Source organism: Lathyrus oleraceus, chromosome 6, assembly GCF_024323335.1.
Source record: "Lathyrus oleraceus cultivar Zhongwan6 chromosome 6, CAAS_Psat_ZW6_1.0, whole genome shotgun sequence".
Taxonomy (NCBI): domain Eukaryota; kingdom Viridiplantae; phylum Streptophyta; class Magnoliopsida; order Fabales; family Fabaceae; genus Lathyrus; species Lathyrus oleraceus.
In genome coordinates this window covers 384,950,769-385,022,857 of record NC_066584.1, presented here as the reverse complement: position 1 = coordinate 385,022,857, position 72,089 = coordinate 384,950,769, and the positions used below count along the sequence as shown (strand labels likewise).

General features: G+C 33.0%; 4 protein-coding genes across 7 annotated transcripts; 2 read left to right on the top strand and 2 right to left on the bottom strand.

Annotated features, from left to right (window-relative positions):
- Positions 1 to 17,406: 17,406 nt before the first annotated feature.
- On the bottom strand, positions 17,407 to 20,349 carry LOC127097394 (glucomannan 4-beta-mannosyltransferase 9). The gene is made up of 9 exons (XM_051035887.1): positions 20,009 to 20,349; positions 19,661 to 19,759; positions 19,314 to 19,566; positions 19,106 to 19,216; positions 18,873 to 19,009; positions 18,470 to 18,583; positions 18,187 to 18,386; positions 17,903 to 18,097; positions 17,407 to 17,812 (listed from the first exon to the last, which is right to left on the bottom strand). Exons 1-9 carry the CDS (start codon positions 20,315 to 20,317, stop codon positions 17,650 to 17,652), a joined length of 1,581 nt encoding a protein of 526 aa, XP_050891844.1. The 5' UTR covers positions 20,318 to 20,349; the 3' UTR covers positions 17,407 to 17,649.
- Positions 20,350 to 41,956: 21,607 nt separating this feature from the next.
- Positions 41,957 to 44,336, top strand: LOC127093264 (GABA transporter 1). Its single transcript, XM_051032175.1, has 7 exons — positions 41,957 to 42,403; positions 42,484 to 42,714; positions 42,877 to 42,974; positions 43,063 to 43,249; positions 43,347 to 43,477; positions 43,567 to 43,800; positions 43,894 to 44,336. The coding sequence occupies exons 1-7, from the start codon at positions 42,220 to 42,222 to the stop codon at positions 44,272 to 44,274; spliced, it is 1,446 nt and encodes a 481-aa protein (XP_050888132.1). The 5' UTR covers positions 41,957 to 42,219; the 3' UTR covers positions 44,275 to 44,336.
- Positions 44,337 to 49,027: 4,691 nt separating this feature from the next.
- LOC127097994 (uncharacterized) lies at positions 49,028 to 50,683 on the top strand. The gene is made up of 2 exons (XM_051036494.1): positions 49,028 to 49,566; positions 50,324 to 50,683. The coding sequence occupies exons 1-2, from the start codon at positions 49,243 to 49,245 to the stop codon at positions 50,447 to 50,449; spliced, it is 450 nt and encodes a 149-aa protein (XP_050892451.1). The 5' UTR covers positions 49,028 to 49,242; the 3' UTR covers positions 50,450 to 50,683.
- Positions 50,684 to 53,899: 3,216 nt separating this feature from the next.
- LOC127097993 (phosphatidylinositol-3-phosphatase myotubularin-1) lies at positions 53,900 to 69,557 on the bottom strand. Of its 4 annotated transcripts, none has more exons than XM_051036489.1 (19): positions 69,323 to 69,555; positions 69,161 to 69,229; positions 65,450 to 65,524; positions 64,635 to 64,706; positions 63,971 to 64,040; positions 63,561 to 63,610; positions 62,692 to 62,981; positions 62,509 to 62,582; positions 62,298 to 62,361; positions 61,859 to 61,915; positions 61,126 to 61,225; positions 60,917 to 61,030; positions 60,298 to 60,467; positions 60,023 to 60,107; positions 59,644 to 59,871; positions 56,185 to 56,244; positions 56,026 to 56,090; positions 55,662 to 55,941; positions 53,900 to 54,764 (listed from the first exon to the last, which is right to left on the bottom strand). In XM_051036489.1, exons 1-19 carry the CDS (start codon positions 69,422 to 69,424, stop codon positions 54,258 to 54,260), a joined length of 2,532 nt encoding a protein of 843 aa, XP_050892446.1. In that variant the 5' UTR covers positions 69,425 to 69,555; the 3' UTR covers positions 53,900 to 54,257. The 4 variants fall into 4 exon arrangements, with proteins under 4 accessions (XP_050892446.1, XP_050892447.1, XP_050892449.1 ...); XM_051036493.1 differs by having other exon boundaries at positions 54,407 to 55,120; positions 69,323 to 69,557; XM_051036490.1 differs by lacking the exons at positions 65,450 to 65,524; positions 69,161 to 69,229; positions 69,323 to 69,555 and having other exon boundaries at positions 63,978 to 64,040.
- Between the last annotated feature and the right edge of the window lie 2,532 nt (positions 69,558 to 72,089).

The following is a 72,089-nucleotide window of genomic DNA, read 5'->3' as shown; positions in this document are numbered from 1 at the left end:
TGCATAGGGTAGTCTCTTCATCTTCTCCCCATTTCTTTAATTTCAAAATCTCTCCCTCCATTTTCAAAATCTTCTTGGTATGAGCTACTTTTGTTCTAAACTATGACCACTTTCAAAAAGATAGAAACTTTGGCCTTATACCATTGCACTTTCAAACTTGTTTTCTTAAATTAAACATGTAAATAAACTTAACTATACTTGACTTAAACTTTCAAAAAGCCAAAAAGAACTAACTCATTCAAACCATTTTAGGCCTTTGTGCCTTTCAAACTTAATTTTGTTAAAAACAATGCATCCATTTTGAAATTTATAGCACGAACTACGAGGTTTTGATCCCTCATTTATATATTGGTACGTAGGCACAAGATCGAAGGTCTTGTCAAACACAAAAATATAATTAATCAATTCTTTTCTCATCCCCCCATTCTATTTGCTTGTAAACATCACTTTGTACAAAATACATATGCACACAAAAAGGGCTCCCTAGGAGTACCTAGGACACTTTAGGCGCTAACACCTTCCCTCTGTGTAACCAATCCCCTTACCTGTGATCTCTGATTTTTATTAGTTTTTTTAGTTGAAAATTTCTTACTATTTGGGTTTTGTTCGTACTTTTCCCTTTTCCCTTGGAAAAATAAAAGCGCGGTGGCGACTCTTGTTAATTGATCTTTAGCTTGTCAATAACTTAATGATCATGAATTTCCTGCTACACCTAGCCGATCGGAATAAAGACTCACGTATGAGTATAATTGACCTTATTTTCGTATGTTTTATCATGATGTGGCCGCTTGATCTGAAAACTCATGAATGCAAGCTTTGTTGCTTGAGGACAAGCAATTGTCTAAGTTTGGGGGAGTTTGATAAGTGGTATTTGCATCGTTCTTTCTAGTAGTTTTCATGTAGCACTTTACCCCATTCCATTCGATTTCCTTTCATTTGTCATGTTTTATGCTTTGGTTTGTGTTTTATTGTGAATTTCAGGGTCTAATGAACATCCAGGCAAGAAGGGATCAAAGGCAAGAAAATGGAGCGAAAAATGCACTTTTTTGCAAATTCTCAAAGACAAAGTCAGTGGGCTGCTACGAACCGTAGCAACATGGACCCAAGAACCCTCATTTTGAGCATTTTGAAGGCAAAAAGCAGTGATCTATTATGGCCACCCGTAGCAGCTGCTACAAACCATAACAAGGAGACGAGAGAAAAGACCAAGTTTGTTATTTTGTGCATTAAATGAGAAGATTTCCTCTTAGTTGTGGCTCTTAGGCTTGATTGGATATGCATCAAATATGATCTTTTTATATTGAACAAAGGATATTTGTTATTTTTATTTTTCCATATAAAACTCATATCCTGTTTGGAGTTTAAGGCATCCAAGTTTTCTATTTTCTTTCTCCTAGTTTCTTAAGTTTTCGTTTTTATTTTCTCTTTGTAACTCAAGTCTCCAAGGGAGCAATTTGTGGAACAAGTTTATAATTCAATCCAGGTTTTCTTTTCATTCTCTATATTGTTCATTTGTTTTGTATGATTGATAAGAGCTTGATTATGAACACCTTTGTGGTTGGTTTCATCCTCGTCATCAGTGAGTAGTTATGATAATACCCTGAAAGAAAGAGGCATAATCCCAATCACTCTATTTTCATCCACGAGTTATTATGATAAGGTGTGACGAATTAGGTCAAAATTCATTAACGGAAGATGGTTATTCACACATGGAGCTCTACAACAGTGTCTAAATAATCATAAAGGATAAGGTTGATACCCAATCAATCATTTTTCTTCTATCTGAGAAACGAATTAATTCAAATGATTATGGTATTTTAATATGGAAGACGAATGTTCGAACATGGAGCTCTACAACAGTGTCCGAACATTCGAGAAAGAGGATGTTTAAAACTAACCAATCCCTTTTCTTCCATTTTTATTGTAAAAAGATTGAAAAAGGAACGATCGGACGTTGGATCAAGTGTTCAAAGTTGATTTACGAAAAGAATTTGAATGATCATAGGAAAATATCACTTGACGTTGGATCAAGCACTCGCGTTGCATTCAATTTAAATTTGATTTGGAAAAAAGACTCTACGTTGGGTTGAGCATTATTTTAGTTCTTTCTGAAAGTGGTTGATTTTAATATTTTAGTTAACTAATAACTAACACCATAAGAACAAAATAAAGGAAAGTAGTAAAATTATTACACATCACAGGAATTGGGGTACATTTGATCAAATGAGGATATAATAAAGTGGTTAAAATACATGCTCATTAAACAAATGTGAACAACAAGGAAATCGATGTAAAAATGCACAAGAGAAAGACAAGAGATTAGAAATAAATCGAAATCTAGAGTACTTAATTTAGCTCTAAGTTAAGTTAACTTAAATTGGATTCATGTAGGAATTACTATATAAGAAGGCGGACAACCTAATCTATGCATCCAAGTGATTTTCAAAATCTAAATTAAATTTAAGCTTCAAAATCACAACAAAATGAACTAAATACCAGCAATTACATAAATTATTTATATGTGTTATGATATGAACGAAGGATAGAAATCATCTCATTTAAAGGACTAAGCTAATTAAAATTGACTAAACAAATAATTAAAATAATTCACTTAGTAATTAAATAATAATTAATCAAGTAAAATTATAATCAAATAATCAATTAGAAGTCTAATCAATTAACTAAAAATTAATCAACTCAAAAAAAAATAATAATAATAAAAAGAAACAAATAAGATACATAAATAAACTTGAGAGTGTAAAAAAAAATTGAATCTAATGTCCATATCACAAATAAACGCTAATTACATAACATTCGTATTTTAAAGATTTAAAATAAATAATAATGTGATAAATTGGAAACAAAGATCAACATTTTGGAGGAATATCACTCCAATTAACAACGAATCAATATTTTTTCAAATCCTTCAACATGTCTAACCCGAAACTGACATGTGGCTGCCTAAAAATAACAATAAAAATGATAAAAGTTTTGAAAGGCATGTTGAAGCTAAAACACGTATATTTTTAATAACATCAAGCTTTCTTCTCTCTTGTTGAAGAGCGATGGAAACAGGGGGTGGCCGACCGACAACTCAAGCGGCGACGCCCCCACCTCTTTCTCACCCATATGCTCTTCTTTCCTTTCTCATGATAATCAAACATAATGTATCATCTCCCCCTCATGCTATCTATTATTCCTTTCTCAAAATATTAAATCAAACTAAACATAAACAAAAATATAAACCAAACAAAAGTCCTACCTGAACCTGACTTCACTGGAACAAAATCCTACCTAACTCTAATATACATGTATGTATGAACATGGCAACAAAATTCATAAAGCTTAAAATAGCAGAAAATATACTCAAAACTCATACTCAAAAGATTCATCTCTGAATCATAATTTCGTCAATATAAGGCCAGCATCGTAATTCTTCTCTGAATTACTCATCTCAAAATTCGTAATTCCTCTCTGAATTATTTATCTCTAAATTTCATCTCAATAATTATATCACAAATAATCACAATCGAGTAAAATTATATTATTATTCAGTAACTCAAATTATTCATCAACACATAAAATACTCAAAATACATCAACAAAGTAATAGCTATTTATATTAACTCACAACTCATCAAAAGGATAACAATCTTTGTCTTTAACTCAACAAAGTTCTCAAGGCGAACTCTAAACAACTCTATAACAATCTCTACAACTCTAAAATGACTCTAAAGTACTCCAAAATATTCTAAAGTACTCAATTGACAACTCTAGCATAATCAAAATAATTTATTTTTGCCAAACACCTAAAACTCACTGAACTTAAAATTGCTCAAAAATTCATTGCACTCAAAATTGCTAAAAACTCATCGAATTGGACATCAGACTCGAACTCGCCAAACACCGTCGACAACGGCCGACTCGCCATCGCGCGCACCTTACTTCTGGGGGCTCCGTTGCACACCGCCGTTAATTTCCGTCGCAACACTCTATTTTTCGACGGCTACAAAACTCTAGCGGCTTCGACGCCCCCTGCTGTGCGACTTCTCTGACTCTGGCGGTTCCGCCGCCCTCCGCACGACTTTCCGATTTTAAGGCCTTCGCCAATCGCCGACGTGGCCCACCGCGATGCATTGTTCCTGCCGCTGTCGATCGCCGACGTAGACCCCCCAAATCTCAACTTTTTTTTATTTTTTGTTTTGATAAAAAAATGAATTTTCGATAAAAAAAAAGTTATTTTTCGGAAATAAGTGATTTTTTTAGAAAAAAAAGAGTCATTTGAATGGTTTTATGACTTTTACAATTATCGCTCGAGAAAAACAATCTATAATCAAACCCCAAACAAGCATATGCCATGATCCAATTATGATCAAGAAATTCATCCAAAATGGCACAACACACTTATCAATCATGCAAGAGTTGTCAAAAAGTCACATATCATCGCAATAATTATACAGTTTTATATCATAAGAGTAAAAATATAGAGCAATACAACAACCGATTGACCTAAGGGTTTTTTACCAAAACTCTTTTGGCCACATACAAGAGTAACAAAACATAGAGAATAAGATGAAGAAGGTAGGAAGGTGTGGACTCCTCACTATTCGACTGCCTAAATCACACATGAGTAAAGAGTCTCCCCCTACCTCACAATTTTTGTTCGAAGGACCCTTTGGGTCTACCGCTCTTTCCTTCCTAAAATCACTCAATTTTCTGCGTCCTTGACTTATTTCTCAATTCCTCAATTTTCACAATCTGACAATTTTAATTCTCACTTTATCTATTTATTCATCCTAGTTCTCCTTAACACCCCTCCATTCTCGTAACATCCTCACTAACTCTATTTTTTTCTTCTAAAAATCTAATTATCTATTAATTAACTAAATAATAATTCCATTAAATAATAATTCTATTTTAATTCAATAATTCTCTAATTAAATTAAAATAGCACAATTATCTATTTATTCTAATAAACTTAAATCTCAAATAATTAATAATTCTAATTATTTTAATAATACTTCTAAAATAACTATGCTATTTTTAATGCAATTTGTTCTTTAATTAAATTAAACTAAATAACATAATTATATAATTATTCCAATTAAACTAAATAATTCTTTTTTTCTTCCCAACTCTAAAATACCACTAATTCTATTATTAATAAAATAACAATAATTCAAGCAAAACACATATATCACTTAATCAAATTAAATAAATTAAATTAAGACTAATCGTCAGGGTGTTACAATTGACATCAGAGTCTAACTCTTGTTTAAACACTAATCATTTCAGAAGGAAGATGACTTCCAACACCATTTTTAACAAGAGGACTTTCTTGAACACATATCCACCTTTTAATGGTGATAGGTTTGAATTGTAGAAAACTAGATTTAAAATATTAATTTAAAATTTTGCTCTTAAATTATGTGAAATAATAATTAATGGTTTGTTTATCCCTACCCACTACATTAATGGTTAACTAGTAGATAAACATGGTTTTCTTTGGACCAAAGAGGAAAAGAGAAAATTTGAAATTGACTTTATTACTTAAAAAAAATTGTTATGTCCTTGAATGAAAATTAATTTCTTTATGTTTTAAAGTGCTACTTCGCCAAGGAAATGTGGAACACTCTATAAATGATATGTGGAGTCTCTTCAAATATCAAACAAGAGGGAATGAACGCACGAGACGAAGATGACGAGTGCTTCATTCACAAATATTTTCAATCTTTATAAATTTTGGAAATAATGTTAGAACCTTCATCACTAACAAATATATAAGAATTAAGAATTGAAATCAGAAGCCTGATACAATCCTTAAATAGAGAGATGTGAATATTTATGATTTTCAAGAAAAATCCAAGAAGGAAGAAATAATCGAGAAAATGAATGAGTTGATTCAATTTCTAAAGGATTAAGGCACGAGTTCAAATCTATAAGAATCTCTCGAAACTTAATCAAAGAACTCATGTGGAAAAGAAAAAGAAAAATCAACTCTAGTATTCTCCTTCAAAAGAACCGTCTCGGTGGTTGAACGATACTCGAAAGATTCAACATACGTTTAATGGAAAAACCCCATCAAGAAAAGAATATGAAGAAGAAGAAGTTTCATTGATGAAAAAATCTCAACAAGCCATGTCCTTAGAGACTCAACATCAAGGAGAAATCTCGAAGAATCAACCTTTGGTAGAATCTTTAAAGAGTATTTTTCCAACGAATAAGATGATCAATTTTGCTTGAAAGCCTCTCACTAGGAAGATGAATGTGAGGTAACAAAGTTATTATACAAGCAATTGTTTAAATTACATGTTAAGTTAATCAAGGAACATGATAAGATCAAAAGGTGTAACGTAGATCTAAAAGACTACATTGAATTTTTTGAAAATAGTAATAAAACACTTAAGTATGAAATAGCCAATATTAAGAATCAGTTGGAATATGTGAGACTTGTATCTTGATGAAAAAGGAAGTGAAAGATTTTCATGAAACCTTGAGTAAATTTACTAAGAGGAAAGAAAACATTAATTTGATTCTATTAGGGCTTAAATCAAGTAGATCACATAGTAAAAGATTTAATAGGTAGAAATTAAATCGTCTTATTTATAAATGCTCATTTTGTGATAAGTTTGGCCATTTAGAGCCATTTTGTTTTAATAAACTAAGAAGTTTTAAAAGTAGTAGCCCTAGACCTCTCAAAACTATTAATGCATCAGGATCCAAAAAAAAGGCTACCAAAGGTGAAAACCTAATTTTCCTTGCAGGATGCATTGTAGCTTTAATGTAGCCTTAATTGTATACTCTTAAGTATACATGGTGTTTAATGATACAGAAGCTTGTGATCCAAGAATGTTTGTTGACGATGTATTTCAATGGACGAGATCAAAGTTATTTTCATTGACGATGATCGCAACACTTATGATTTGTGATGATTTATTAACCTCTTAGTAGGTTGATTAGATAAGTCCGTGATTAATTGATCTACCTCGTTGTCTTTAACCAACTCTCGTATCCAATTATTCACGGAGAAGGATTTGCAATATTATTTTGTCATTCCTTGATAGGGGAAACTTTATCAAGATTACTTGATATTTAAGGTAGTATATTTTTTAGAGGTTGAATAATCAAAAAACTATGATTAACTCTCTAAATAAGTTTTTTATTATTTCCTCATTATTTAAAAATTATTAATTCTAACAAAATGGTTGAATTTTTAGCATTTTTGGTAAAAGTAGTGCAATCTAAATCAAAAAGGGGTGCTAATATCCACAAAAGAAACAAAACTCAAATCCAGGCCCAAAAGCACCAAAGAGGTTGGAAATGCACTAACTAATCAATTAAATTCAGGATTTAATCAATTAGAAAAAAATCAAATTTCAAATATGGCGCGCCATGCCCCAAATAATCAATTAGGTGAAGGAAATAATTGATTAGGACATTGAAAAATAGTACAACGACTAGTTCCCAATGTTCAACAACTACATTCAATGATCTAATCAATTAGAAGAAAGTTCTAATTGATTAGATAGTTCTTATAAGGAACAATTTTCTCTTCTTCCTTTTCATCTCATTCTACCTCCTTTTATTTGCTTACTTAGGCATTTTTAGAGCAAATTTTATTTTTCATCTCTTCATCATCATCAATGGCACCTAAAAGTGCACACACCTCTGAAGCTTTATCCTCCCACTACTCTGAAATCTTCTCAACCCAAGAGCAAGAAACAAACTTCAACCGCTATTATGTTAAAAGATAAATCTTTGAGTCTCACTACTTAAATAAGATAATCTATAAAGATTGCAACTTTGTCAAAGTTTTCATGGTGGTCGGTTTGAAGAACTTCATCTTTGAAGTACCCCAAGAAATATTTCCCACCTTGGGATATTATTCTATACCAACCTTAATTATGTAGATAGAATTATCATCTTCGAAGTAAATAAGCATCCAATCCGGATAACCCTTAAATAATTTGCACATATTTGCAATTTTCCCTATAGAGAATTCGAGTATGATGACACATAAGAAAGTAACGACTTTAATTATGATGATTTTGTTGTTTCATTTATGACTGATCGAATCTCCATTTTCCCACTCGCTTCACGGTTGGCATAATATGCTCGAATATTCATTTTATTCACTATATGGCGAATCATGTTCTTTTCCCAAGGAAAAATAACTCTAGTCATATAAACAAATCCGACATAGCTCCGATTTAGTTTTTAGAAAATAAAGTTGAGAAAAATTGGGTTGATGTCATGATCCATCAGAAGGTGTTAAGCGAAAGGAAGAATGAGCTTATACCATATAGTGAACTAACCAAGAAAATATTAGTGCAATATGGCTACAATTTAGAGGAGGGGGAATTATAGATCACACAATAAAGAATAGGAAAAGTCACTCAAAGTCAAATGAGTTCACAATTGAAAATGGTTAACTTATTCCACTACCTCCTAAAGCACCACCAAGAGCATGACAACAAGCAGAAGACGCTTGCATCCTTTCTACTTCCTCTTCCAACACTATCCTCAACAAACTCTTCCAAAATCAACAAGAGATGACGATGATGATGCAAAGGAGGAGAAACTCAAGGATTCCCTGACTCAAAAACAAGCTCTCTGAAGTCTAAATCATATCCTAAATCATTTAGAGCAATGATGATGGGGAAGTAAATTCGTTATTTGCTTGTTTATTTCAATTGTATTCCCATTCCAAATTTTATCTACCTATTTTGAACCACATCTCTGAGAGATGGGTTTTCATCATCAAAAAATGGGGAAATATGGATCTATATGCTTACAAGTATAGAAAAGAAGTGATCAATGATGGTGAAGCTTAGATGAAATCCAACCAGTAGCTACTTAATTTTGATGACGACAACACTTAAAGTTGAACAACTGGTGAAGATAGACCAAGAGGTCAAAGATGAATAATATGGTTGATCAAGACATCCTTCCGAATCAAGAAAGACATTTGTTTAAAGTCAACTGTGTAGTCCAACAACTCTCAAGTGAAGACTTTGAATTTATGATCACTAGTGGTTCTTGTTGGTGTAAGCCCTAGAGGCCAATACTTTTGGTACTTGTATCGAATTATTTATTAATAATAAAAGGCCTTTTCTTTATTATGTTTGTTTAATAATGTCCCTAGAATAGCTAGTCCGTTTAATGCATCAAGTGTGACTTAATCATGAGATCCAATTAAACATAAGGACATTATTCTTAAAGTATCCGTAGTTGAGCTTTATTGTGAAGTGAGATAACATTAAAGCATTAAGACTATTATGTATATAGACTGATGATCACTGTTGGTGTAAGCCCTAGAGGCCAATACTTTTGGTACTTGTATCGAATTATTTAGAAGGCATTTTCTTTATTATGTTTGATTAATAAAGTCCCTGGAATAGATAGTCCGTTTAATGGATCAAGTGTGACTTGATCATGAGATCACATTAAACATAAGGACACTATTCTTAAAGTATCCGTAGTCGAGCTTTATTGTGAAGTGGGATAATATTAAAGCATTAAGACTATTATGTTTGTAGACTGATGATCACATCTCATGGATCATGGATAAAGAGTTATCAAGTCTTAAACATAGGTATGAATATTAAGAGTAATATTTATACCGGATTGACCCGCTATGAGAATACTATATAGAAAGTTATGCAAAGTGTCATAAGTTATTCTCATGGTGATAATGGTGTATACCACTCTTCGACCTGAAACCACTATGGATCCTAGATGTAGAGTCGAGTGCTTTATTGCTGATCCAACATTGTCCGTAACTGGATAACCATAAAGACAGTTGATGGGTACTCCACAAAGCATGCTGAGGGACATGAGTGTCCTAGATGGAATTTGCCCATCCTGCGTAACAGGATAAATGTCTATGGGCCCAATATTGAACTGGACAAGGATGACATGGTCTATACCTTGTGTTCAATATAGACATAAGGGCAAAGGGGTAATTATACACATAATCATTATCACAGGAGGTTTTGTCAAATCACATGACATTTTCGTGTCTTGGGTAGCAGTGATGTGTTGTTAGATACCGCTCACTGTTTATTATGTTAAATGCGTGATTTAATATAATTGCCAACGTCGCGAAAACCTACAGGGTCACACACAAAGGACAGATTGATGAGAGATAGAGTAACTAAGGAACACCGTAAGGTACGGTGCACTTAAGTGGAATACGAAATATGGTAAGGTACCAAATACTTAAGTGATTTTGGCATATTATGAGATATGGGCCAAAATACACTTAAGTGGGCTTTTTAGCTTGAAGCCCACACAAGTGGTTCTATAAATAGAACCCCTTGGGTAGAAGCATTATCACTCACTTAGAGAAACTCAAGTGAAGACTTGGAATTTCGTTTCCCTCTCTCTCTCTCACTCAAAGCCTTCATTCGTACCAGCTAGCACTGAGATTGAAGGAACCCGTTCGTGTGGACTGAGTAGAGACGTTGTCATCGTTCAACGTTCGTGATCGCTCCGTGGATTTGTATCTAAGGTTTTGATCGTTACAAGAGATCTGCACCAAAGGTTTGAATCGCCACAAGAGGTAACGATTATATCACTGATCATGCCCATTCGTAAGGATCATTAAAGGAGAAATTTTTAAATTCTGCTGCGCCTTGGATGGCAATTCTCCTTCAATCACATCTCATGGATCATGGATAAGGAGTTATCAAGTCTTAAACATATGTATGAATATTAAGAGTAATATTTATACTGGGTCGACCCGCTATGAGAATACTACATAGAATGTTATGCAAAGTGTCATAAGTTATTCTCATGGTGATAGTGGTGTATACCACCCTTCGACCTGAAACCACTATGGACCCTAGATGTAGATTCGAGTGTTTTATTGTTGATCAAACATTATCCGTAACTGGATGACCATAAAGATAGTTGATGGGTACTCCACGAAGCATGTTGAGGGACATGAGTGACCTAGATGGAGTTTGTTCATCATGCGTAACATGATAAATGTCTAAGGGCTCAATATTGAACTGGACAAGGATGACACAGTCTATGCCTTGTGTCCAATATATACATAAGGGTAAAAAGGGTCATTGTACACACAAGTATTATCACAAAAAGGGTTTTGTCAGATCACATGACATTTTCGTGTCTTAGGTAGCAGTGATGTGTTGCTAGATACCACTCACTGTTTATTATGTTAAATACGTGATTTAATATAATTGCCAATATCATGAAAACCTACAGGGTCACACACAAAAGGACGGATTGATGAGAGACAGAGTAAATAAGGAACACCGTAAAGTACGGTGCACTTAAGTGAATTGTAGAACATTATAAGGTATGATGCACTTAAGTAGAATACGAAATATGGTAAGGTACCACATGCTTAAGTGATTTTCGGTATACCATAAGATATGGGCCACATACACTTAAGTGGGATTTTTAGCTTACAATCCATATAAGTGGTTCTATAAATAGAACCCTTGTGCAGAAGCATTTCACTTGATAAAATTTCGTTTCTCTCTCTCCCTCTCTCTCTCTCTCTCACACACACACACACACACACACACATGCACACACACACACACACACACACACACACTCAAAACCTTCATTTATAGCAGCTAGCATTGAGACTAAAAGAATCCGTTTGTGTAGACTGAGTAGAGGCGTTGTCACCATTCAACGCTCATGATCACTCTTTAGATCTACATCAAAGGTTTCAATCGCCATAAGAGGTAACAATTTCTATCACTGAAGGATCACTAAAGGAAAAAATTTAATTTTCGCTGCATTTTGGATCGCAATTTTCCTCCAGTTCTAACTATTAAACTCTCAAATGGTGGTAATTAACATGGGGATATCTAAAGTCTCATCAAGAAGATTCAAGACTTTTGTTTGATTCTAAATTCAAAGGTAATTATGCCAAGACTCAGAGCTTTAGTGTATGAAAGAGAAGAAGTGTGAAAGTTCACCTAATCGTGTATGAGTGAGTGATTAGTGTATTGGAAAGACACGGGGATATTTCTGGAAGTATTATTGCTAAATAACAAACACACTAAAAATGATTTAAAGCCTTTAATTTTTTAATTAAAAATCACCAAAAATGTTTTTGGAGCCCATCCAATTGATTAGACTTTTTTGCAATTGCCTGATCACATATTTTTCCTAATCGGTTTGATGATGGATATTGGAGTCTATGGTCGATTATGACAGTCTCTTGAATATTGGCAACAACCTTATATCTAAACCTTCCATTTTGGGTAGCAACAATTGATTATTTGCACTGCCTAATCGATTAAGTCATTAATTTTCCCTATAGATGTTTCCAAATTTATACCATGACTTGAATTATAAATAAAGAACTTCTCTATCAGTTCAAATCATCCAGAAAACGTGAAAAATATCTCTTTTCATTTCTCTCTAAATCTTTCACACTTTTTTTCACACATTTTAGCCATAGTGCTTTGAGAGTGTTATTTAGTTTAGTGAGGAACATTGTTTTGGGTGAGAGCATCATTATAAATTTACCAATAGTATAATTTCCCTTGAGTAAATAATTATTCCTTAAGAAACTATCATTTTTGTTGGAAGTTAAACCATTAAAAAATCTCTTATTTGATTTTGGGGGATTAGTATTAGTCTTTGTTTGGTTCGCTAGCTTTGCCATTAAAAAACTCTATTTTGGATCGTTGAAATCAGCCTGTGGAAATCTCCATAGCGGTTCTTGAGCTCAACCTAGTTAAAAGTTCTATTGGTTCGAGATCAATCTCGTATAAAATCGCTCTTGGTTTCTGAGTTTAGCCCGGTGTAAAAATTTAGTAGCTTCGAGACCATCTCAGTATAAATCTCGGTTCAGTTTGTGGTCAATCTCTACAAAACCTCGATTCTGTTGAGGATAGCCAATTTAAAACTCCATCTTGGTACGAGATTAGCTTGTATAAAACCTCCATTTGGCATGAAGACTAATCGCTTTAACCCTTCATTTGAGACTTGACTTCTTTTGACTGATGAGGCTTGATAAAACTTCTTTCATTGATATCATTATCAAAGATTGCTTGACCAGAGATCATTAGGGACTCCACTAAATGTTTCTTGACATTAGGTATTGTCTTTATTGAATCTTGCTTGATATCTTGATCTTACAAACAAACATCTTGATCTTGATATAATGTATTTGATCATTGCTTCTTCTTCATATATGAAGACTTCACCTTTTGTGGTTTGACAATAGTGTTGTCATCATCAAAACCATCATGAACATCTGATGGTTGCAGATAAATGTACCCTTAAACACATAGATCCTTATGACCCACATCAAAGCCACAATCTTTTTTATGGAGACTTTCCCTTAAAACTTTATCTCTGAGGCACAAGATAATGACACTCATAGCCTTATCCACCATATATGTCTTCTTTACTTGTGTTAGGCATGCATGCATCAATGCATCATCCTTTAATGTTTCTACACACCTTTGTTGAGTTAAGATTATTTTCATCTTCAATTTTCATAACCCAAAATCATAGCTCTGAAATCTTCTCGACGTCTCATTTAGAACCCATGATGTCCACTTGTAAACTTAACCCCTTTGCTCCACGGTGGATGCCACTTGTTGCGAAATTGAAATTTTCAACCACGCTAACACATTTTTGATGTGTGGGATAAAGAACAATATAAATCAAGATGAATAGCCTCAAGCAAAATTAATATACACACATTAGAATATTGGCAAATCCACATGAGAAAGAAGAATAAGATAAAGGGATGGGTACAAAAAGAATTTGTTCATATAATTTAATAAAACTGATCTATTCTAGAGGAGAGAATAATTCTCTAATTCAATATACTTCAGGAGTTGTTACAAGATATTACAAAAGAGTTACAAGAAAATAACTTTCCAGGTTCCCAAGAACATCTCATATTTTTTTATCTAAATGTTTCTCAATCTCTCAAACTTCCAATATATGAATCACACAAACTTAATGTATTTAAAAATGTTTCTCCCCCTTTAATCCTTTAATCCTTATATGCCTTTAAAGTTCTTCCAATTCTTAACCTTTAATCCTAAGAATCTCCCCTTTTACCTCTCTAAGTCTCTCTTACTGGAATTGTATGTCAATGACTCTTGTATGTTATTTGTACCAAACAAAGGGGTGTAATGTGTTTTTTAAAAGTGTCAGGAAGGGCACAACATGTTTCCTTCAAATGCAGGAATGCATTGCACCCCCCATGATGCACTGCATTCTTGAGCGCATTGCATTTTTGCCAAACGTAGTGTGTTTTCGCGAACCTTTCAAGTTTGATTTTAAAGTCAAACACCACATACACATTTATTGATTTTAAACTGATTTTAAACTGGACTAAACAAATTTAAAATTAAACTAATTTTTTACTAAAGTAATTTTTAAAAACTAAATCAACCTAGAAAGACCCCTAAATTTAATAGAAATAAAGCATAATATGTTAAGAAATGTGGTTGGACCTAACTCAACCCTACAAAACCGGTTGATAGAGTGAGGGTTGTCCCCACTTATAAAGTCATGTTCAGGCCATATATTGTCCGATGTGGGACTCTTAACACACCCCCTCACGCCCAGGACTGGACATCTGGAGCGTGGAAATAAATGGTGGGTGACCCGATAGCGGAAACCATAGTAGGTGACCCACCGGATCTTAAACGAGACTCTGATACTATGTTAAGAAATGTGGTTAGGCTTAACTCAACCCTACAAAACCAATTGATAGAGTGAGGGTTGTCCCCACTTATAAAGTCATGCTCATGCCATATATTATCCGGTGTGGGACTCTTAATATAATACAATTAATTAAAATACTTTATTAACAAATTGAAATGAATTTATAGGAAAGAAATAGACTCCTACAACTTTCTTTAAAAAAAATTACTAGAGAAAATGAATGTAACAAAAATAAAATAATTTAATAATAAGTTAAAAAAATATAAAATAAAATAATTTAACAATAAGTTAAAAAAACATATAAAATATAAGTTACATATTTCAAAATATAGTCTAGATTTAAAATCTTATTTACATCAACAATAAGAACAAGGCATCGACGCCAATTATTGAAATTATTTGGTGTTTTATATTGTTGGATGTATAAATGTATTTGAGCACTTCATCTTTTTAGTTATCTTTTGGGATGAAATTCAATCGCATTTTTACATGGTATCACATTTGAGTTAAGAATTGAGAATCGAGCTCATGACTCGTGCTAAAATTGGAGGTGGATATTAAAGTTGTTTGAAGTTTTCAGATTGTTAGATGTTTAAATATACTTGAGCATCCTCATCATGTGAAGTAACTTTTGAGATCAAATTCAACCTTATTTAATAATACATTGGTTTCTTTTTACAAGACACAACTCATTTTTTAGGTTCATTGAATAATCAATGTATCTAGCCTATAAATTGATCAAATATATTGATTTTTCAATGAAACTACAAAATGAGTTGTCTCTTCTATAAAGAAACGAAGATAATATTAAATTAGAGTTGAATTAAAGATGAAAATGAAAGAATTAAATGGTATTGAAGTTGTTTGGAGTTTCCAAATTATTCGATGTATACATGTATTTGGTTAACTTCATAATTTAAGCTACCTTTTGAGATGAAATTCAAACCCATTCAATAAGATATCAAATCAAATTAACTTTTGAGATGAAATTCAAACCCATTCAATAAGATATCAAATCAGATTAAGAATTGTAATGTGAGAATTGAATTCAGACCACGGGAGGCGTGCAAGTGGATGTTAAAATTGTATTTGTGTTGTGTTTGAGTCTTACGTTGTTTAAATTCAAGGATAGTTAAATGAAGAATATATTTGAACAACTTTATTTTTTGAAAAATATGTTTGAACAATTTTATTTTTTGAAATAGCTTATGGGATGAGTTTAAAACTCATAAGTTCATGGACATTAAAATGAACAATGTGTTTCAACAACTTCATTTTTAGAAATAACTTTTTGGATGAGTTTCAAACCCATTTAACATCATACCCCCTAGTAATTCATATACTTTTTTAAGGAATGGTCTGCATGAAATATGAATATTTGAATCCTCCATCAATTCCTTATTTTTTTTTTTATTGAAATTTATTTTTCTAATTTTTTTTTAGTAGAGTAGGGAAGAGGGAAATAATAGAGTTAGAGGTAGTTTTAACTAGGGGTGTTCGCGGTGCGGTTTGAGCCGTTTTTGCGATAAAAATCACCCAAACCGCAAGAGAAAAAAGCATGCGGTTCGGTTTGGTTCGGTTGACTTTTAGAAATAAAACCAAATCAAATCAATGCGGTTTGGATTGGTTCGGTTGGTTCGGTTTTTTATAATATTTTTATTGAGCCATATATACTCTTATAAATAATGACATAACTTTGTGTTTAGTCATTCATACATTACTAAATAACATCAAAATTCATCATATTTAGACAAAAATGTTTCATTAAATATACAAAAAATCAGATTAGACAAAAGTGAAATAAAAGACAAATATAAATAGTAGCATAAAATAATATCAAAGATATTATAATAAAACATAAAAAAAAACATATGAGATGAGAGATTAGAGAAGATGAAAAAAAGAACATAAGAGATGCGAGCGAGATTGAGAAGAAAAGTGCAATAAAAACGTAATTGGAAGAGAAAATAGTAACTTAAAAGATAAAAAAGAAAGAACATAATAGAGGACTTATTAGAGTAGAATAGGCGAGACCTACATGGAAAAGAAGATGAGAAGAATGTGTGATACTATTATGAGAGATTTAAGAAGGTTGAAATTGAAACCCTAAGTGTGATTAAGAGAAAATCGTTTGTAATTGTAAGGTTAAGACATACTAGGTTTGAAGTTTGGGTTGGATATGGGATAAGTGAACTTTGGGTTGTAACATAATGCGGTTTGGTTTGGTTTAGTTCGGTTTGCAAAATACAAACCGCAAACCAAACCAAACCGTGCGGTTTTATTAAAAAATATCCAAACGAATCCGAACCAAATGCGATTTTTTGCGGTTTCGGTTTGGTTTGGTTTGGTTTGCGGTTTTCTATTGGTTTGGTTTGGTTTTGAACACCCCTAGTTTTAACTCATTCTTAAAAAATAAGTTTGTAGGGGAGAGATGGCACTATATATAAATTTTTTTAAATATATTATCTTTCTTATACACCCTTTCACATCCAATACCTTTTTTTTTATGTTTGGTGTGTGGATTTTTAAACCGTAGATAATCTAAAATTTGATCGATAGACTTTGATACCATATTAAAGTTTAATTAAAATCATTCTTACAAAGTTGATTTTGTAAGAATAAGTTACGTCAAATTATAATAAAAAACCATAAGCTATTTCATCTTGCTTCTATTCCAATTTCCCAATTTGATTAGCAATGTTTCTTTCTAAGCTATGTCAAGTAACAAACAAACAAACTACTTTTGTTTCTTTTATATTTCTTTGACAAAATATTACAAATAATTGTTGTAAAATAATTTATGATACTAAAACAATGGTAGCTGAAGAAGCAGAAGAAGCTACTACTACTATTACTACATTTTGTTCCTTTGTATACGATTCTTTTTTTATCAGTGAGAACCAAACTCAATATTTTGAAGTTTCCAACACTCACACATTGTGCACCATTCAAGGATCGAGTTCCTTTAAGAACTAGGAACATAGATGCCAACATAGCCAACCCCCACAACAAAGAAGGCAATAGATTGCATAAAAAGATATATGAAGAAGTGATTCTTCCCAAAGGCAAGATCATAGCATCCACACAAAAATAGGTAAGCTCCCACACCAAGTTCTAGGAAATGAAGTCTAGTAAAAAACACAAAATTAACTCGTAAGTATAAGGAATACTCCAACCCAGATACAAACTATTCTCGTTTTAAAAGTATAAAATTTTACCTTCCGTTGAACCTGATGTGAGGCTTTCTAGCCGCTTTACCGCCCGATTTTATTTTGAGAGCATCGCCTAATTTCTCGGTAACAACCCATTCATTTACTCTACCTGCCTCAAACAAACCTATAAGTGTTGCCTTTGTTCTATGCATTGACATAACATTTTCAAAAAGTATCCACAATATTATCAAGTGGAATGACCTATAAAAAAGAGGTACATGAAGATTATTAAGTTACATAAACAAGATTTTCTCAACGTTAGTAAAATGCTTAATTGATTAATTAATTACCTTGGTGTTCCAACAGCATTGAGAAGTGTGATGATGGAAGGTATATAGACAGCACCCCATTTGGGAACTTCTACTTCTGGAACTAAAACAGTTGCAGGCAAAATGACACAGTAGAATGTAAATGTGACTACATGAGCTATGATCTTTCTCACAAAGAAAAAACTATAGATCACATAGAATTTCTTCCACATGGTGACTTTCTGCATCAAATGGTAAAGATTGAATTAGAATAATAATAATAATGGTTTGATTAGTTAGAACATAAATAGAGAAAGTTGCATACCTTGTTTCTTATGATTTCCATTGCCATTTTTCTGAAAAGATTGGCTGGACCACATGACCATCTATGTTGCTGATAACGGTAGGCTTTGAAGGTACTTGGCAATTCACTTTTCACCTACATTTGTTCAAACAAATCTCATTCTAGGTAAATGATTAACTAGTTATAGGTTCAAGCACGGTCGTCTCAAGTTTTTGACGTCTGTGTGCAGATTAGTCGCAATTTAACTATTGACAAAACAAATAGATACCATATTTGACATATATTTTACGAGGTCCTATTTATTCCAGATTTAATGTGACAAATTTTGGACCATATGCAGTAGTCCGCCTTTCACGTCCTCAAAGACCATATGTGGTTTAAGATTATAAAGAATGTTAAAGCCATGGACTATAATGGAAGATACCTTGAGGTCACTAAGGTACACAAATTTCCATCCCTTGAGACTAGCTCTTACTGCTAAGTCCATATCTTCAACTGTAGTGCGATCCTTCCATCCACCAGCTTCGTTTAGTGCTGAAATTCTCCAAACACCAGCTGTGCCTGCATGCACAATATCATCATCATCGTCTACTAATCTTACATGAATGATTCTTCTAAATTCTAATGCAGTTTACTTGATCTTCCACGCGGTATTACCATTGAAACCAAAGAAAGCATGAGTTAAGGATCCAACTTCTTGCTCCACAAGGAAATGATAGTCCAATGACATCTCTTGCATTCTTGTCATCAAGCATTCATCAGCATTAACTGCAAACATGATTTGATTACATGCACGATTGAAAATACTTTTACACTATCAGTGCATTACAATTAATCAAATATCAGAAGCGGTCAGTCAAATTACCGAATTTCCATCGAGCTTGGACTAATCCAACTTGAGGATTTTGATCGAGGAAGGGAATGGTGCGCCAAAGAAAGTTCGACTCAGGTTGAAAATCAGCATCAAAGATGGCAACATAGTCACAAAGTTTGACATAACTATGCTTCATTCCTTCCTTGAGAGCACCGGCTTTGTAACCATTTCTATTTTCTCTTATCTCATACTTTATGTTTAACCCTTTCCTTCTCCATCTCTCACATTCCACCTCCACCATATTCTGTTGCATTTTCATAAAAACAAACAACAAAAAAGCTTAATTAATTAGTACTAACATATTCTTTTCATTATCATCATTGTAATGATTTCAAAACCTTAATGATTGGATCTGTTGAATCATCAAGAACTTGAATAATAATTCTATCAGATGGCCATGATAACCCACATGCAGCTCCAATTGATAACTGATACACCTGCAACCAATGGAACAGTAACCACAGGAAAATTTAATTATGAAGCACGACACCGATACTGATACATCGACATCAATAATAATTTGAAAAATGAGTAAATGAAATGTAATCACAAGTGCCGTGTTAGACACGCCTTTTTTCAAAGGTCTCAGACACACCTTTTTACAAAGACACATTTTTTCAAAGGTGTCGGTGTTACAGAGACCACACATAATTTTTTTTATACACTTTCGTGTGATGTATATATACCTCTTTTTCATTATACATTGGGATTTGAACCAAAACCATAGGAAAACAAGAGTTTCCAAGCTCAATATCATGATCCATAAGTGGCTCCCATTTGTAATGTTTCTCTGGTTTATGACCAAACAGCTTAAGAAAAACAATGACTATACCCATATAAACTCTCTCCACAAAAAGCATAACAGACATAGCCAAACACAAAAAGACTAAAATTTTCAGCATTGGAACAACAAGGGGTGCCCTAGTTTGTTGCCAAATGAAACTCATTTGACTCACAATACCATAATGAACACCTTCAAATGAAAGCTTATCCATCTCTGAGGAAGCTTTTTCTTGGTTAGTATTCTTTGAAAAAACTATATATATAAGAGAATGTGGTAACAGTTTGTTTGTTGTCTTTGCGAAAAGAACACGGATTGTTTTCTAGTTTTTATCCACTTTTGGTAATTCATTGAGTGTGTCTTAGGAGTTACTTCAAGGCAAGAAGGATAAAAGGTAGAGTGAGGTGGGCACATAGCACTGTGGTGAAAATGCATACACACTCGAAGTGAGAAGTTTAAGTTATGCTCCATGTGACAGATTTAGCTGCCAATTATTGTTATGCAAGATGGAGAAAACGTATATTGCAATGCTTTTCAAGAAATCTTTGTCTGGTCTTTCTTCTTCTATACTGTTTGTTCTTTAATCCAACGTGTGAAGTGTTTGGTAATAAAGTGCAAAGTTGCAAAGTTTGTATTAAGGAAAAGAAGACAGAAATATATAATCTCTATATTAAGAAATCCTACAAAAAGAGTCATTATTTGCTATGATATATGTTTGAGATTTGGTGTAATATATGAGGTGTTTTGGACCGTGAAGACAGGTCATTTTTTGGTTATTTAAAGAAAGATAAAATCAAGTTAGTCTATTAACCGACATTAAAGGTGTTTTTATGTGTAAGAATCATGAGAAATGAGTAATAATAGGTGTGCTTTGTAGAAGTGTATTTGGTTTTACTCATTTGCCGACATGTGATTGTGTGATTCTGTTAATGCAAAACTTTTAAGTATAGATCGACATTACTTAATGGTCTTATGGTTATATAGGTCAAAGATAAATATGTAGAGGTTGGATTTGTGATCATGGAGGACCGCATTACTTTTGTTTACACACCTGTGGATTATAAATGTGTATGAAGAGCTCATTTTTGGGATGAAATTCAAGTTCATTTAATTGTTGGATCACTATGAGAAATATTTATATTGGGTCGAACATTCATTTAAAAGTTTTAGATTTATCAAATTAAGTGAGAGAGACACCATATATTCATCCAAAACTTTAAGATGATAAGCCTACGAGTCATCTCACTTTATAAAGTGTTCAACCTTCACTTTTTCAAACAATGTGAGACTAACTATTTACATTTTTCTCAACAATCTCGACCTCAAATAAGAGTCTATCCATTATGGTCCCCTTCAAGCGAAATCTCTTTCATCGACATATTTGTACCGTCGTTGGCAAACACCTTTATCTCATCACAAGCTCTTCAATGGGACACACCGACTAACCACCGTATCTAGAAGTCTTTCGATACAAGGAGTCGGTCCCTTAATCGAACGAGGCTCTGATACCACTTTTAAGGAGTTCGGGAGAGTCGGAAGCACCAATGAGCGTCCGATGCTCCAGGACTACAAAAGAGTCAGACGCGACATCTCTACTAAAAACCTTAAGATATTAGATAAATGAGTTTTCTCTTATGAATCCAACATTTCATCCATAGATGATGTGAGCTTTTAATCATTCACACTTGCACCAACATTAACATGGAACCAAAGTGTTATGTTGGCACATTTTCTTCGATGCATTACTTCCATATTTATATAATGACATAAGCATTTACAACAATTGATTAACAAATTCTTTATTTGATTTTCTAATCTATTTTAGGAATGTAAAATATATCTAATTTTGTGGTCTAATTAATCCAGATTCACAGGAGATTTTAAACTTTGGCTTGTTTTTATTTTATTTTACTTTTCTATGATATCGATGAAGAACCAAGAAATATGCATCGACTAATGACAGATTATCGAATGTCAAGACACATTGTCTAATCTGCATAACTATAAACACTCAATCGATGGACTATTCCAGAAAGAAAGAATAAACCCAATATGAGGTTCATTTCAAGTAGAGAACTATACAACGAACTAAAGGTAAGTGAAGATAGCTATAAGAATGCACAAATTGACTAACTTGATAAATAACAAGAGATATGCCAGTGCGATAATTGTGTAATTTATCCATTTGCCACTATCATTTTCACACACTTACTAGCTTATTTAGACACGAAGTAATATTAAAAACCCCTTATTTATGCTTAATTAAAAATGGTCCCGATAAATACACATTGATCATGTTTATATCTTTTTTTTTATTGATTTAGGTTGAAAGATGGTAAAGCAAAGCAAAAAGGATCAACAAACGATTGGGACCAAGTATTTAACCCTAAGATATAAATGAAGGTTACGGAAATACAAGAAAGTGGGTTGTTTGAATTGAGTTTATAGAATGAAAATCTTTTGCTACCTAAAACAACAAGAAGAGAACTTAGAATAAAAATAATAAACACAAATATTTTTATCCTGGTTCGCTGTTAATGAATCTACCTCCAGTCCACTTGCCAAGGTGATTTCGCCTTATCACAAGGACTTAATCCACTATAATCAAACTTGATTACAACCACAAATACAAATTGTCACTGTCTTATTGAGAAATTTTGACTATACCCTAGTCTCTCAAGGAAATACAACTCAAAAGTTGAGAAATAAAGTGTGTTACAAAAATGCTTCTATGAAAGCAGATTACACAAATGTATTATAAAGATTTACACACAAAAATATTTTCTATGCAAGTGTATGAACAAAAGTTCCTTGCGTGTATTACAATGTTCACGTAGAAGTTGTTGTATTATTGTTCTATTCTTCAAAGACTCCTTTATATAGGCAATAGAAAGATCTGTTGAAGGGCAGAAATGGAATTTCACAAGTAATTGTATCCTTGCATAACGGTTTTTGAAAAAGGAGACAAAATAGTACAATAGTACAGTCCTTTTCCCACGAAATTAGTGTAGTAGAAAAAATATTGATCTTGTATTGTGTATTATTTTCTCACATAAAGCTTTTTGATCTTATCTTTTAATATTCAGAAGCTTCAGAAAGAGAGTTGATGATGCATGCATAGAAGACTCAAAGTCTGTATGAGAGAGAGTCTTTAGAAGCTGGTCTTCATAGTCTTAATCCAGAGTCTGGTGACACAGTTCATCAGAGTTATTGAGCGTAAGACTTCAGAGCTTGATAACGTTAGAGGCTTCTCTTATCAGAGTCATAAACCATAGCTTTCTGGATGAGAGATGTTCAGAAGCGTTGACCAGAGTAATCCAGATCTTGATTATCTTTGTAGAACGCACATTGTTTTACTTCTCAAAATCAGAGTGCATTAGTTTCAGAGTCTGATGACATCACACACCACTTTCTCAGAGTTAGAACTTGTATCTAATAGCTTCACACTTAACCAAACCATTAGGGTATAAAATTATTCTTTAAGAACCAGTGTATTATTATCATCAAAACTTAAGACCAGATGCATAACCAAATCATGTTCTTATAATCTCCCCTTTTTTGATGATGACAAAACCAGGTATTTTGATAAACAATTTTTACTTGGTTTAATCACATAAAACTTATCATAGTAAGCTAATAAGCTCCCTCTGAGTTTTATACCTTCAAAATTTTATCAGCTTATTCAGAATGAAGTTTGTATACTTCCCCTGAGTTTAAGGCTTATGAAAAAAATTAATACATCAAACATTTTAATCAACGTGAAGGTAAGAACTTCCCTGTATGAGAGTTTGACTAAAATTTCTTGATTCCTCGTATCAGAATCTGGCTTGTATCAGAGCTTGATGAAGCACAATTCCTTATATCAGAGCTTGATGAAGCACAATTCCTTGTATTAAAACCTGGCTTGTATCAGAGCTTGATGAATCACAAGATCTTGGTTCAATATTAAGAGATTTGACTTTTTGATTCTTGGTTCATAAATATCTGAAAAATTTCTAGATAGCCTAACTAGTAACATTAGTGAACTTGTTTCAAAGTTCCTTGATAATTCAAAATTTTTAGAGTAAAAAATTGTCAGAGTCGGATGTTTGGGATTAGAGAGGAAAATAAGTATATCAAAATGATATCTAGGTTTCTCCCCCTCTGTCATCGATAAAAAAAATAGAAAAGTAAGAAAAACGAAACTTCATTTGATTGAAACAGATAAAGATACATAATCACAAAAAGAAACAGAAAAACAACAAAAAAAGGTTTTAGGTAGGGGTGACAACCTCGATAGAATCACTTAAAGCAGGCCTTCAATCTTGGTGTTAGTCTGAGCTTATTCCTTTAACATTTTATCTTTCTTGTCCATACGCGACCTAACAACTTCATTTTCCTGCTTGAGTTCCTCTAGAGTCTTCAGCACAACCAGAGGCATAAAGTCAGATTCATAAGGCTTCTCAGTTCCAGAAGTAGTTCCGATCTCATATTGAGAATGGACTTGTTATTCAGAAAAAGTAACTTCTAGCCTAATCTCTTTTTTAGTATGAGCCTCTTTTTCATAAGCAACCAAAGTCAGATCAACTTTTGGTACAGTAAGAAGTTTTGGTTTGAACAACTCCAGAAGAGGTTCCATGATACCATAAATTTTTTCATGGAATTTTTTCTGAGCAGATTCAAACCAAAATTCTCTCAACTACCAGGAACAAGAATTGACTCGTCTTCTAAAGTCAGTTCAAATAACATCACTGTCAATAGAGTTGACACAATTTATGAAAGCTTGCGTAACAGAGTGTAGACGATCATTTGCTTCAGCCTCAAGTTGTAACATTAATTCATCAACACTTGATTTAGGTTCATATAGGGTGTTGAGGTTCACTTGGGTTATGAGGAAGTTTGGGCCAAGTGTAGCTTCATCCTCAGAGGCAAGTGAGACTGAAATAGTTTTATCTGAGGAATCGATAGTAAAGGGGGAATCACTTAAGATATGTTCTATTGTATTATCAATGATAGGTATATCTATGACATTCGGTTGAGTTGGTGGTGAAGGTGTTAAATATGGAAAGAAACGAATTTTAGTAATGTCAATACGAAAGGATGAATGAATAGGATGGGGAGGTTCAAAGATGGAATTATCATGTTGTGTTTATTGAAGTTGTGAAAGGAGTGTTTCATGAATTTATGGTTGTATAGTTTTAGCGAGAATGGTTTCATACGCTTATGGATTAGGTTGTTCAAGTTCATATGGTTTAGTAGCAGAATATTGTTTTTGTTGAGGGTTATAAATGGTTCCAAAAGGTTTATTAAAAGAAGGTATTTGTGGAGTAGGTTGAAGGGGGGTGAATGAAGATGAAGTGTTAACAACTTGATCAGAAGGAAAAGATTGCTCATCAATAGAAGACTTACTGGAAGGTTGATTTTGAGTAGTAGATTGTTCAACTTTCTCAGCATTCTCAGAACCTTCATCTCCAACTTCCAGTACAATTCCCATATTCCTTCTCATAGTTGTTGAAGTCTTAGCCACCTTTGCTGGAGACTTAACAGTTCAAGAAGGTCCATCACCAACCATTTTAGATGTTTTCCTTTTCTTTTTGAGAGGAAGTTCAGGAGCAACATCTAGAAGTTCATCATAAGAAAGAGCTACATGTTTAATAACTAAGGCTAAGTAGCCGACAATGTAACCTTCTATAATTTCAAGAGGATCCACTTTGGTAAAAATGGGATAGTTATCAATGGGTATCCTTCTAAAAGATATAACATCCTTATCCAGAACCTCTAAAGGATCAATAACTTCATAAATCAAAGACATGTTCTTCAAATTTATTCCATTGAAGATCTTTCCAACATCTGAGACGATATCTTTAGTCATGTTCAGCCTTTGCAGAGTTTCAACAAGTACATAAGAAACTAGTCTTCCCATGGGAACCCACCATTTATGGTCTCCTTGACTAATTCCCTCATATACTTGAAAAGGATGGAAGGCATATCCATCCTAATCCTAGAAGAGATGTAGTATAATATGTACTTTTTATTAGTGTTGATGGAGTCAGAAGAATTGATTGATGGTCTATGATGCACACATTCCATAAGAATCCTTAACCACACTCTAAGTTTATTGTGCAAATTCTTCACATTTAGACGAATTCTTACCATCTTGAAAAATTAGAGCCACAATTTCCTCTAATTGTTCCTTTTTGGAAGGCATATCAAAGCATCTCTTTCTAGTGCCATCATGATTGAGAAGCTTGGTTATAGATTTATCAATAATGCAGAATTTCTACCCCAAAACATTCAAAGAGATTTGAAGTTTTGAGTCAGTAGCATGAATCCAAAATTGCATAACCACTTTATGATAAACTGGCCCTTTTAGACGGTTGAAAAACTCTTCTCATCCCTAAGTTTTAACGTCTTTGGTGAGGTCGTAACCATTGGCTTTGAGATTATCAAAATCAACTATCATCTCACACATAACTTCCAAATATTTGACCGGAAGAGATAAAATGATCTCTTGAATACCATCTTTTTAAGATTGTTGTTCTTGTTGCTGAGAAGATTGTTGTTCTTGTTGTTGAGAAGATTGTTGTTCTTGTTGCTGAGAAGATTGAGCTTGTTCTTGAGATTTGTCAGCCATGGCGAAGAAACAGGTTTTGGATTGCAGAGAAACTTAGGTTTGAAAGAGAGGAAGTGTAGGATAAAAAGTAGCGTAGTGTGTAAATAGTGAGTGAAGTGGGTTTATAAATAGATTTTGCAATGATGACAAAATATTGAATAATTGATAAGGGCTAAATTGTGTTGACTATTCGTATAAATTAGTGGCACTTATTAACTTTTTTCATTGGATTTGCAACTCAATCCCTCAACTTTTGTGTAATCATGTAAAATTTATTAAGTTTAATCAATTTTTGAAATTTATTTTGTAGTTTTGTTACATTAGAGGAGCTCTTAAAGTTAAAAGGCCAAAGAATGACTTCATTATGCAATTTTGGATCAAATACATGTTTGTATGTGAGGCTAAGCACGGTCATAGTGCAACCCAATCTTTCTGGATAGGATCTACCGTGCTAAGCATGGTCTAGTGGCGTTAAGTGCCACTTAAGACAATTTGATACCTTTTGTTTTCTATTCGCACTATGCGCGGTTTGATGGGGCTTAATGTGGTATGCATTTTTGTGTTTGTATAAAATCCCTCTCACTTAATCTTTTTAGGGTTAGACACTAACTTTGGAAACCAAATACACCCAAAACTCATAGAAACACGAAAATCAAAGAAGTGGAGCTGGACATGCATCAATACTCGAGAAATCATTGTTGATACGCATTCATCTCTTCTCTTTTCTTGTGAATTAAGTTGCCATGATGATGTGTAGCTAAATCCTTTGTGCTCGAATTAGATGTAATTAACCATACTCGTATGTATTTCTTTTGATCCTTGTTATATGAGCTGGTTATGAATCAATATAGATGTATCTTTGTTTACATGTTTTCTTTTGGTACCACATGCATAAATTTGAGTTGTGAGTCACATTGCATACATAAAGGCTATGTGAGTTGAATTGTTGTGTTGGTGTGTAAATCGATTGTGTGTTGTTAATTGTTTGATTTAAGCTACCCTTACATTTTGTTACACCGTTAATATATCTGAGTGTATTCTCACCTTTTTGTTGTTTGTTTTATGTTGTTTTGTATTTTGTGGTACCAATACTCAGGAGGAATATATGTTGATGTGAGTTGGAAGAGGACTATGAAGCTCTCTTCGTTTGCTTTGTTGTTCTATCACCGTTTAGTTAGAATCATTGCTCTGATATGTAACATCGGGGAACGGGACATTTAAATTGTTGAGTTAAATGTTTGAATTTTGTTAATTTTATTTAATACTTCATTTGAAGAGATAATGGAAGTTTATGTTATTTATTTTGAATTCTACTGCGAGTTTTTGAAATTAAATGGAAAGTATGGATGTTATGTTTGAGTAGCATCCTAAATTGATGGTTTTGTTCTTTAATTAAGAGCCGGAGTTTTAGGGTGTTACATTCGTATCCCATAACATGTTTCCAGACTATCAGATCTCTGAATTTCATAGTGTCGACTTCCTACATGCACTGCTGATGGTCGACGCCTTCAGATCGCCCATGCGGCTCCGACGTATTTTATTGACATTCTTCTTGCTTTTCGTCTTTTTTATTTATAGCAAACTTGAAACATGTTTTCATTTTATTCACCACTCAAGGTTTTAAGACATACTACTAAAATTTTCCACCTTTACTTTAAAATATGGTGATTTCAATTTACCAATCACCCGCCTTGTTTCTCTCTTTGATTTAAATCATCATTCAACAACTTTGATCAAGTTCAAGTCACGCTTGAACTTTGGTTTTTCCACTTGCATTCACTTGCTTCAATCCCTCTTTCCTTCTTAAGTAATCTAGCAAGCCCGCAAGCACGATTCTTCAACCATATTTGACTCCACGTGTTTTTGAATGCCTCCTTGTAGGTTCTTGTTTCTGAGTTTTCCAATCCTTTAACCACATTCAAATCATAACACCCAAGGTTGGCATAATCGTACGTTTGATATGATACTATCTCCTTACTTATGTTATTATTAGTCAAATGATAATTAGAGACTTGTGTAATCGTTCACTCACTATTACTAGTATCTATAGCAGGAACCTTAATCTCAAATTGAGTCTTCTCCACCATAGTTTCTAAATCATTCATCTCCAAGTCTTTATTGTTCTTCCCCTAACGAGACTCACTAAAAGTAATACATCTGTAAATTATGAACTTTGATCCTCCATATTCCACTTCCCATAACTCATAACCCTTCACGCCTTTTGGATAATAATTGAAGATGTAATTCACAACCTTATCATCAAGCTGAATTAGCTTAATTTGCGCAATAAGAAAAGGCTTGAGGATCTTCAAAACAAAGTAGTGTGCATTTTCCCTACTCAAAATCTCCATAAGTGTTTGGAATTTTTTTCTTGTAAATGAACATTCGTCGACCAGATAAGCTACTTTGGCATCATCCTTACCCATGAAACTCAATGACAACTCAATAGTCAAATGTATTTTTATCGCTTATCTCTTTCAAAACTCCTTAAAGCGCTATAAAAAAACCTTTAGGCATCTACCATGTCTTTTCCTCAAATCCAAAAGCTTATTTTTGTCATGAAAGTCTTCACTAGATGATGATGAATGATCAACAACATTGGAACATTTTAAAATATATAAGCAACATAGTTTATACTTTTTAGTCATGATCACTTCACTATGTAAAATCTTCAACACCCCATGATAAACTTTAGTGTAATAACCTTAGACCATCAAACATGTTTGGACTAGGATAATTTATTTGGGCTGAAAAAAAGATGATCCATGATAAATAACTCACGACAGAAACAAACTAGGTGCATGAAGGCTGGGTGAGCGCTCGAAATGGACTTAGAACGCCCAAAATGGACTTAGTCATCTAAAATGGGCTAGTCGCCTGAAATGGACCTAGGGCCCTGAAATAAAGTGGTCGCCTGAAATGTAGTGTTTGAATTTGACATCTATGCTTTGTCCCAATCACCACACACACTTTTTTCTTTCTCCCGTAATTAATTCAGTGGCAATAAATTTTATCGACAAAGATTTTGAGACTGTTGTTCTTTATCATTAAGTTTTGGCTTAGTCTCTCAAACAATACTTTTTTTTAATTATTTAATGAATACTAAAATTGTGAGATTAGATAATAAGTTTGAGTCAACTCTTAGTTTTTAGAACTTTTTCTCCTCTTTTGTTACTAAAAAATTACATAATAAATGAACTACTTAGGGTCTGTTTGGATCTCTTCTCAATTTTAGTTTTTAAAATCTATTTTACAAATTTATTTTGTAAAATTGTTTTTGAGAAAATAAAATAAAAAGAATTCATTTGGTTATTCAATTTTTGAAAGCTGTTTTAAAAATTAAAAAGTGAAAAAATATGTTTGATAGTATAATTTGTAAAAACTGTTTTTTTTAAATAGGACAATATAGCTTGTTTGATAATCTATATTTTAAAAATCTATTTTATTAAATAAAAATAATTATGGTATATTTTTTGAAAATATTAAAATTCAGCTAATATATATTTAAGTTTATTAAAATATTTTTAATAATTAATGATAAAATATACAATTCACTTAATGTATAAAAATTATATTTGAGTGTTGGTTTGAATATATATACACAATTCATTTAATGTATAAAAATATACTATTCACTTAATGAGGATTAATTAGAGAGAGAATAATTGAGAGTGGGAATTTTAATTTTCATTAACAATATATGAGGATTAACAATAGATTGAGAGTGAAATATTACAATTAAAAAATATTGCAAGTAATTACTATAATCCGATTAATAAAACCGTATTTTTTTTTCAATTTACCTCAATTGAAAATTAAAAAGTAAAACTGAAAATTGAAAATCAAAATATATTTTGATAGTTTCAGTTTTTTAGATTTTAAAACACTGAATTTTAAAAATATTTTTAGAAATAGTTTTGAGTAACAAATATATCAAACAAATATTTTATTTTACAATTTTAAAAAATCATAAAACTGATTTTTAAAACCTTTTCAAACGGACCCTTATTTTGAGTTTTTGGGGAGTGACTATATTTTTATAAACTATTAATTCTAGAGGGTGAGTAGATGATATTTGAATCTTTTTACAAATGATTATTGAAAAGTTGATCCAACTCTAAGATTATTCTTAAGTGATGGAAAGTGTATAGTAATATCCTATAAATCTATCAACAATTGAGAAAAAATTTATAGTGCAAGTAAGGTATTAGGCAATTACTTTACTTGTGTAACAGTTGTTGAGAGTATCAATTTAATTTTTTTAGTTAATATTGAGGTACAAAAGGCATACGTAAAGAATTCCAAAGCATTTAGATAGTGTTTTCCCTTTTTCTGTCTTAATTAAGCCAAAGATTAAGGAAACTAATTAACTACTTTAAAACAAAGAACCCTTACAAGAAGAGAAAAAGAATTTTGAAGAGAGGCCAATCAAGTGTTGAAGCTCCCTCAGGATGTGTTTTCTCCATTCCTGAATAATTAATGGTATGTTTTCTTTATTATCATTTTCAAATACTTGTATTTGGTTTATATTATAGATCAGTTATATATATATATATATATATATATATATATACATAAATAATTCTACTTACTAGAAAAATAAAATAAAATTATAATCAAACTCAACTTAGATCCCAAAGGACCAAAATGTTAGAGTAAATAAAGGAATAAAATGTTTTTGAATGTCTCAATATACATGTTGGAATATATTCTGTGGACCCAAATGTATTTCATTACCTTTTTGAAGTTCCACTAGAATGAAGTTTCATGCTACCTGCCTAAAAAATGACAATTATTTTCGGTGCAGAAATAGTCTTCACTTTTTAAAAATGTATAAAATTGAATATAAAAGAGTGAGTCATTTTTATTATATTTAATTTCAAATATGAATACTCTGATAAATCTTATTTTTTTTTATGAAAAATAGCATTTTCGAATATAATATCGATAAAGTATTATGTTGTGTTTTTTCTTAAACTTAGTATTTATATAGGCAGATCTAGCATTCTTGTATAACAACAACTATATAAATACTAACAATGTCTATATTGAAGAAGAAAAATAGAAAATAGAAACGGATTAAAATAAAATTATAAAATCTGAAAATACAGCTTAAAAATAAAATAAAATAAAATTTAAAGTATATAAATATTTTTATTTTTCTTTTTGAAAATATGAAAATAGAAAATAAATCAAATAAAATAAAAAAACAAAGAATTTAGAATTTTTACGGTGATGTCTCATATTTAGTCTCTAAATATGTGACTTTAATCTCTGATTTTTTTTAATGAACATAATAAAATTTTGATTCAGAGTCAATTTTTTAAAAAATCGGATTTTTTAAGTTGGATCGCGTAAATGTCAAAAACGCATGAGCGGAAGGAATAAAACGCGATGATACAATTCCTATGACTCTAATATTGATTAAAATTGACAGAAAGTCTCCGACAACAGCATCAATTTCAATGAGAAACGCGTAGTAAATAGGGTCATAGGTGTTTTTAGAAATGCATATCAGAATTCACCCTAGATAATTTCTGAAATGTATCTTCAAAATATTTTTTTATAAAAACAAAATAATTGTTTATTTACGAAAGATAAGATAATTTAAGATGCATTCGAAAATAAATCTCTAAAAATTACTGAGAATAATTTCCAACTTTTAGAGATGTGAGCCATACATAAGAGTTGGAAAAGAAATTTACAAAAGAACTCTTACTACCATGTTAGAAAAATTTTATTGACCTAATGTTTTCAAAGTTTTTTTTCTCTAATTATTTAGTGGAATTACCAACCTCCACAACATATTGTAGTAAGTTTTGTTTTTCAATCATTTTACAAAGATTTTAAACTTCCACAAAATAACTCTCACTAAATAATTAATAAAATAATTACACCTCAATAGAAGCACTTTTGTTATGCTTTTATTCTCTAATATTTGCTTGCATCTTTTCAATTTCAATGACAAGAAAAATTAAGCAGCGTTTATATCAATGCACAACTTTTAGATGTTAATTACTTCTAGGCTTATTTATAAAAAATATATTAAATAACTAACGTGAAAATATATTGATTATTTCATAAATTTAATGAATAAATTTTTTAATATTATCGTATTAATAATTTTTGTTCTCCTCTATTTTTTGAGGAAGACATTTTTTTTCCTGCATAAATATCTTAGCAATTGTTCTGTTTACGTATTTTAATTACCATTATCCTATGTAAAAATCTAAATTAAATATAATTATATTTTTGGTCAAGCTAGTTATCAGACTGCATAAAAACAAGTCCAATTTTGGTGACATGGAGGATTAGTCTTGTTATTCATATTTATAAAGTCAAAGTATAATGTCTAATAAATACTGACCCAACTTTTCAAACTATTTCATTGATTTTATTTTTTTTTTCATTGGTTCATGGCAGAAAATTAGGCTTTTGCTTGCGAATGAGATTTTAGACTTATTTATTTTCAAAACCTACAAATATCATGATTGCAAATACATAGACTTCTCCTTAAAATAATATTTGGAAGAGATTAAAAGAATATTTTAAAGATGATAGATTTTATTTTCAATTTAATCAAAAGTGTTTTGTTTCACGGTTTTGAAAATAGTTACAGAAGAAGAATTTACTGAGTCGTATAAGAGTTAGTTCGGCTCAAAAATATATAAAACAGTCTAACTACCACGACCTCTCAATAATAAAAACAGTTCAGTTCAACAATGTGATAACTACTTGTACGGTAGGTAAAGATACACTCTCTAATGTCCTTAAAACCACTTGATGATAATGTTAAAGTCACTCCCAGTTTCTAGCAAAAACTAATATTTGAAGGCGTAGACGAACCACTCGAAAATAAAAAAGATTATTTTTAGAAGAAATGAATAAGGAGAGAAGCGAGAGATTTCGGAATGTGAAATCTTGTGTGAGGAACAAGTGATGGAAGTGTCGTTATTTATAGTCGAGTATTTAACCCCAAATAAAGATAATGAGGGAGGAAAATGTAGAAGAAAGTGGAATCCGTCCAATCAAGACTAGTCGTTTTTCACTTGATCAGCAAAATAACTACTTTTTTTTTCTTGATCAACAAGACACACCATGATCGTAATTTAATTAATTAATATTAATTAATTTTCACAAAATTAATTAAATTCATATTAATTACTTTTTCCGCCGCTCTTTTACAAAACTGGTACCTTTGTGGCCAAGAAATGAATCTTTAAAATTCACTTACATGCTAGCTTATTGATTCTCAATTAAATTATTCAAAAGACTACATCATCCAAGTATTTCAACAAAAAGTCTTGATTCTGAAGATATCTAAATTATTCAATAAAAAATATATTAAATGATAAAATTATAATATCATATATTTATTATTATACAAAAATACATGATATGATAAAAATATCCTAATAAAAGTCTATTGTATCTCTATTATATTTTATGTAACTTTTTCTGTATATCATGATAGTAAACAGATTCTAATTTTTTTAATTACAAACACATTCTAGAAATTAATATTTAAAAAAGAGTTGAAAATCTACAATTAGCAAACAACTAACTTTATTAACTTTAATTTAGAAAATGGGAAGGAGAGATTAGGAATGTACATCTTTTGGAGTTTAATTTAGGTAAAGTTACGCAAAGGATTCAAACATGCAGGCGACCAAAATAAGGGAAAAGCTTTAATGGGTCCGTGCAAAATTCACCAAAATAGTGCGTTACTTTTTTCTTTTTCTTTTTTTCATTTTTTTTTATAATTATTCATTTTTGATATAAGTTTCTATATTATCAACCAATTATAATTTATTTTTTTATATATTAGGGAGGATAATGAGTAGAGTTTGAGCATAATATTATACTATTCATATTCAATATTAATGTGGACATCAATATTAATTTGTAGTATTGTACTAGTATCTTATAAAAATTTAAGTATTCATTGATCAATTATAAAAATTATATTATTTTAAGTTTTTATCACCATTAAAAAAATCAGTGGTTTTATTTTTAAATTATAAAATAAACAAACACTTATATTAAAATATTTTGTATAAGTATATCCTAAAAGGTTCTATAAGGGATGAGGCGGAGATAAGGGACCTAAGTTGAGTCCATATCGCTTATCTGATAGTCCGTTTTTTAGTCCAGACATCTATTTACTAAATATGCCACCATTTTCATAAAACACGCCGCCTCCCCCTAGGAATGGCGGCGCGATATAGGAAAGTGGGGAAATGATGTGGCCTCATTCTTTTACAATAAATAAGTGGTCATTTGACCATGTTCTCGGAAATAGCGATGGATTAACCGTTAACTTTTGCATCTTCTCAGTAGCAATTGCTATTTTCAAATGACCTAGGATTCAAGCCCATGACTGCTATAAATATCTCATTGATAGAGTTGAGAAGGATAATTAATCTGACTCTCATAGAGAAAATCATATATACATAGCTTCTCACCCATTACGTGAGCTAGCTCTTAACCCCTCGGCGTACATTAAAACCTTTAATAGACTTTAATCGTTAGGGGTTGTCATGTATCATACTTTTTAGCCAATACAATTGACGCTCACTATGGTGCCCGATAAAACTGACTTGGGTCACACTTATCGTTACACACTGTAGCTTCCACCATCTTCTCATGAGGATGCTTAAGCAAAGCTCTAATATCACTGTCAACACCATCGTCAGAGGTTTGCTTGTGATGGAGAATCCAATTCCTCTCAAAGAAAATACACCTGATAGGTTTTTATAGCAAACATCGTACAAGTTGAAGCTACCTAAATCTCGGGGAAGGAATGTGAATCTGGAATCACTTTCTCGAATGAATCTCGGGGAAGACTTCTGTTTATCTTTGTTTTGTAAAAATTCCCTGTTAGGAATCTCCAAAGTCTTTGATCGGGTGAATTTCTTGTGAGAAATCTCCAGAAATGTCATATGTATTCTAAATTGTCAGGTCATATTTGAACCTGTGGATATACTTTCTTTGAATATTATGTTGTTTAGGTCATGTATGAACCTATTGTTTGACATTCCTATATATGTTTTTCAGTGTTGTCAGGTCATGTATGAACATATTGTTGAAGTTTTCTTTGGGTTTTCTAGTGTTGTCAGGTCACATATGAATATGTTGTTAAAATCTCTATGAAACCTCCAGAATTGTCAGGTCATGCATGAACCTATGGATATACTTTCTTTGAATTTCCCAGTGTCGTCAAGTCATGTATGAACCTGTTAATTAAACTCTCTTTAATTATTTCTAAGTATTGTCAAGTCATGTCTGAACCGTGGGTGAAACTTTCTTTGAATATCCCAATGTTGAGGTCGTGTATGAACCTATTGATTAAAGTTTCCTTGATTTTCTAGTATTGTTAGGTCATGTCTGAGCCTGTTGTTGAAACAATTTGAATTTTTCAATGTTGTCGGGTCATGTATGAGCCTGTTGATGGAACTTTGTTTGTATATTTTCCAGTGTTGTCAGGCCATGTTTGAACCTGTTGATAGAACCTTTTGATATCCCTTAGCATTGTCAGATCATGTTTGAACCTGTTATTGAAACTCTTTAAATATTCCAATGGTCGGGCCATGTATGAACCTATTAATGAAATTCTTTGATTTTTCTAGTGTTGTCAGGTCATGTATGAACCGGTTGACTTAACTTTCCTTGATATTCAGTCTGTCATCAGATCATGTTTGAATTTGTTGTTCAAACCTTCTTTGTATATTCCCTAATGATGTTAGGTCATGTTTGAACCTGTGAATTGAGCACTCTTTGAATAGTCAAGTGTTGTCAGATCATGTTTGAACCTGTTGTTGAATTCATGGAATATTCTGGTGTCTTTTAGGTCATGTACGAACCTGTTGTTAAAATCTCTTTGCATATTCCTCAATTACCTTTCCTTTAGCATGCTTGTTATCCCCAACAAGTTTTCACCTTCATTTTTGTTTCCTATGGACCACCGTTATAACATGTCTCCATCATTCCCCATATGTTCATTTGTCATTCTTCATCCATCACAAAATTTAGGGTTCATCTCATATCATATCCCTAGCAAATCAAAATAATAAATTTCTTCATGCATTCATAGCATTTCATATTATCTGTATTTAGGGACAAAATTAAGGTCTTTTTAGTATTTAACTATCTCCCACCACGATCATATGAAGATTAACATTCTTCATATTCTCTGGTTGAAGATACTTAAATAGGGGCAACTGTCATACCCCAATTTTGCCCCTCATTCAATTAATCAATATAGTCATTTTGACTTCTGCTTCATTTACACATCCTAGCATGTATTTCATATTGCACAATGCCTAAAATGTCGACCAAAATAAAATTTCGTATTTACAGACAGACCGGTCGAACTGATCATTAAATGTACGTAAAATTATCGGGCTAAATTTTTTAAGATCGATCTTGCATACGACAATTTTATTAATCTACGGTTCGCGTAGTTTAACCTAGCATGCTCGTTTTAATTTTTCGACTACTTTTTTCCGGTCGCATTTTGGTCAGTCTGAGTCCTAATTACCGGTCAAATTTTATTTCAAAATTGGTTCAAACGCTATATATTTCCGAGAAGTTTATTTCGCGTTGATCATTTCGGTGTAGTCAATTTAATTTTTCGAGCATTTTCGTGCCCGGATTTTATTCATCTTGAGTTATTTTATTTTTATTTCTTTGTCAAAAAGTTCATAATAATTAATTAGAATTTTTTAAGTTTTGGTTTCGATATAACTTTATTTATTTATATTAGTATTATTTTTATTTAATCTAATTTGTTTACAACTATTTTTATACTAACAACACTCTAAAGGGCATTGTTGGTATTAAATAAAATTGCAACCCTAAAACTCATGCTATATATTGCTTCATTGGCAAATGTAAGAGGAGACCAATCAATCCAATACACCAATAACAGTCGCCTACTCCTTGTACGCACATCTCTCTCAATTTCAAAATAATACATAGAAAAAAGGGTGATACTTTGGTTTCACATTCAGTACATCAAAATCATTCATTTGTCTTCTTCATCCAATAAACACATTCATATCTCCTCTCAGTAAAAAAAATTCAAATAAAAAGTTGATGAGTGGGTAGAAAAGTAAAAATGCATGGAAAATTATTCTTGTCATTATTTTGGAACACAATATATTCACTTCTTTTTCTCTTTCTTTGATAACCTTCATTTTGTATCTTTTCATTGATATAAATAAAAATATATAGTAAAAGTAGAACAAGAGAAGAATAAATTCTTCTTTTTGGAAACAAATCTGATTTCTCTCTTTATCCACACTTGCAAACTATTTTTCCTCTCCCTCTCCCTCTCACATAACTCTCATAATTATTACTTTTTCATCTACACTCACACAAAACTTTTATTCATCTTCTTTCCACTAACACATAACACTACCATTAATCTATACACATAGTAAAAAAAAAATCCATGTCCATACCAGATCACTCTCAATTGCAATTGTCACCATAAACCATTTTCTATCAAGCTACAAAACATAACCTTCATTTTTACACTAAAAAAACACATCATTTAACACAACAACAAAGCCACAAATAAATCAATAAACAAGCGGAAAGGTAGATTCAAAGAAAAGAAAAGGAGATTTTGGATCCACTCCGACACCACCAAGGAACTTCGTTTTGCACCACCGGTAGCTCTTCACTTTTCTTTTCTCTTCTGTTTTTATTATGACTTATTTTTTATTTGTGAGATTTTGATTATTTATGTTGTGGTTTTGCTTGCTTTGTGTTTAAGAAGGATTTGATTTGTGTTTGTAAACATGAGAGAAAGTGATTGAAAGATGAAATCGAGAGAAAGTAAGAGTAAGAACGAGAGAGAAGAACCGTTGAGGTTGGGGGCGCGCCGGCGCCGGCCGTTCGATCGCCCTTTGCTCAGGAAACTGATTGTGAGAGGAAGAAGATGAACATTAAAACTCTTTTCCAAATAAACTACGAAAGAAGAGGACTGTTGGAATCCAGCATTCCGGTGGGAACCCTCGAATGATCAATCCCGAGCCACTCGTTTTGGGTTAACCGTTCATTCTTTTCTTTCATTTCTTAAACCACTTTCATTAATTTGGAAAAATAAGAGCCGTTGGGATCAAGCATTCTGGCGCAACTCTTTGAACAATTGATTCTATTCAAGTGTTCGTTGTCCATCAAACAATTTTCTTAAATAATTCGAATGAAAAAGGACCGTTGGAATCCAGTATTCTGGTGGAACCCCGATTGATTGATCCCGAGACTTGCGTCTCGTTCTCATCGAGCATTCATCATTCATTTAAAATACATTCAACCAATCAAACTATTTTCTCGTCGTCGTGCGATTAATCTTCAAAACCTTTTCATAAATGAAAGACATCTTGTTTTAAGATGATGCAAAGCAATGCTTCATCCATAATTGTTGAGTTGAGATAAGTGGTGTTTTTCCGAATGTTGATTTGTAAATCCATTCGATGTGATGTATACGTCTGCTCCTCATCTGTTTTGGGTAAAACAATGTTTTTCGTCGATTAATACAAGATAGCTTTCGCTAAAATCGACCAACAAACAAACATTTTCTACCCAGAACTACGTAAGTCTTGAATTCTCTATTGCACCCGGAGATACGTAGGAGCAGGATTGCGAAATCTTGTCAGACCCATTATTAAAAAATTTAGGTTTAGTTCCTTTTCTGCCCCCTAATAATAAAAACTTTTTTAGGTCCTCTATCATAAAATTCAAAAACATTTCTCTTCTCCCTCCTTCCCTATCCCAAATAAGTAGAAGATTAGAAACTAACAACATGCTAACATTCATCGAAACTAACTAAATGGTTCCCGTTGAGTACAACGGACGTGAGGGGTGCTAATACCTTCCCCTTGCGTAACCGACTCCCGAACCCAGATATTGGTTGCGATGACCATATCTTATCCTTTCTTTTAGGGATTTTATCAATATTTTCCCTTTCCCTCTTTGGGAATAAATAAAGTTCGGTGGCGACTCTGTTCAGTCCATCCCGCGAGCATGCGATTGCGCATCGCGAGCGTCGTGTTCTCATTTTTTGAGGTGCGACACATGGTAACTATTACTACAAGGCCATGCCTTTTAGGCTCAAGAACGCAGGTGTTACGTATCGAAGACTCATGGATGTGGTGTTCGCAAAACAAATAGGGAAACCTCTGGAGGTTTATATTGACGATGTGATAGTGAAGATTTCAGAAGGGGTGAGCCATGTGACAAATTTGCAAGATGTCCTAGAGTTAATTAGGAATTAGAACATACACTCGAATCCTTCCAAATGTTCATTTGGCATGCAAACAAACAAATTCCTTGGTTTCATGTTGACCAAAAGAGACATAAAGGTGAACCCAAATAAGTGTCAAGCCATCATTGATATAAGGAGTTCCTCCAACATGAAGGAGGTTCAACAACTAACGGGGAATATATCCTCCATATCTCATTTTCTTTCCTGTACAGGTGACAAGTTTTCCACTTCTTTGCCACAATGAAAAAAAAGGAGAGGTTCAAATGGACGAGCAAATTCCATGGGTGTTCTCAAACTTAAAGGAATTCCTAGCATAACGACCCATCTTAACGCGCCCAATAACATGTTCGTCTTTGTACCTTTGTTTATCTTTTACTGAACAAGCAATGGGCTCAGTACTCGTTCAGGATACAAATGAAGTGGATCGGGCCTATATATTTCATGAGTAAGGTGTTCAAGGGTGTTGAGGCTCGGCATTAGAATATTGAAAGATTCACATTGGCAGTGGTGGAGACTGCGAGGAAGCTTATGCCTTTTTTCCAAGGACATCGGGTAATAGTAAAGACAAACTATCTCATTCTCTACGTCCTCAAGAAACCAGGTCTAGCATGAAGAATGGTGTCTTGGGTTGTCGAGTTGTCAGAGTACGACATCCAATCCATACTCATAGGAAGCATCAAATAACAAGTATTGGCGTATTTTTTTTTGTCAAAGTTCAGTTCGTCAATAGGTGAGGAAACTCCACCCACCTAGACGTTGTCGGTAGATGGTGCCTTCAACTTGAAGGGAAGCGGCACAAAAAATAGTGCTATAAGGACCAGGCAATGTGTTAATCGAGTAGTCGCTAAAATTCGAGTTCAAAGGAAGCAATAATCAAGTCGAATATGAAGCTCGTTAGCATGGTTTTCGCTATAGAGGCAGGCGCGTCGACTCTGAAAACCAAGAGTGATTCCTAGATGGTAGCAAAATAGGTTGCCGATGAATATCAGACAAATGAGCCCCGACTCATCAGTATCTGAAGAAGGTATGTGATCTTTCTGAGTGCTTCAAAACTTTAGAGATAGAGCATGTGCCCAGGGAGCAGAATTTTATGGCGAACTTCATATCTAAGCTCGCCATCTCGAAGAGAACGAGGTACAATTGCACGGTAATTCAGGACACACTCATAATTCCTAATATCGTGGCAGGTGAGACCAACATTGTCGAAGTCTCCCAATGATCTAGTTAGATGATACCTATAATACACTATTTGCAATATGACGAATTACCATAAGATGAATTGGAGGTAAAAAAATCCACAAATGCGTGACAAAGTGCGTTCGGGTGGCGGGAAGGCTCTATATAATGGAAAGAGTTAACATAAACGATCAAATTAACAAACGGAATAACTTTATAGGATTAAAAAGTAATATTTATTAGATAATGGCTAAAATGAAACTTCAAATTTATCTCAAAACTAATTAATCTTATAAAAAATTATGTATAGCTTAAGCAAACCTTAACTCAAAATACAAATATTCAAAACAACCAAATTAAGAAAAACATTCTTGAACATGTGATACACATTATTTTATACAATCCAAAACTTGTTGAACTCTCAAAATCAAATCCATAAGTATATATTTTCTATACATATTTTTCTTTTCTCTACACATCTCTAATCTTCATATCAACGACTTGTGTTTGACAACATGCAAGGGGTCAATGTGCGTAACACACTACAACACCACTTCACCCCCCAAAGAAAAAGACTATAAAACCATCATAGTATCTGTATCTAGGAAGTCATGGAATGTGAACAGCCTGGATCTAGTCAACATTTTTATTCTCCAAAAATGACATACATAGTATTTAGCATATGATTTTTTTATTATATCATATAGCTGATTTAATTGACTTTTATATTCACAATGTGACAATTCCCCTTAGCCACCTTCAATACTTTATACTTTTATATATACCCCACCTCACAATACCATAAAATAAAATAAAGACTATATTAATATCTTGATATATACTAATAATGATGCAAGTTGTTAAGCATGTCCAAAAGAGTTTCCAACATATAGTAATTCTGGTTCTTTTCTTTGACCATTATCATTCAAACATGTTTCTACATCTAAACTAATTTAAGTCTTTTTCAACATTTATGTCAATTTGAATCTATTTTTCTTGTTTGATTTGTGTATAAGATAAGATATTTTTCTGTTATATCATAATTATTATTAGCTAGATAGATCAAGGTATACTTATGAATTATAATAATAGTAGTATCACAGAGAAATTAAATCAGCAAGAAATTGACATGGGAACTGCTGCTCAAAGTTCTTCAGAAATCTATACAAGTGATAGTGAAAAGGGTTTTGCAATTGATCATCACTCTTCTACTTCACCTGAATTAGATGCAGGAGCAAAGTTTGTTCTTGTATCTCATGGTTAGTAGTATTCAATTGTTCTTATTAAACTATAGTATGTTATTGTTGTTGATTAATTTAGTATATGGTTGTGTTTGTAGGATCATGGTTACACTGTGGTTATCATTTGACAACATCTATTGTTGGACCTGTGATTCTTACACTTCCATTTACATTCACTCTTCTGGGTTGGTTTGGAGGAATGATTTGGTTGATTCTGGCAGGAGTTATCACATTCTACTCGTATAATCTTTTGTCTCTTGTCTTAGAACATCATGCTCAGCTCGGTCGTCGCCAGCTTAGATTTCGAGATATGGCTAGAGATATTTTAGGTTAATTTCTATCTTCAATTTCATTTACTACTTTTCTTTTGTTCTTATCATTCATTAGATCACCACCGAGGTCTAGCGCAAGTGGTCGATGACACAGACACAGACACGTCTGGTTTCAGAGGTGTTGAAAGACTCATAATTTGGTTGAAAATGTTGTTGCAGGACCTAGATGGGCAAAATACTATATAGGCCCTCTTCAATTTATCATATGCTTTGGGACAGTGATTGGTGGTCCTCTTGTTGGAGGGAAGAGTCTCAAGGTAGTAACATAAAAAGGGTCATTTCAATTTTCCCTTTTATGGCTTTTATGAATTTTTCAAATTTTTCATCTTTTTCTTCTTCTTGCAGTTCATTTACCAACTCTACCATCCAGAAGGGGCAATGAAGCTTTACCAATTCATTATCATATGTGGAGTTGTAACAATGGTTTTGGCTCAACTTCCTTCTTTTCATTCCTTGAGACACATTAATCTGATTTCTCTGATTCTCTGTGTGACTTACGCGACGTGCCTAACGGTCGGTTCGATATACGTCGGTAAGGAAAAGAAAACATAGTGAAATTGACAATGTATGACAGAAACCTGTTATTTGATTCATTCAACTGATAGTCTTTATTGCGTGATCCAATGCAGGTCGCTCGAAAGACGCGCCGCCGAGACACTATTCTATAAAAGGCTCTCATACAGATAAACTCTTTGGTGTCTTCAATGGTATTTCAATCATCGCTACAACATACGCTAGTGGAATCATTCCAGAAATTCAGGTTAGTTTAGCATCTTGTTAGTCTTTTTCGGAGATTTTTGCCTCTTCCAAAAGCGAAACCAGACATAACATCCATAATCGATTTTGTAGGCAACTTTGGCACCTCCTGTGAAAGGAAAAATGTTCAAAGGACTATGTGTGTGTTATTCTGTTATAGTAGCTACCTATTTCAGTGTAGCTATTTCTGGTTATTGGGCATTTGGAAATGCAGCTGGTGCAACAGTTCTTGCTAACTACATTGGAGAAACAAAGCTATTATTACCAAAATGGTTTTTCTTGATGACGAATATACTCATCCTTCTTCAAGTGTTCGGATTGACTGCGGTAAGAACATCTGAACGTCGCAGTTTGTTATTCGTTTTTCTGTTATTTCTGTATAATCTTGATGAATAAAAATATAACTTGGTTATGTTACAGGTATATTTGCAACCAACAAATGAACTATTTGAAACGATTTTCGGAGATCCGAAAAAAGGACAGTTTTCGATGCGAAATGTTGTGCCGAGGATACTGTCTAGGTCGATATCAGTAGCAGCAGCCACAGTTTTCGCAGCTATGTTGCCATTCTTTCCGGACATAATGGCATTGTTTGGAGCATTTGCATTCATTCCTCTTGATTTCATTTTGCCTATGGTTTTTTTCAATATAACTTTCAAGCCTTCCAAGCAAAGCATGATATTTTGGGTGAATACATTGATTGGAGGAGGATCATCCATTTTAGTTGTGATAGGAGGAATAGCATCAATTAGACAAATAGTTCTTGATGCCAAAACATATAGTTTATTTTCTGATTCTTGAATATGTATAAAAATATAATTGCAATATAGCCAGAGACAATACACAATTCATTTTTAAGCTTACTTTTATATTCTATTATGTTCCCTAGTTTGATATTTATATTTGTGTGTGTTTGAAATAACAGCGAGTTTGACAAAATCACGATGACATTAATATTTTATTAATGTTTAATCGGATTATCAAAGTGTTTTTGATTATGTATTGCGTGAAGTATGAATTCCGTATTTATTCACGGTGTGATGGTGTGATTTGGACGGTTTTTAAGATAAAAATCATCTGAACCGTAAGAGAAAAAAAGCATGATGTTCGGTTTGGTTCGGGGTTGACTTTTAAAAATGAAACAGAACCAAACCAATGTGGTTTGGATTAGTTCAATTTGTTCGCCTTTTATAAGATTTTATTGAGTCGTACGTACACTTCCAGAGAACAACATAACTTTGTTTAGTCATTCATATATTATCAAATAACATCAAAATTTATACTCCCTCCGTTCCTTTATAAGTGTCATTTTCTTGAAAAAAATTTGTTTCTTTTTAATTGTCACTTGCAAAGTTCAAGGTAGTATTAATTACAATTTTGTCAAAATTACCCTAGATAATGATTGCAGAGAAAAAAAAAGTAAAGTGAATGTAATAAATAATTAAGGGTATTATAGGTAAAAGAAGAATTATTGTTTGAAAAATAACAATAATGATTAGCTTCCTTGGTATGTGTAAAAAGTCAAAAAATGACACTTAAAAAGGAACGGAGGGAGTAATATTTAGACAAAAACTTTTTATTCAAAATACAAAAATCAGATTAGACAAAAATGGAATAAAAAATATAAAATAATAGCATAAAACAATATTAAAGACATTATAATAAAACATAAAAAATATATTAGACGAGAGATTAGAGAAAATGAAAAATAAATAACATAAGAGATGCGAGATTAGAGAAGAAATGTGCGATAAAAATGTAAAATTGAAAAAGAAAACAATAATATAAAAATGAGAAGATGAAAAATAAAGAACATAAGATATGAAAGATTATAGTAGAAGAGGCGAGACTTACATGACAAAGAAGATTAGAAGAATGCACAATATTACTAAGAGAGATTTGAGAAGGTTGAAACTGAAATTTTAAATGTGAGTAAGAGAAAATCGTTTGTAATTGTAAGGTTAAGGCATAATATGTTTGGGTTTTGGATTGAATGTGAAATAAGTGAAGTTTGAGTTGTAACATAATGCAACCTGATTTTGTTTAGTTTGGTTTCTAAAATAGAAACCGCAAATCAAACTGAACCAAGCGGTTTTGTTAAAAAGTTGTTCAAACACTTTCGAACCAAATACGATTTTTTGTGATTTCGACTTAGTTTGGTTTGGTTTGTGATTTTCTGTTAGATCTTGTGTTGGGGATCTGCTGCAAAACTTGAATAAGAAGAAGATGAAGATGTTATGATGAAAGTTGCACAAAATAAATTCCAAAGTGTGTGTTTACACTAAGCTTTAGGTTTGATTTGTCCCCACCAATTTAGACAAATTAGATGCAAATGGATAAACCGGCGATTCTCCTTCAGGATACTTTGGAAAACTTAACATGAATCGTACATTCACATTAAGCATATCAATCAACGATATTTTACAGAATAAAGTTCATTCACTGATTCTCGCGCACATGACTTAGATATAATTTTTGGCACTTGAAATTAGTAATTGTTCGTGTCTTTTTATGCATAACAAGTATCTCTATTTATAAAAAAACTTGTATCAATTGATGGGGAGAAACAAGATTTGAATGGTTTCAATATGGTCATTCGTGAACAATTATCTATCAATAACATTATATTGTTCCACAAAATGTTGTGATAGTATAGTGGTAATAGATACGACTCAGGGTCCCTCCTAATCAAGAGGTCTCAAGTTCAATTTCTGACAGGTTTTTGACCATTCATTTTGTTATTTTAACAAACAAATCCAAAAATAATATTAAAATAAATGGCCAAAATTTGAACGTGTCAGAACATGAACTTAAGACCTCTTGGGTAGGATGGGGCTCTGAGTCGCATCTATTACCAATAGATTATCACAACATTTTATAGAACAATATACTGTTATTGATAAATAACCGTTCTCGAATGACCATATTGAAATCATTCAAATCTTATTTCTCCCCATCAATTGGTATAAGTTTTTCTATGTGGTGTAGTGGTTGAGAATCTTGATATTAGCAAGGTATACTATATCAGAAATACACCCATAATTATGCATTCCAGCAAATATATATTATATATTTATTAAGAGAAAAATCTCATCATAAGAGAAAAACCTCATCCTACCATATTTATTCTTATGGTCCTAGTACTTTTACTCCTTGTGATGTATTTATTGTGAAGTATTTCAATCACTTTAATATTGTACTTTCATGATTGAACTCAAGACTTAATGTTAATCAAGTGTGAGTTGAGTTTCCATTATTCGATGACTAATTGATATGAGCTTCTTCCACATCCCTAATGATGTCTTCATTGTCTTTAATTATATCCAAAGACATCATATATTTGTCAATCCTTTCGTCAAAGAATTTCAAAATTTCCCAAAGTTTAATAAATTTCAAATGTTCAATTTTTCAACTAATCAATATAATTACTTTATGTATTCTTAATAGTATTTACCACCTAACAACAAACCATGACACTTTTGTCATATTATTATCATATACAAAATAAATTATATATTCTTGATGGTTTTGATAAACTATCATCACGACACTTTTGTCATATATATAAATTTTATTTCATTCTTCATTTGTTAACCTTTTTAATTTGAAATTTTACTTCCACTTAAATATATTTAATACATTTTATAGCAATCGGCAATCATGATCATACAAATTTGTCATGACAAACATTTATTTCATGAAGTGGGTTCAAACATGTGATGCATAAATTTCATATAAATACAACACCATTGAAATTATTTCTATTCTTTTAAAATAAACAATTTTCTTGCATAACTAACATATAATAATAAATTCTATGTAATAAATTAATGTTTCATATTTAACAATTTTCTATGGTATATCCAAATAAATAATGAATTTACATCATTAATATTTTTTATAACTTTTCTTCATAAATATTTTTCAACTTATAATAATTTAAAATATATCTAAATTATTTTTAATATCAAGATTAATAATATATAATATTTTTCATATTATGACATGCAAATAATATATATTATGATACACAAATAATATGAAATAAATCATTTTAAATTTAATAAATTATTGCACAAACTAAAATACAATGCAAATATGACCTTGATATTTTTAGAATTTTATTTACGTCATTTTATATTACCAAAACATACACCATAAATTTAAATTCATGGTTTTTTTTCCACCGAATTTCATCTAAAAGTAATGCATTATTAATTAAAATAAATGACTTATACTAAAGAATAATTTATTATAATTTACATTAAAGTAAACAGCATACACCAAATTCACATATCTGCATTATTCAATTTCTGGCAAGTATAAATTTTGACCATTTATTTTGTTATTTCAACAAATGTTAAAATCAAGGATTTGAACTCTTGAGCTTTTAGCCAATATCAACATTTTCAACCACTACACCACATAGCAAATTAAAATTAGGTGATTCATAAGATCACTTTAATCATTATTATTTTTCAAAATATTTTGGAAATTTTTCCAACATTTTTTCTAAAGCAAGGATACTTCTAAAATGATGAAGTGTCTAAAATGATGAAGTGTCAATATCAGGTACTCATCCCGTACTCGTGGTATTTCATTTTTTTTCTCATTATTCGATTTTGAATGAAATTTATGATTTTTACAAATATCAATATAGCATATTTATATGTTTTATTTTTTATATTGTATTTTAACATTATTTTTAATTTTTCTTATTTTTTATTGTGGTGTTTTGTTGTGAATCTATTAACAATTTAGTTATTTGTTTGTACATATTATAAAAAAAGTTATTTCTTATTAAACATATTTGTACTTTGATTTTTTCTAAGAGAATAATTCATATATTTTATAGTATTTTAAAATAAAAGTCAAATTTATTTCAATATCCAACGTTTAGGATTAACTGACGGTGTAAAATCCATTTACACTGTCAGTGTATTTCAATTAAATATTCTTTTTAATGATATATTCCATATCGGTATGAGTATTTATACCGTATCCGAACCTATGTACAATAGGTGATTTTTTATTGAATTTGTTCGGTTTTAAATAATGAAATAAAAGAAATTTAAAAATAAAACTGAAAATTTGAAAAAGAAAATGGATTTAAAAAGAAAATATGAAATAATTTTTGAAGGTGACATTGAAGTTATCTTGAATTTTGGATTTTCATGAAGTTTTCCTACACTCAACTATTACGTAAACATTATGAAAAAAGGAAGGTCAATTTCAACCATTATTAACTAGTAAACCATTGATACACATAATTTAGATTGTTTACTATAATTAAATCATCATAATTATTTAATTTTTAATTATCACTACTTCTAAATCCACATTCATAAATATAAAATTGATTCACTGAATTTAATATTACAATTATATTAAATTATAAGTGATATTTTTTTATTTAAATATAATTTTTTAAAATTACAGGAAAGTTATTAATAGGAAGTTACAGCATAGGAAAGTTATTAGTAGGAAGTTACGTGAAAATTAATAATAATGGTTTTATTAGAAGTTATTAGATAAATTATACAATAAAATAAATGTAAAAATGGTAAAAAAATAGATTACAGATAAATAAAAATTAATTTGATTTTTTTAATACGTAAGTAATTAAGAAAAATAAAAGATATTCAGAGAGATGCAGATAGAAATATTCTATAAATAAATAACTTACAGAATCAAAGCAAAGCAACAATTCAAAACAAATCCATCACTTCCGTTTCCGTTGGTATATCCGCCGTCGCAAAAACCATCAGAATGAGTAACAAATCCACCGGAACAGTGGTGGTTACCACCGCCACTACTACTCAACAACCACAACAACAAGTAGTTGAAACCGCCAAGAATCCATTCATCCCTTTCTTCCCCAATTTCAATTTCAACTTCAAACTCCCTCCTTTTTTCTTCCCACCAAAACGCCACCATCATCATCATCAGGGTGAGGAAAAAGGAAAGGCTCCGAGTGTTGCAACCTTTCCGAAAACCGAACAATCTGCCGTCGTTGTTCCCGCGCCTCTTCAGGCTCAACCTGATTCTCAGGTCCTTTCTGCCAAGACTTCCGATCCCTTTAAGCTTTACCAGGTATTCTTTTCATTTTCAATTCTTCATTATATTAGGGTTACATTTTTTATTTATTTTAAGTCAAATTTCAACCTATGTATTGTGTCATGTATATATCTTATTAGGGTTTTGGTACAACACAAAGGAAAATTGACACATAGTTTGTCGAAAAGATACAAACTTGAATTGTGTAGTTGTGATATGATTGAGTGATGAAGATTTGTTTTGAAATGTGGTTGGACACTCAACCTTACAAAAACCAACTACCAACTTGTAGTTGTAGGATGGGGATTGTCCCTACTTATTGGTCCGCCCTTAGCGGAAATTTGATAGTAGGTGGTCCACTGAATCTTAAACCAAGACTCTGATAGCATAGTAGATGGTCCACTGAATCTTAAACCAAGACTCTGATAGCATAGTAGGTGGTCCACTGAATCTTAAACCAAGACTCTCATAGCATGTTAAAAAATGTGGTTAGGCATAAATCAATCCTATAAAATCGGGTTTGGAGGATGAGAATTGCCCTATTTATAAGCACATGTTTAGACTTTTAACCTATTACTTTCATTCTTGTATTTCTTGGATTGGGTATCTAATGTTAAGTAATTGTTCACTATTTAAACTTGTTAGAAGATCAGAGTGAAAGAATCATGAAGATCTTTCACTCTGATTTTTAGTCTAATTAAGTGACTAGTTTGATGGTGTTATACTTTGAAATAGTGATTGAAGAGTGATAACTTTGGTGAGTTCTGAAAAAGTTGTTCCATTTTGTTTACAGATTTATGCAGTAGGAGCATTCCTTGTTTCGAGTTGGATTTGGGCAAGGTGGAATGAGAGGAAGGCTCGAGGGCGGTCTCCGAATGACGAAGATGCCAATGGTACTGGATCACGGGAGAATGAATAGATATTTGTATTACTAGTTGTATACAATGATGAATGATGCTACTTCAATATTTTCACACTGTTTCAAACAAAATTTGTTTCATTTTCATAACAGATGGAGCTGCTCGTTGTTACAGGTCAATAATAGTTAGATATTAACCCCTCAAAACTATCTTTCTATGCATTTCTAGAACCACAGGAGGTTGTAATTCTTGAATCAACATAATGAAAGTTACAATAAACTCTTTTAAATCAATAGTTGTTGGTCCTTACTCTGTCAAAATCATTTTTACAATAAACTATCATTCATTTTCAAAAAGGATGATTTTAGTGAAGTTTTCCTTAGCATTTGTTACTTTTTGGAATTTTTCATAAAACGGACCTTAAATAGTTAAACTGATCCCGTCGCAGTACTCATACATGGGATGGGATTGTTGGATAGTTTACATATTTCCCAATTTTTGAATATTATGTCAGATTACAACTAATTCTTGTATTATGAAGCAATTTCCAACCTAAAAAATAGAAGCTATAAAGTGTAGCTTCTTATCCAACGCCATTTAACTTTTCAGCTATCTATATAAAGACCTCTGGTCCCCACTTATGAGTTAGCAGTTATATATTTTAGGGAATGTTTTTTCCATTTTTATGAGTCCTTCCGTACCATTATGAAAAGTTTAGACTATCTTTAGAGTTTGGAGATATAATTTTGAAGGCATCTATTTTAGTGATTCCTTATATCAAATTGAAGAGGCATCACATTCTGACATAAATTAATTCAAAGATGAATCTCCGGACGCATCTATTTTAGCTATTTCTCATACCAAGTTGAAGAAACACTCCTATTGTGTCAAAAATTAATTCGGAGATGCATCTTTGTATATGTAAAAAGTGCGTCTGAAGATGTATCTCAGTAAATATCATTTATTCAAAAATTAGTGGATGATCCGGAGATGCATCTCCAGACGATTTTGTTTTATATTCCGCGTCAGACTGTCTTTCGTATTTCCTTCTTCATATCTGGAAGATTTCTTTTTCTTCTTCCTCTCAAACTTTTGAGCGATGTGTCTCATTCAAGTTTCTCTTTGTAGTAAATTTATAGTGTTGGAGCTCTAACTCCTCCTTTCCAACATCTCATAACTCATACTTTCAATTTGATTTGCTAAGTTTTTAAAAATTCTTTCTTTTTATGTTTTGATTTGTAGTTAGTTGTTCAAGCTACATTAATTGTTTTAGGTAGATTAGATAGTAGTGTAAGCGAATTTGCTAGGATATAAGAATATGCATTTCAGTACTTTTTGACTATTAGAACAGAAATAGCGTATCTGCAATAAGACAATCACATATTTTTTCGGAGATGCATCTTCAGATTTGGTCTGCATTGTTTTCGGAGATACATCTTCGAATTGGCTCAAGCAAAAAATGATTGATTTTGTGGAATTTGTGAATTTGTCCTGACATGTTTATATGTCTCTGTTTTAAACGCAGGTGCAATGGATAAAAATAACACTAGCCAAATTAGACTCGGGCATGTGTTCCAAATTGCGTCGGTACGACGTGAGAGGGTCGCAGTGAGGACCACGAGGCCAAGAGTTGTTGATAAATCGTTTGACATTGTGTCTACTTCGCAACTCCGAGGCTCCTGTGTGTCTGGTTCTCGCAGTTGACTCCCTCACGTCGCTGAAGCCCCTGAAGCGCAGGCAGAAGCCGCTGCCAATGCTCCTTAACAGAGTTTTATCAAGGAGGCCCATTTAACACCTACATATTTCATTTATATGTCAATGTTGCTGATAGGCATGTATGTAAGAAAAAATATTTTTATTTTCTTTTGAAATTCATATGTTTTCAATTAATTAAGTCAATGTTGATGGAGATATTTTCTTTTGACATAAGTGTTTGGTTTGTTGATGTAATACGTTATTCTGGTCTTGTTGGGTTATGTTCTTCTGCTTACATGACCATACACCACGGCATACAAGAGGTTTTTTGCTGAGAGGTGGCATTCAGAGATGTCATCTTTCCACCTTCCTATATTTTCATGATGCTTACAATATTTTTTTGTTATTAATATTTTTATAATTCACTTGTTACACTTGTTACTAATATTGTATCCAAACCATTTTTAGGGATGGATTATCTCCTACTTCTCTCGCATCACCGGTGAGAAGTTGAACATATTTATAATGAAGACTCGTCATGTGCATCCGCTTTTGTTCCTTACAATGGGAGTAGTGTGATCGGACCATTCAGATTGTATCTTGATTGTCATGTATCATATGACATTTTCTTCTGTCCATACGAGATTCATCGGAGGACGCGTCTATTTAAGTCATATCCTTATACTTCTAGTGGATAGCATGTGGGTCATCTATTATGTATCCTTATCTTCCCGAACGAGTGATGCCTCAATTTGGCTACTTATAAATTATTGAAAGACCTCTTTGCGTCGACTCCTCCCATTCGTTGCAGAGATCATGGTGTGATATTAAATGATTTCGATACTCATTTAATACTAGGGGAGTATCACATAGAGTTCTTGTACACGGGGTTATTGTTGACAACTACATGATCTGGTTTTTTTGGGTGTCACACCCTATCATGACACCATGCGCTCCTAGAGGACCACTTAGGTCAGCTAACCAGGAGGTATTTGAGGGTTAGGATGAGCAGACAGAAAACATAACGCGGTTTATCGTCGTGTTGTGGAGATGTATAGAGTAGACATAGAGTCAAGACTCTTTGAGGATGACAATTCCTAGTTGACCCTCGTGGAGAACATAATTGTCGAGTTACGAAATGTCGTGCAATACAGTCGGAAGAAGAGAATGCGGGAGGTTCGACGTACATTGTATTTTTTTGTATTTTTTGAAATATTATTTATGATATTTCATTTTTTAACTAATGTATGGCTATTTACTTTCATTTACCTTTAATTAAACTTAATTTTACGCGATTTTACGTCAATATAACCTGATGTTGAAACGATGGTGTTGTTCTAAACGATTCGAGGGAATTTTCGGAGATGCATTTTCGAATTAATCCTCACTTATAATTATCTCGTTTTCAATATCTATAAAAAAAAATTTAGAGGATATTCAGTATATAGTTTTCATGCATCTCCAGACCATATATTTTTACCAAAATGGAGGTGGATATCCAAAAAGTCCATTTTGGTGTGATTTAAGTGCATTTTAAAATGCATGTCCAAATCGCATAAAGTTCAAATTTTCAAAAATCTGAAAGACACCGCTAAAGGTGGAAATAGCATTTTCCTATATTTTGATGGTCTAATATTCGTCATTTTTTGGGATGAGTTGTTGAATTTTGAGATTGTCATATTATGCTTAATAATCTTTAAGATTATTCTGTAGTACCTTGTTAATGAAACCTTGTTGAAGTAAAATGATAACAGCACAATTCATCTAAAAAAAGGACAGGGTGAGTAACAAATTAATATAGGACACCCTTAGCATATGCTGAACCTTATCAGATTGTGAACATAATGAATTGGGAAATTAATGTAATTACATGACAACGATTGATTGTCTTCATTAAGATGTAGCAAAAATGTTAACAAAAGAAAAACATGATCCTCTCTACAAAATTGATCTTAATAAGAATGATTCCAATGCAATTGGCTACTATTGATGTCCCTAAATTTACAATTATACACATGTAAAAAATAGTGAGGACCACCATGATTTAATCAACCAGACTCTAATAGACTGTACAATTCCGGAGAGTCTAAAAAATGCCACTGTAAAGAAGAAAACCAAAATTGGTTCATGTAGCTATTCACTATCAGTCTATTTAGGAAGAAAAATTTCAGTTTACTTGGGTTTGAAATAACTGTCGTCAATCGAAAGCCGGTCAAATGCATCAAAATTTGCCTTCAAACCAACAAACTGGCTACCTAGTTGAGCACAACCACCATTTGGCCACATGCAGCCTCCATCTCTACTGCGAAAAGGGCATAGAGTTTCACAAATTCGACTAATAACATTGTTTCCATCATCATCTTCTGTTACAGAAAGAGATATATCCTTTTTATCGTTATTCACAGTGCTACTTGATACTTGCCTAGAGGAAAAATGCAATTTTTGAACTGCCTTTTCTGGGTTGTTTTCAATATCAAGAATGCAATCACCACTATTAGAAATGTGAATCTTGCACCCAATTGACTGAATTGCACGCTTTATGTCTGTGTTTTCTTTTATTATCCTTTTCGCCTTGGTCATAGCTGAGATGTTTAACAGTTTCTCACGACGCAATTCAGCATTCAACGATTCTATAGCATTTGCATTTTCTCTAAGTTTCCTGTCTGCCACTTCTTTAGCCTGTTACCATCCCACACAGCACTAATAGCATTAAAAGGAAAATTCTAACTGATCAACAATTCAACTCATTTGGAACAATGTATAAACAATACAGAATTGTTCTGATAATTGATAAGCTTAAGAAAAGTGTGTGAAGATGAGTAATGGTCATCCTGAGACGGAGAAATGCAATGTATTTTGAATAGAACAGAGTAAAATTAGAAAATTAAGAATATAACTCTTATAATTTGGTTTGGGCCTAACTCATCCCTACAAAACCGACTTGTAAGGTGAGGATTGCCCTCACTTATAAACACAACATAGGTCATATCTCTAAATCCACCCCTTCAAACCCAACACAATGAAGGTGTTGGAGGCTGCAATAAAGACAAGTTAAATGCCTCAAATTAGCCGACTAGAGACGAACCACAATGAAAGCAGAAATTCCAACAATAACTATGAAGCACAGACGCCTCTAGGATAATGCGTGCCGCAGTGTTAGACACGTGTATGACACCCGTACAACCAGTGTCGAAAAACTCAAACAAGTGTCCCAAAAAAATTATTTTTTCTATGCTTCAACATTCTTTAAACAGGTGTCTGCCACACCTAATGACACTCATACGACATGTGTCGGACAAATCAAACAAGTGTCCCAAAAAATTGTTTTTTTTTACTTCCACGCACCTTGTACATTTCTTGGACAAATCTCAAATACGTATAAAAGGATTAAAGATGTGTTGAAGCAATGTTGATCAATGATGAATTAAAAACATTAAATTTGATTAGAACTTTTTTTTTTACTTTTGTAATAGTAGATGGATAAAAGAAGGTCAAGTGTGTGTTTTTTTACATTAGAAGTGTCTACGTGTTTGTGTCGTGTTAGGTGTCCGTGTTGGATTCCATGCTACATATTACCTTCTCCATCTCAGAATTTTTCAGTTTTATCTTCCTACATTGTGCTTCAATCTCTCCACTCTGTGCTTCTTCTGGGCAGGCCCAACGAAGGTGGAATTGAGGCCATAAAGTTGGGGCTAACGCTGCTGCTGGGGGGAGAAGAGGCCCGTTGTACTTCAGTGAATCATAAAAGGGATTACAGTGCACATGGGAATTTCCTTCTGATCTCCGCATATCAGCCAGGTATGCCCATACACATCCACAACTTTCAAAAACATTGACTTGCAGCCTCTCCTTCTCACTGAAAAACATATGCAATCATAACAGAATTCAATAACCAGCAACATAGAAACTGCACTTCCCTTAATGCACATAACAGAAATACCTATTAAAGAAGAAGTTTCCAAAGCGAGAAGAGAACATGCAGTCTAAGAAGTCTACCAGGAAAGCCTGAATAATGAAATAGTATAAGTTACCAGCCAGCAAGACACATAAAGAGAGTTTTACAAAGAAAACAAATACTGAAATATTAAAGAACATATACCGCAGAAAACTCAAAGGCAAAAGGATACATCCGCATCACTTGTGACACACAATCAGCCCACTGAAAAAATATACAAGGAAGTGAGTTCATGATAAACATGGACACAGAACGTAAGTATTATGCAAAAAACCAAATCAATCACCAACTCTAAAGGCACAGATAAAATGGGTTGGAATAATGCCATCAAGATTCCATGGTCTAAACCTCAACGTGCATCATATCAATGAAGCACATACACAATACATATCGATGAAGCATAGACATAATATGGGTATTGAATACAATACATATCCACTGTCAGTCATTAAAATATAATATAGGATAGGATACATTTAAAATGCGTATATAAAAATTAAAATTAGACAATAGTTAAATCATTGTCTAACAAAAATCAAACTTAGAAGACAACTTTTAGAACATTACTAAGTATTAAATCTAAACTAAGATATTGGACTAGTAATCAATGTTAAATCAAAACCATGAAATTGAACTTGCAACAATTGAAAATTGGTAAAGATTATGGGAAAAGAAAACCAAACTTGAAAAATGGTAACCATGAGAGGATATTAAATGGGTGCATCACAAATTACATAGGAGGGAGAAGAAGTAATTAAAGTTGAGAGAAGAGTAATTAAGGAGGGGAAAGTTTGATTCATGTGCTAGAAAAAATGAACAGGCATGAGATAAACAGATACATATCGGTGGCTTGTTAAAGACGTGTCAACAATGTATCGCGGTGTGTCGCTGCCCTATCGTGACATATCGGAATTTTGGTTTTTTAATTAAAAAATCTAGATATTCCTCCAATTTATCTCGACAATGTATTGTGGCGTATTGGGTGTAACTCAGCAGATTTTAGTGTATCCCTGTTTTCATAACTTCAGATAGTAAAGGATAAACTAAATAGATGAAAAGATTGTTAATTTATGCTAGCTTTGTCTAACATGCACAGGTGAGACAAATGTTGTTTGATGCACATCCTTTATCCCCTTGGATTAAACAACCTCACCATATTGTGGCGTATTGGGTGTAACTCAGCAGATTTTAGTGTATCCCTGTTTTCATAACTTCAGATAGTAAAGGATAAACTAAATAGATGAAAAGATTGTTAATTTATGCTAGCTTTGTCTAACATGCACAGGTGAGACAAATGTTGTTTGATACACATCCTTTATACCCTTGGATTAAACAACCTCACCATATTGTGGCGTATTGGGTGTAACTCAGCAGATTTTAGTGCATCCCTGTTTTCATAACTCCAGATAGTAAAGGATAAACTAAATAGATGAAAAGATTGTTAATTTATGCTAGCTTTGTCTAACATGCACAGGTGAGACAAATGTTGTTTGATACACATCCTTTATACCCTTGGATTAAACAACCTCACCATATTGTGGCGTATTGGGTGTAACTCAGCAGATTTTAGTGCATCCCTGTTTTCATAACTCCAGATAGTAAAGGATAAACTAAATAGATGAAAAGATTGTTAATTTATGCTAGCTTTGTCTAACATGCACAGGTGAGACAAATGTTGTTTGATGCACATTCTTTATACCCTTGGATTAAACAACCTCACCATATCTAATAGTAGACTATCTACAAAGCATATTTCCCATCCTTTCACCTCAATTCCACCGTCGCCTCCCCTCCCCCTTCACAAGCCAGGACAGTACCACACTAAACACCCTTATCATCCTCTGCCTCCCTAATCTTCATCCTCTACCCTCCCCATTACCTTAGAAATAATATTCTCTTCATCTTTGTCCAAAAAAATTCCAGTGTTTCTGGTGTTACCTTTAGTTGAATCAAGAGGAAATTAAATCATTAAAGATGTGGACAATGTGGATAAACCAAAATGCAAGTAGAAAATTAAATCATTAAAGAAATGGACACTGGATGAGCAAAAAATAAAGGAAGCAGCCAAGAGCTAACAGTGAAACCAGGTCATGATAGCAGAAAACCATAGTCGACTTGTCTGGTTGGGATCAATTTGTGAGTTGGAGAGCTTCTGAAAGAGAAAGAACAAAGCTGGCAAGGAATCACAGATGGTGGACCGGAGAAAACCAGATCTAAAACTCCATAGAAATATTCAGACTGAACTTAGTAACCTGGGGAAGGCGGAGATTGAGATGGCTGAATGTGGCAGGGACGATAGAGATGGTGGTTCTCTTGCATTTGGCTTTTTGGAGTAACAACAACAACCAACTATTATCCCACTAAGTGGGGTCAGCTACATAAATCAAATTATGTTATACTGTTCTATCCATGACCAATATGGCTTAGTAAGTGAGGAGGAAATCCAACAAAGAAGGTTTATCTTAAATATGGTGGAACTCTATATTAGAAACTGGTACGGAGTACAAATTAATAGTAATAAGGACTTTTATTTAGGGCAGAATATGCTTACAACAGACGCATAATTACATACACTATATAGGTTATATAATATAATCCACACATAAACTAAAGAAATAAATAGTATACTATAAAAAGACAACTCCTATTCAAGAAATTCGAGAGACTTCTCTCTCCCCAACCCATTCAAAAACTACCCGAAAACCACTTTCCAATTTTCTTTCTCTACTTATTCGTTATTCCTAAATATAAACATAATTGACATGAAAAATATAACTGACCTAAGTGGTTTGCGCATGGTAAGATTCTCCTATTTATATATGCATAATAGTAACTAATGTAAAAATAAATGAAAACATGGAATTGGGTACAAAGCCTCTAATTCAAACTATAAACCAACCATTAAGTAAAAACAAATGGATTTAATTTGTATGCACCGTCAGTGTAAAGCTAGCTATTTTACACATACATCCAATGATGTGTTTCACAAGTCACGTTACACGATGTGGCGTTACATGATGTGGCAACACAACGTTCGATGCATTGTAAAATACCTTTACACTGACGATGCATACAAATTAAACTAAAAACGAATAATATAAATAACCCATGAAATTAAAGCGTCATAATAGAGAAATATGAGTTTAACAAACAGGAAACTATAATATCTTAAAAGTTAAAACTTTATTATCATCATTGGTTCATCGATGTAAAAAATCTCAATATTGCTTTGCCTAGCCTTGTTATTTACTATTTTATTTTCACAAGGAAACTTACTCACAGTCACGGGCAACTAAATAAAAACTGAAATTCTCTTGGGCTAGCTAAGTTTTGGGTCTAAGTTGGGCTAACAATCAATCGCTTATTATTTGTGATGTCAATACTTACTGACAAAACCACACCATTAAATTTGTACTGATACAAACCTTCAAAGGATTATCTCAAGTTATTCCAAAAAATGAAATAAAATCAAAAAATAAGTATACAGTACGCATTGAAGCATCAATTTGAAGGACAGATTTCTAAAGAAACGTCTAGAGAGAGAAGCTATAACCAAGTTTTTTTAATACTCAATGATGCCTATAGCTTATCTGAGGAACAAACCTGCAAAAAAATGGGAGAGTAGTTGTTTGAATTATGTGCATGAGATGAAACTGGAGGTTGAGACGCGAATGTCCCTGATGACTGGTGCATGGGTGATGATGGGATGCTAGTTGAAGACTGTTGCCTAGATAACTCAAAAGACATGTTGCCAAATTCAGAGATAGATGGTGTTCCCACACGATCAGAAAATGGATGACCAAATGCTAGCCAGTCTTTTTCAACAAGTGCCTATATAGGAAGAAGCGCAATTAAAAGATAAGTTCGTTGACTCAATTTTAACAGCAATGTCAAAGAGCAAAGAGGGGGAAATTTGTGTATCTTCATATGGTGACATTGATGTACAAGATGTTCAAATAGTTTAGTAATGGCATTTCCTTACCTGAAACCCTCTGAATGTCCGATAATATGGATCAAGCAACAAATTAGCAAGTGAAACTAACTGGCTTGTCCTATCCCATCCGTCACTATCAAAGAAAACAAGTACACTCAACATACAAGGCAAAAATTTGAAACAACAACAATAATCAAGCTTTTTCCCACGAAGTGGGGTCGGCTCATGGATCAAACTATGCCATAATGTTATATCAAAAGATTGAAAGATTGTAATTTTTATTTTACAAGTTTAGACTAGTGAGAAATACACTATCATAGTACCTGCAATGTACAAGAACAGAAGCCTTTTCCATAGCAATACGAGCAGCAATCCAAGCTGCACCAGCTAAGACATTCTGAATGTGCAACAACCACCCACTGTCCCCAAGGGTTGATACTGAAGCAGACATACTGCTTAAATTGCCGCCACCCCATATTGATCCACCATGTCTCTAAACAGAACTCATAAAAACAATCTTAATACAACTCAAAATTGGAAGCGCATATTCCATTAATTAATTCTACACAAAAGTTACTCTAGCCAGTCATAAACAAGTTTAGTAGAACATGTATTAATGTCATTAATTGGAAATCCTGCCAAGTTAAACAGTCATTACATGACAACTTCGGACTTCGATACAATAAAACTATGACAAAGACAGTACCACCAAACAGTTGACCATGTTAAGGGATGGATTGAGAGGGAATAATAGTTTTACTTTTATGCTAATACCAAAGTCCACATTCAGATTTTGTAAATCAACCAAAAATTGTCAACAAAAAGAAAAGTATAACTTCCAACACTCTAATTTTTGACACATCTGCAAAGCAACCTATTTTGCTAATCCACTCAGTACATTGAGAACACATAGCAAAAATATTTTAGCTTTCAGATACTGACCAAAAAAGATGACATTCCATCTGATGATGTTCTCCCATGAGTGTCCATGTATTCTCGGAGCCGAACAAAGCTCTCTCTCATTGCATGAATGTTGTCTATCCCAAAAAAGATAATCTGACAATATATAAATTAAGAATGTTAATGCTTAAAAATGAAGCCAAATTTTAAAATGAAAAAACAAGTGGACAACTCAAAAGCCTATTACTGACCTCAGATTGAAAATAGTTTGATGATGATTCTGAACCACCTCCCATGGCTCCATTAGCTAATGCATTTTTCCTTGGTCTCGCATCAGCGATATATAGCTTTCTAGAAGAGAAATACAATTTTAGAATGCAACAACAACAACCAAGCCTCATCCCACTAAGTGGGATCGGCTACATGGATCAACTTCCGTCATATTGTTCTATCCAGGACCATGCTTTTATCTAGATTGTTAAGCTCAAGATCTTTATTAATAACTTCTCTTATAGTTTTCCTAGGTCTTCCTATACAATTTTAGAAATACAATTTTAGAATGTTTTTAAAAAATGCATGGAGGATCACACCCTAAACACAAGAATACATAAACCACCCAAGAATAGCTGCTGTCAATTAAACCATTTAAATTATACAATAATTACTTGGGGAAAAATGAAATCTTAGCTTTCATCTAATAGCTAAGAGTTAAGGAGAGGTTGTTAGAGATATGGTCATTGCACTAGGGAGCACGCTAGAGATATGAAAACCAATCTTTAACCTTCACCCAAACAGCTTATGGTTTTGGGAGAGACCCTCCCTGATTTGCTTCTGACTGATACTTAATACGGATGCAGAATTCATGTTTTTACCAAGATAATAAGTAAATTGCAAAAATAGTTCATGTTTAATGTCGTTGCATAATTCATGCTGAATTTTACCAATACGTGTTTACAATTCAAGAATATGATATACAAATCTGACCTCCTTGAGCCATCAAGGTTGCTGCAAAGTGCAGCCACAAGTTTTTCATCCATGTTGCTGCATGAAAACACATAAAGCTTGTTATTGTTTGTTACGCTAATTTCGTTTCTCATTCTCAGAAAAGACATTTTAAAAATATTCAAACAATCAAGGACCAGGAATAAAAACATAAATAGCAAAACGAAAATGTATTAGCACAGCAGAGTTCATCATCCACCTAAAAAAAAATCTACATACAGAAAAAAACTAAGCATCACTCACTGAGTGAAACCACAAGTATAACTACAATAAAGAATATGCTAATAATACCCAGCTAATTCCTTATAAACTGTTTATACAGCATAAAGAACGCTGTTAAAACTTCCATCCTTGGGAATTAACTTAATATATCTTGTATTATTCTCGTTACATCCAACCAAAAACAAACAATTTGCATTACCTCCTCATATTCCTCATGAGACCAACTAAAGGCTGGGAAGAACGTGCAAGAGCTGCGCCAGTAACTATAGTCAACAGTTCCATTTTGTTAGAAGTGCATCCTCACATTACAATAGTAAAATGCTAAAGAAAGAAAAGGAAAGAAAAGGAAAATAGGAAGCATGGGACTGTGCCAAAAATTTAAAGAAATGTGACCAAGATTTTGCACATACCAGGATGACACCAAGAAATTACAGGCAGTCGGCATCTTGCACGGAATTTGCAAGCCTGGAGCACTTCATCATCACTTACATCAGGACAATTCAAAGTTACCAAAGGAAAAGTTCAGTCGATTCAACATTATCAATATGACAATAACTAGGAAAAGGCAGAAAGTTCGGTTCTCAATAAATTACCTAATGCTCTTTGGAACAACCAAAGCAAATGGATAATTCTGGCACATTGTATAACTGGAATTCACACCACTTATTCTCCATAAGTCATTTGACAAGGTGAAGGACCCACTTTCAATCATGTCCATTGAAGCATGATGTGAAACTTTGCCAATAAGTCGAAAATATTCATCTAATAAGCGCACCAACGAAGAAGTGTTCTGAAAACTGGAAGGCCCGGCCATAAAAGCATAAAGATCCCATAATATTGTTGGCTTTGTACACTTCAGTAGTGCATCATATATTGCACGTCTCTGTAAGATTAAAAAACCAACATTAGATCCTAAACATGCTAAAAGAAAAGAAAGGCTTCTATACAAATGTTCACGACAAAATTTTCACTAGCTCACAACACTTGAAAATGCAGGTTGCAGGGCTACTTCAGATGCCCTGTATTCTAATTTGTAAATTACAATCATAATTGTAATAGGCCAACATTCATTCCAGCAAAATAAATGTCACAAATTTGATAAACTTGGGCTATGTTTGGATTGGTGGTATTTGATGGATGGAATAGAGTGGTAACTAATTAGATTTCATTGTTTGGATTTACAAATAATGGATGGGGTGGAATGGAACATAATGGAATCATTCCATCTCATTCCATCAGATCCTCCACTTTTTTGTTTCATCAAATTTGGGGTTTATGCGATGGAATGAGACTTTATAATTAAAATACTCAAACAATGGAATGGAGTCTTTGTTTCATTCCGCTCAGTTCCACTTCATTTATGTTTCATTCCACTTTGGTCCATCAATCCAAACATATCCTTAGGCAGTAACTAAGACTTCATCTTATAAGGAGGGCATGACTGCTGTCAAAGTAGAATTACCTGTTTCGTACGAGGCCTAAAACCAAAGACTATAATTCTCATATCTTTCCCTGCATACAAGAGCAAAGATAAATCCAGTCTTTAAAAAAAGAAGAAAGACCATGTGCTTAAAAACATATAAAAGGCAGATAGGAATGCATGATCGCTGTATATATTAATTGAGGAAAATAAATACATGAATAGTAAGAAATTTTCCAAACTTTAGCATTGCATCTAATTTTTAAGCCCAAGCTCAACTATTTTGTTTCAAAATAAGGGAGGTTGTTTTACTACATTAAAGTATAAGGTTTTAAACACAAACGACGCATTACATTGGGGGGGGGGGGGGGGGGGGGGGGGGGGACAGTCTAATAGGAGCTTACTGAAAATATTAAGAATATGTTAATAAAAGGAGCTTACTGAAAGCATACCAATCACCTGCAGCAGTCTCTGTGTTGGTGTCTTGTCTAATTGACGAGTATTTGACTGAACCTTAACTGCCTGCATTTAAGTGAGAGCAACACAGCATCATAAACACAGTTCAAAATCTCACAACATTAATAGAAATTAGATATAGTACAAATATTCAATCTTGTGGCTGAGTTGGCAATGAGCATTGAGCTAGTAGCACAAGTTTAACTTGTTGGGGGTCAACAATTTATTAAAAAGAAAATTATAACAAATTTTTTTATAGAAGAAATGATTAAAATATCAAACAGCTATTTTCCCTAAATGAATCAATCTAGGTCCATACTTTATAAATACTTATACTCCAGTGTCATACCCGGGGTAATCACAAGAATTGCTAAATATTTGAAGACTATAAATGTTCTACAATTATTGAGTAAATTTTGACAGAAAAATATAAAAATAAAATGTATGTTGAAAAGAGAAGCAAAAACAGGTGAGATTCAAAAGGAAGCTGACGCCAGACTCAGAGAACACGGATATGTATGGTCAATCCAAAACCAGTACATATATGTTTATAGCATAACAAAATAGTCACACAAGATTGTTCTGGTCAATCTTGCATTGCATATCCAAAGTAAACAAAAATAAACACAATAAATTTGTAAAGAAGTTGCAAGAACTTACTGTCTTGTTAAACTTCTCAATGGTTGCTAGCGGTATTGTTCCAAGGGCAATAATTTTTCTAGTTCCCTCACTCTAGAAAATGCAACGAAGTAAATCAGTGAATGTAGTCAATACGGAAGATAAATTGGCAGGTAACTAAATGTTCCAGATAAGCAACTGAATAAGACACAGAAATACACAAAAATCAGCAGCGGCGCTCATGTGGTGTCTGGCTTTATAGTTTCTAGTTTCAGATTATAAAATTCTCTCACTTCCCATCAGAAATTGTCTTCAAACAACTCTTCTTTAAAAACGAATGAAGTTAGTCATGTAGGAAAGGAGAATAGGATTTTAAGGGGTCAATGTGAGGGTTATCTAGGATGAGCCCCTGATACAGAACAGGTGAGCTGAAGCATTTTGGGGTGTAGTTGAATGTAAAAAAGTTATTTGTAGAGTGATAGAATAGTGTTTAAGGTTAGATTGAAGGTAATTTAAGTTCTATGAACAGGGCTTAAAGAATAAGTGTTTGAAATTTGGTGGGTTTTAGGGAAAATAGAAAGAATAATCAACAAACACTTCGATGAGATAAATGATGACTAAATGTTAGGTTTGGGTAAACTGGAAATTGAAGAACTTTGTCACTTTTCTGACAACTATAATTAATCCAAAACCCTCAATTATGAAACCATTTATACTGTATTTCTTATGCGTTTTCAGTCACGTACAAGACTGGGCATTTCCAAGTCAATGACATTGGGATTGCTTCAAGATCATAATACCTAAAAAAAATTTAGAACTCAGAAGCAGTGTAGGAAATATTATATAAACGAGCTTACCAAAAATATTACACGAAAGTTTGTTACAATCAACACGCCTGCATCATCTGTATTGACAAGAACGACACCATGTCCCTGAGAGTAAACACCATATCCATACAATAGATTAAAACTGGAAAAATGTAAAAATTAGCAAAAGATACACACACACATTAAGGCTAGGTCGAGAAGTAAAAATTAGCAAAAGATAGACACACACACACACAATAAATTATATTTATCAGATGTTATTATAACGGCTAATATGCAGATTGCATCCAACCCATTCATATTTGAGTAGAAATTTATCTCTTTATTGCCTAATTGGTTTGTGGGTAGCAGCGGTGTCGACCAAAGTAATGATAGCAGCAGTGCCTAATCTAGATAGCAACAGTGCCAAGCAAAGTAATAAACTTGTGATATATGATATTTAGGCAGAATATTTCTAGATAAATCAATACCCTTATTCACTGTCTTGAATTCTGTTTTTACGTCTGTTTCGGAAGTAACATCATCATTGACAATTTATGTTTGAGGCTTTCATGCAAGTAGTAGGAAATAAAGAAGGCACACAACATTTGACATAAGGAGTATTTTTGTTGAAAAATTGACACAACGAGTTCAATACCCAGCCTGGGAGTCTTCTCTTACTGGATATGATCCATAGTCAAAGGTACCCTTTTTTTACCACAGCTAAACCAGCATGTGTCATCCCCATTTGATTTCTTATTTGAACCGCCGCCAGCTTGATAATCTAGTATGGTGGGATAACCTCAGGTGAAGCAGCAAATATCATCATCATTTGATCTCTTAAATGAACCCCCACCCACCCATTAATACCAATCTCCCACCGGCCACCTTCTTGTCCTCTAACAGACTCAATGCTCAACAGTTGGCCCCAAAGAGTGAGGGCACGAAAATAGTATAGTGCTCTTGCTTCTATTATTCAATATCGTGCTGCTAGTTGTCCTATAATTGAAGCTGAAGCCATGCTACTTCCAGATGAGTCCAAACTTGAAAAGATGAAGAAAGTTGTATTAATGGAACCACTTTCTGTGAATATTGCTCATGCCACACCTTCTGTGCCTAACTATACATCTCAACCTAAGTTGATGTCACCTCTGCACCTAATTTTGATCCTATGTCCCAATTCAATGGCTACCGTGCCAATCCTAGTGGTCGTGGCTTCAATCGTGGCAGGGGAGGTCGATTTGGAGGTCTTTTCAAAGTTCAATGTCAGATCTCTTTCAAAACAGGTCATGATGCTAGCATTTATTATCACAGACCCTCCTCCAAAATGCCTTCATCTTGGAATGCTCCTCAATAATGGCATGGACCTCCCCCACATGGATGGGATCGGTGGATTAACGGTCCCAATTAATGGACCTCTAACTCTAATCAATGGAAAGCACCTGCTCCATGTGGACCTCCTCCTGGATTTCCCTCACGACCTCTACTTCCTACACCTTTTCCTCAACAAAGACAACCACATATGCCTTTATTACTGGTACTGATGCTGAGAGTCACAGATCTTAGAGTTAGGTTGGTCAAAACTGGTACCCTGACTCAGGAGCAAGACACGATCTGATAAATAATTCTTAACACTTCTTTGATGGCATTACACATTTTCAGGAAAAGATCAGGTCTTGCTGGAAATGGACAAGGCTTTCCTTTTACTTCTATGGATTCCACACACTTTCACTCACCTTACAAACCTCGCACAAATCTTAAACTTCCGAATTTATTACTCGTTCCCGACATCACAAACAATTTCATATATGTTAGTCAATTCGCAAGGGGTAATAATGTGTTGTTTGAGTTTCATGTTGACAAATGCTTGGTTAAATCAAAGGCCAACTCTAAAAATTCTTCTCCAATGCTGCCTAGGTAAAGATGCTCTTCTATTCCTTTTGCACTCTTCAAGAAACTATTGTGTCTCCTCCTCCTTGTGTCAATTCCATCACTTGTGATAGTCCCAACAACTTTCAATTACATACAAAATATACTTGGGATCCCTACCTAGTTGTCTTTCCAATCACATTATAGTTCAGCATTTGACCTATTGTTTGCAGATGAATGGGGGCCTGCTCATATGTTTTCTTCTTGTGGTTATAAGTACTTGTTGACTTGTGTATGCATTTACTAAATATACTTAGGTTTTTCCTATTAAAATGAAATCTGATGTGTTACTCACTTACACACACTTCCTCACTGTTGTTGAAGCACAATTCAGTACTAAGGTTCAGTGTTATCAAATATCGGCGCCATGGCCGCTATTGCGGATATATACATGACGGTTTTTGGCCGGATTGGTAAATATTGACTGATATTGCGGATTGTTCCGCTATAACGGCGCCGCAAAGCAGACAGTATGGTGGGATTTTGGCTCTCCGCCATGTACCGCCATCGACAACACTCTGCAGTGAAAACTGATGGTGGAGGAGAGTTCCAGGCTCTAACCTCTCTATTCAACACAAAAGGCATAGCTCACTGGCTAGCATGCCACACACACGTCATCAAAATGGCTCGGTAAAGCGCAAACACATGTCTATTGTGGAAACAAAAATCACACTATTGACACGGGCAAGCTTGTCTCTCAAGTTTCGGGATCATGCATGTTCCAATGCAACCTATTTAATCAATAGGATGCCTACTGCAAACCTAGACATGAAGCCTCCATACTTCATTCTTTATCAGCAAGTCCCTGACTACAAGGTTGTCAAAACCAAAATGCTACCAAAGATGGGAGAGGGGAGAAAAATATGGAATAAATGTGTTCGTAACACAGGTTTGTTTTTTATCAAATCATAACTAACATGGATCGTAAGATTCTACCTAAGATTCTACCAAAATGAAAAGTTGTATTTAAACAATTACACACACGTATTAATTAATATATGCAAAAATAAGCTTAAAAACATAACTAAGAATTCAGCAAACTTTAACTGAAAATGCATAGGAAAACGGGCAAGAATATCGCTAGTGACACATATGACCAAGAATGTTGGTCGTAAATAATCATAAGATGTAAAATTACACTATTGATAACCTTAGGTTTTGCTACTAAATTCAGCGCATTTGGAATGCTGGCAAGCCCACTTGGGCCTTTTGTGGCTGTCATTTATCTCCCATGCGATAAGAGTTACATTTGTTCTCTACTAGCCACCACCAGCCAAGTTTCATTTAATGCATCCTCAAAGATCATGTGAACCCATATCTAAAAAAATCTTTAACATCATATAAAACAGTTTCCAATAACACAGAAACCGGAACAGACATTCACCAGATACCGCCAACTCAAGACAGATGCAAGATATTTGATCATCTTTGTAAATCAATGTTTGTACTACTATATTCGGTAATAACTACCCATGTGTAATGAATTCAAAGCCAATTAGCAAAGCATTTAAATGTTACAAGTGTCAAACTCGGCACGTTGAGTTCACACAATGTATGGCAGAGCGACTAACCCTAATCAAGGTTTCATGAAATGAATCTAGTTAACTTGTATGCAAATAGCATATCAAGTTGAATACTGGCACCAAACCTAATGTACTGGAAATTGAAACCACGCAAACCATTCATTGCACTATTCTTACTACTACACATTTTCGCTGATTCAGCAACACACACAAAAATTAATGAATCGATTCAGGAAGAAAAATTGAATAGAAAACAGTCATAAATTTTCAAGATTATACACACAAAAAGAAAGAGTGTGGTGTTGCATACTTCTGCCACAACACGTTCGTCATCGAGCAAGAAATCGAGATTGGCATGAGAGACAAAGCGCGCAATTGGCTGCAAAAAGATTACAAAAAAGAAATTAACGAAAAAGGGAAAGAATTGAAGAATGAATAAAAAGAATAAAGAGGGTGAATTAAGAAAAGGAACCTCAATTTTGGTCCATTCGATGGCATCCCAGCTACCAGTGGAGGAGTCTGATGTGTCCCTTAAAGAGGTTGTCGGTGTGGCACGGTGTCTTGGCAAGTCCATGCCGGCGAAGGCGGAGGAGCTCCAACTCCGGCGACGGTTGTGAGAGAAAGAGAAAGCGTTCGGTTAGGTTTGAATTGGAGATTACCAAACGTTCTTTGTGTGTTGTGTGCAACTGACCAATCCATAAAGGTATAAATGATTTTGTAATTATGAAATAATCAATTGGGCCACATCACTTACCATAAAGAAAAATAAAATAAAAAGTCCACACAAATTAAGAAAAACAAAATAAAAAGAAGAAAATGGGTAATGCATGACACTCTCAATCAATGATGATCATACATCTCAGTAAATTAGATTGAAAATTTTAAAATACTCGCATGACTTGGCTAAATGATATATTCTTATTGGATAACAATGAAAAATAATTTTAAAATACTGGTATGACATGGCGAAATGATATATTCTTATTGGATGACAGTGTAAAATAGTGCATCATCATTAGACTCAATAAAAAATCCACACAAATTAAAAAAAATAAAAGAAAAAAGAAAAGTTATTTAGGGTAAATGAAAGTGAAATAATTTTTTTTAAATATCAGAAAGTGCGCAAGTGTCATTTTTTTTTTCTTGAATATGTAAACACTCATACAAAATATGTTCTTAAATGTAAATATATTTATATTTATATTATTTTTTAAATACTCTTAATTAATATTATTAAATATATTAGAATATAAAATAAAAATATATATATATATATATTATATATATATATATATATATATATATTATATATATATATATATATATATATATATATTATATATATATATATATATATATATATAAACACATTAACTACGTACCAATATTTTAGAGTATCATTTATATTTTACATTTGAAAAATAATATAGGGGACATAACTTATTTTCTGAAAAGTATTCATCCTCCGGTCACTATTATAAACAAATTTGATTTTTTTTGATATATTTAACTGTTAATGTATTTGGTCTATATATGGACTAAATATATTAACAGTCAAATATATAAAAAAAAAAGTAAATTTTATTTATAATAATGATCGGAAGGTGTATATAAATTCGATCGAGGATGGGTAGGGTTTAAATCGATGTAGGTGGTTGGTTCATAGTTTAATATCTTATAATTATAATAATAATAATAATAATAATAATAATAATAATAATAATAATAATAATAATTTTTATATTTTTTATTATATATCATTGTTCTAATAACATTTATTCCTTCAGGTCTTGGAATCAAATCCCATACTTCATTTCTCTTGAATTGCCCTAACTCTTCCTGCATGGCATTGATCCAGAATTCATCAGTTAAAGCTTCTTTAACATTCTTAGGCTCAATCTTTGACACAAAACATGCATGTGAGACCACTCGCCTTGATCTAGTGGCGACTCCTTTATTTAGATCTCCTATAATGAGATATTTAGGATGATCCTTCTGAATTCTGATAGAGGGTCCCTTGTTTACTTGATCAGCTTCAGGTTCAGCCTGGGTGGACTCAATCTCACTACTTTTATCAGAAGGTTCAACTGGGGCATCGTTCAGAAATGTTTCAACATCGTTTGTGACATCGGTCTCTTGATCATCAACAACAACATTGATAGATTCCATCATAACTTTAGTTATGGAATTAAAGACTCTAAAGGCTCTGTTGTTTGTTGAGTAGCCCAGAAATATTCCTTCATCACTCTTGGGGTCCATTTTCCTTCTTTGTTCACGATCAACTAGGATATAACATTTACTACCAAATACATGGAAGTATTTGACAGTAGGTCTTCTTCCCTTCCAAACTTCATATAAAGTGGTTGAGGTCCCTTTTCTTAAGGTTACTCTGTTGTGAACATAACAAGTAGTGTTCATAGCTTCGGCCCAAAAATGGTAAGGCAACTTCTTAGCATGAATCATAGCTCTAGCAGATTCTTGGAGAGTTCTATTTTTTCTTTCCACCACACCATTTTGCTGAGGGGTAATGGGAGAAGAGAACTCATGTCCAATCCCTTCAGATGAACAGAAATCAGCAAATTTACTGTTTTCAAATTCTTTCCCATAATCACTTCTGATTCTGATAACATGACTATCTCTTTCTCTTTGAAGTCTTTGGCAAAGGTCTTTGAACACATCAAACACATCAGATTTTTCCCTTATAAAATTCACCCAGGTATATCTGGAGAAGTCATCCACCACAACATAAGCATATCTTTTTCCACCAAGACTTTCTACCTGCATAGGCCTCATCAACTCCATGTGGAGAAGTCCCATCACTTTAGATGTGGTGTCATGTTTGATCTTCTGATGTGACATCTTTGTCCGCTTTCCAATCTGACATTCACCACATACTTTTCCTTCTTCAATCTTTAATTTTGGGATTCCTCTAACAGCTTCAACGAATATAATCCTCTTCATCCCTTTAAGATGCAGATGACCCAGTTTTTGATGCCATAGTTTCACTTCTTCTTTAGCTAGAGCACATATTAATGAATAAGTAGTTTCTTGAGGAATCCACATGTAGCAGTTGTCCTTAGATCTGACTTCTCTCATGATCACTTCATTTTTTTCATTAGTAACCAAGCATTCAGTTTTTGTGAAGTTCGCATTGAGACCTTGATCACATAATTGACTGATGCTGATCAGGTTTGCAGTCAATCCTTTAACAAGAAACACATTATCAAGGTTAAGAACTC

Bases quoted from the DNA above. Each gene is read 5' to 3' on its own strand.
- LOC127097394 (XM_051035887.1), bottom strand. From the start codon at position 20,317: ATGGATAAGCTTTCATTTGAAGGTGTTCATTATGGTATTGTGAGTCAA. The intron at 19,217-19,313 runs GTAATTTGACTG...TCATGTTTGCAG, and splicing joins CCAAGCTCGATGGAAATTCG to TTAATGCTGATGAATGCTTG. The intron at 18,098-18,186 runs GTAATTAATTAA...TCTTTTTTATAG, and splicing joins AATGCTGTTGGAACACCAAG to GTCATTCCACTTGATAATAT.
- LOC127093264 (XM_051032175.1), top strand. From the start codon at position 42,220: ATGAATTATAATAATAGTAGTATCACAGAGAAATTAAATCAGCAAGAA. The intron at 42,404-42,483 runs GTTAGTAGTATT...TTGTGTTTGTAG, and splicing joins GTTTGTTCTTGTATCTCATG to GATCATGGTTACACTGTGGT. The intron at 43,478-43,566 runs GTTAGTTTAGCA...TCGATTTTGTAG, and splicing joins GAATCATTCCAGAAATTCAG to GCAACTTTGGCACCTCCTGT.
- LOC127097994 (XM_051036494.1), top strand. From the start codon at position 49,243: ATGAGTAACAAATCCACCGGAACAGTGGTGGTTACCACCGCCACTACT. The intron at 49,567-50,323 runs GTATTCTTTTCA...TTTTGTTTACAG, and splicing joins ATCCCTTTAAGCTTTACCAG to ATTTATGCAGTAGGAGCATT.
- LOC127097993 (XM_051036489.1), bottom strand. From the start codon at position 69,424: ATGGACTTGCCAAGACACCGTGCCACACCGACAACCTCTTTAAGGGAC. The intron at 64,041-64,634 runs GTAAGTTCTTGC...ACTTAAATGCAG, and splicing joins TTGAGAAGTTTAACAAGACA to GCAGTTAAGGTTCAGTCAAA. The intron at 61,031-61,125 runs GTCAGTAATAGG...ATATATTGTCAG, and splicing joins CAAACTATTTTCAATCTGAG to ATTATCTTTTTTGGGATAGA.